The sequence below is a fragment of the Chiloscyllium plagiosum genome, unplaced genomic scaffold, assembly GCF_037043375.1.
Source record: "Chiloscyllium plagiosum isolate Xiang-an unplaced genomic scaffold, Cpla_swu_hap1 HiC_scaffold_34, whole genome shotgun sequence".
Classification (NCBI taxonomy): Eukaryota; Metazoa; Chordata; class Chondrichthyes; order Orectolobiformes; family Hemiscylliidae; genus Chiloscyllium; species Chiloscyllium plagiosum.
Genome location: NW_028270172.1, coordinates 3,955,396 through 4,027,484, shown reverse-complemented (window position 1 = coordinate 4,027,484; position 72,089 = coordinate 3,955,396).

The window sequence follows — 72,089 nt, the reverse complement described above, 5'->3', positions numbered from 1 at the left end:
TACCTCATTCTCTGCTTTGTCCCTGCCTGCCCTGACTATTTAACTTGTTTCTTTTCTCAACTATACCAGTCTCAGATTGATCTCTTTCCTCACTATCTCCCTGGGTCCCACTGCCCCCACCTTACAAGTTTAAATCCTCCTGGGTCGCTCTAGAAAATCTCCCTTTGTCCCCTTCCAATTCAGGTGCAATCTGTCCTTCTTGTACAGGTCACTTCTACCCCAGAAGAGATTCCAGAGATCCAAAAATGTGAATCCTTCTCCATTACACCAGCTCTTCAGCCATGCATTCATCTGCTCTCTCCTCGTCTTCCTACCCTCACTAGCTCGCAGTACCACTGTAATCCAGATATTACTAGGCTTGAGGATCTACTTTTTAAATTCCTGCCTAACTCTTTACATTCTCCCTTCTGAATCTCATCCTTTTCCCTTCCTATGTGTACAATGACCTTCTGCTGAGGCCTCTCCCCCTGAGAACATTCTGCACCCTCTCTGAGACATCCTTGATCCTGGCACCAGGGTAACAACACACCATTCTGATCTTTCACTACTGGCCACAGAAGCATCTGTCTGTGCCTTGGACTAGAGAATCCCCTAACACAATTGATCTCTTGGAACCCAACATACCCTTCATTGCACTAGAGCCAGTCTTGATACCAGAAACGTGGCTATTCTTGTTATGTTCCCCTGAGAATCCATCACGCCCTACATTTTCCAAAACAGCATACTTGTTTGCAATGGGGATAGCCACAGAAGACTACTGCACTACCTGCCTACCTCTCTTATCTTTCCTGGAGTTAACCCATCTATGTGACTGTATCTGTAACTTTTCTCCCTTCCTATAACTGCCATCTATCACATTCCCTTGCACTTGTAAATTCTTCATTGCCTCTAACTGTCTCTCCAATTGATCCATTTTTTCTGATGGGATCCACAACCAATGACATTTATTGCAGATATAAATTCCCACATCCGACAAGAGTGCGAGCAGCAGCGAAGGTAAGACCGTTTGGTTTTAAAAGTGCTTACCGGTAGCGGGCAGCGGTGTTTTTTTTTCTCTTTCACTCTCTCTTCACAGAAAGAGCGGGAGCACCAGGGGGAAGTGACGACGACCAGAAGGGCAGCCGGGAAGGAAAGCGGTGAGTATTTATAGGAAAGCGGGGCAGCCGAGACCCGGAAGCAGTTAGTGTAAGCTTACCTGGGTAGGTTTTCTCCCCCTTTAAAAGCGCGAAGGGGACTCGATAGTTAGGGGCACAGATAGGCGGTTTTGTGGGAACGAGAGAGACTCACGTTTGGTATGTTGCCTCCCAGGTGCAAGGGTACGTGATGTCTCTGATCGTGTTTTCCGGGTCCTGGAGGGGGAGGGGGAGCAGCCCGAAGTCGTGGTCCATATTGGCACCAACGACATAGGTAGGAGGAGTGCCGAGGATGTTAGACAGGCTTTCAGGGAGCTAGGTTGGAAGCTCAGAGTTAGAACGAACAGAGTTGTTGTCTCTGGTTTGTTACCCGTGCCACGTGATAGAGATTCGAGGAATAGGGAAAGAGAACACTTAAATGCGTGGCTACAGGGATGGTGCAGGAGGGAGCGATTCCGGTTTTTGGATAACTGGGGTTCTTTCTGGGGACGGTGGGACCTCTATAAACAGGATGGTCTACACCTGAACCTGAGGGGCACCAGTATCCTTGGGGGGAGGTTTGCTAGTGCTCTTGGGGGGGGTTTAAACTAACTCTGCAGGGGCATGGGAACCCAGATTGTAGCTTCAGGGTGCAGGGCCTGGAGTGTAGGGAGGTTAGGAACATGGCATCAATTTCCAAGGAGGGTGTCTGTAAACAGGAAAGTGGCTTGAAGTGTGTATACTTCAATGCAAGAAGTATACGAAATAAGGTAGGTGAACTTGCAGCGTGGGTTGGTACCTGGGACTTCGATGTTGTGGCTATTACGGAGACATGGCTAGAACAGGGACAGGATTGGCTGTTGCAGGTTCCAGGATTTAAATGTTTTAGTAGGGTCAGAGGTGGGGGTAAAAGAGGGGGAGGTGTGGCATTGCTTGTCAAAGATAGTATTACAGTGGTGGAAAGGACGATGGATGAGGACTTGCCATCTGAGGTAGTTTGGGCTGAGGTTAGGAATAGGAAAGGTGAGGTCACCCTGTTAGGAGTCTTTTACAGGCCTCCTAATAGTCCTAGAATCATTGAAGAAAGGATAGGGAAGGTGATTCAGGAGATGAGTGACAGTAATAGGGTGGTTGTTATGGGGGACTTTAACTTTCCTGATATTGATTGGGAAAGCTATAGCTCAAGTTCGTTAGATGGGTCAGTGTTTGTTCAATGTGTGCAGGAGGGTTTCCTGACACAATATGTAGACAGGCCAACAAGAGGTGAGGCCATACTGGATTTGGTTCTGGGTAATGAACCAGGCCAGGTGTTAGAATTAGAGGTAGGTGAGCACTTTGGGGATAGTGACCATAATTCGGTGATTTTTACACTCGTGATGGAGAGGGATAAGTGTGTACTACAGGGCAAGAGTTATAGCTGGGGTCAGGGAAATTATGATGCGGTGAGGCATGACTTAGGATTTGTGGCTTGGAAAAGTAGACTCCAAGGCAAGAGTGTAAATGATATGTGGAGCTTGTTCAAGGAGCAACTATTGAGTGTCCTTGATAATTATGTACCTGTCAGGCAGGGAGGAAAGGGTCGTGCGAGGGAGCCGTGGTTTAATAAGGAATTGGAATCCCTTGTTAAATGGAAGAGGGCGGCCTATCTTAAGATGAGACGTGAAGGTTGAATTGGGGCGATTGAGAGTTATAGGGTAGCCAGGAAGGACCTGAAGAGAGAGCTAAGAGCAGTAAGGAGGGGACATGAAAGGTCCTTAGTCGGTAGGATTAGGGAAAACCCTAAGGCTTTCTATAGGTATGTTAGGAATAAAAGATGACTAGGGTAGGAATAGGTCCAGTCAAGGATAGTAGTGGGAAGTTGCGTGTGGAGGCGGAAGAGATTGGGGAGACACTGAATGAATACTTTTCTTCAGTATTTACTCAGGAACAGGGCATTGTCGTTGATGCGAATACTGAGTCACAAATAAGTAGAATGGATGGCTTTGAGGTATGTAGAGAAGAGGTGTTGGAAATCCTGGAAAAGGTGAAAATAGATAAGTCCCCTGGGCCTGATGGCATTTATCCTAGGATTCTCTGGGAAGCAAGGGAGGAGATTGCAGAGCCATTGGCCTTGATTTTTATGTCCTCTTTATCTACTGGAGTAGTGCCAGAAGACTGGAGGATAGCAAATGTGGTTCCCTTGTTCAAAAAGGGGAGTAGGGATAACCCTAGTAACTATAGGCCGGTGAGTCTCACTTCTGTTGTGGGCAAAGTCTTAGAGAGAATTGTAAGGGATAGGATTTATGCACATCTGGATAGGAATAATGTGATCAAGGATAATCAGCATGGTTTTGTGAAGGGCAGGTCGTGCCTCACAAACCTTATTGAATTCTTTGAAAAGGTGACGAAGGAGGTTGATGAGGGGAAAGCGGTAGATGTGGTATATATGGATTTTAGTAAGGCGTTTGATAAGGTTCCCCATGGTAGGCTACTGCAGAAAATACGGAGATATGGCATTGAGGGTGAGTTGGAGGTTTGGATTAGGAATTGGCTGGATGGAAGAAGACAGAGGGTAGTAGTTGATGGCAAAGTTTCTTCATGGAGTGCCGTCACTAGCGGTGTTCCGCAAGGATCTGTTTTGGGACCATTGCTGTTTGTCATTTTTATAAATGACCTGGAAGAGGGGTTAGAAGGTTGGGTGAGCAAGTTTGCGGATGATACGAAAGTCGGAGGAGTTGTTGACAGTGAGGAAGGATGTGGCAGGTTACAGCAGGATATAGAGAAGCTGCAGAGCTGGGCAGAAAGGTGGCAAATGGAATTCAATGTAGCTAAGTGTGAGGTGATTCACTTTGGGAAGAATAACAAAAAGATGGGGTACTGGGCTAATGGTCGGATACTTGGTAGTGTGGATGAGCAGAGGGATCTTGGTGTCCATGTACACAGATCTCTGAAAGTTGCCACCCAGGTAAATAGTGCAGTGAGGAAGGCATATGGCGTACTGGCTTTTATTGGTAGAGGAATTGAGTTCCGGAGTCCTGAGGTCATGATGCAGTTATATAAGACTCTGGTGCGGCCGCATCTGGAATATTGTGTGCAGTTTTGGTCGCCATACTATAGGAAGGATGTGGAGGCACTGGAACGGGTGCAGAGGAGGTTTACCAGGATGTTGCCTGGTATGGAAGGAAGATCGTATGAGGAAAGATTGAGACACTTGGGGCTGTTTTCATTAGAGAAAAGAAGGTTTAGGGGTGACTTGATTGAGGTGTACAAGATGATTAGGGGGTTAGATAGGGTTGACAGTGTGAACCTTTTCCCGCGTATGGAGTCGGGTATTACAAGGGGGCATAGCTTTAAATTAAGGGGGGGTAGATATAGGACTGAAGTTAGGGGTAGGTTCTTCACTCAGCGAGTCGTAAGTTCATGGAATGCCCTGCCAGTAGCAGTGGTGGACTCTCCCTCTTTATGGACATTTAAGCGGGCATTGGATAGGTATATGGAGGATAGTGGGTTAGTATAGGTTAGGTGGGCTTGGATCGGCGCAACATCGAGGGCCAAAGGGCCTGTACTGCGCTGTATTCTTCTATGTTCTATGTTCTATGTTCTAAGAGCATATCACTCTACTAAAGACCATTTTTGCTTCTTCCAATCTACAGGCCCAAAAAATAGCACTGTCTTCTTCGTCTATAAAACACTGCTCCAGACTAACTTAATACTTATGGCTCATATTTTTAGGTTTAATCAAGAGACATATCTCAATAAAACATATAATCAAGACAGAACCCACTCTACTCATTACTGCAGACTTACTGTAAGGCCACACTTAAAAATATTCACTTATATGTTTCTGTGCGGTGACCTCTCCAAAACATGTTCCTCCAAGATTGATTGTGAATTTCACTGTTTGTTAATTTTCCCAGACACACACTGATGTCCAGTGATACATGAATTCAAACAGTAAAGGCAGTAACTGCGCAGATTCACTGTTGTGTCAGTTAGCAGTGTGGGTTTCTCTCTCTCTCTCTCTCTCTCTTCTGCAATGACCTCACCATGTGCTGCCTTTGTCTATTCCTCTCCTTTTAAAAGTGTTTTGACTTTTATTTCTCCAAAGTTCCAAAACAATACACAACATTTAAAACAGTAATTGCTGCTCTTGGAATTACCCAGTAAACCCAGGTCTCCTACATCAGAGGGAGGGACGCCAAAACAGTGCCATAAGAGCCTTAAAGGTCAAATTGTATGTTTTTTCAAAAATTATACTTTTTTGATCCAAGATGTTATGACACCTCTGTAGCAAGTGCGACTTGAACCCAGGCCTCCCAGTCCCAATTGGGACACTACCACTGACATTCTTATGAAGCTGTCAACTGGAGAAAGTGAGGACTGAAGATGCTGGAGATTAGAGTCGAGAGTGTGGTGTTGGAGATCAATGTTGAAAGTGTGGTGCTGGAAAAGCACAGCAGGTCAGGCAGTATCCAAGGAGCAGGAGAATCAAAGTTTCAAGCATAAGCCTTTGATCTTAATGAGTCCCACTGCACTCTCACTGCACACCCTCAGGTCATTGCCTCTGTCTTGAAAACTCTACAAGGATCTGAGTGAGTCCATCTCTCGCTGCACCCCGAGGTCATCTCCTCTACCCTGAATTCCTGATGTCAGGCTTATGCCCAAAACGTGGATTCTCCTGCTCCTCGGATACTGCCTGGTCTGCTGAGCATTTTCACCACTACACTCTTGACTTACGAGAATGCCAGCAGTAAATATTCAAATCTAAACTTTGCAGTAAGTGTGAGTGCACTTTATTGTTCCTATCAATAAAATACAGCATTGCATCTTTTAAAAACATTGTACAAACTTTGTTCGTAAATGCCTTGCTAACCTCTGATAACAAAACTTTATTGGTGTCAACTTGGCCACTGCAGCTCAGTGGATAGCATTGTTTTCTCTGAGTCAGAAGGTTATGTGTTCAAGCTGTGCTTTTGAGATTTGAGAACATAATCCAGGCTGTTACTCCCAGTACACTACTGAAGAATGATTAATTAGTTCAGCAATAGACATTTACCAGTTCAGTGGCGTATCAAAAGGCACATGTAGGGAAGATGCACAGAAAATTGTAGCATTGCGACAGACTTCAGCTGATTTAATTCTAAAAGTGCAATTTTCAGCTCCAACTTTAAAATTGAAGCAAATGAAAAATGTTCTGGGATATGCACTGTAGCCCTAGCCCTCACACTCCAATGCTTGATATATACTCCCCTTGCACCAAGCACAGCACTAACAGTACTGCAGCATAAAATTCAATATTTGACATTTGAAAACACTCTTGAAGATCCTCGTATTTTGCCATTCATCAAAAGACCATGAGGTGGAGGAATTTCTCACAATCTCTCGCTGAAGTTTCCAGAGATTGGAGCAAGTCCCATGGAAATGCTCAGTCCATAATCTTCTCCAACCTCGATGTGGAGGAACCTCGGTGTTGGACTAGGGTGAACAAGGTTAAAAATTATACAACCACCAGGTTATAGTCCAACAGGTGTATTTGGAAGCACTAACTTTCGGAGAGCTGCTCAACCACCTGATGAAGGAGCAGGGCTCTGAAAGCTGGTGCTTCCAAGTAAACCTGTTGGACTATAGCCTGGTGTGTGATTTTTAACTTTCTCCAAAAATAAGTGTATGTCTCACAGGCTAAAGCTTTGCCTTAAACCATTGCTCCCTACACAGTGGCAGCACTGCCCTCCAGATTCCTTCAAAAGAAATGATATATTTGGGCACCGTGCCTTTTCCAAGTAAAACAAACTTTGGGAGATAACATTCACTAGTGCAATCTCTGTAGCAAAGCTTCACCCAATTGGAGCCAACTTGCCTTTTTAAAAATATGAACAAAAGCTTGGCAGTTAACTGGTCCCTGACATATTCTCCGTGGTTAGGTCCTAACCAATCAGCATGCTTTTTCTCATACTTTGTGAATTGTTGTTCCCTTTGAAATGTGTGAACACCTACGCTCTGCCCGCAGAAAAGAGCCTGAGCTTCCAGTTTCCTGCTACTTCAAAACACCACCCTGTTCCTTGGCCAATATCTCTGTCTCAGGTTTGCTATGATTCTCCAGCTCAGTGTAAGCTTGAAGAACAGCACCTTATTTTTTTGCTTGAGAACTTCCTGGACTCAACATCGACTTCCACAATTTTAGAGCTTGAATCTCCTTGTCCTTATCCCAACCCCCAGACACCAGGCCTTCTTATCACATGGTGTGCTTTACACACAGCCCACAGTTAGCCACTAATAGTCCCCATTAGCAGCTATTCATTCTCCAGCGCTGATCGTTATCCACTCCTTTATCTGTCCAATTGCTCTTCTCTCTCTTTGCACTCTATATCCACCCATTGTTTACTCCTTACCCCGCCCCCTCCCCTGCCCTATCTTCTGCATAAAAAACAACTTTTTCCTCACTGCCATCAAATCTGAAGAAGCATCACTGGACCCAGAAAGTTATTTCTGATTTCCCTCCAACGTGCTTCCAGGCTTGCTGAGTTTTTCCAACAATTTCTGTTTTTGTTTCTGATTTCCATCATGCACAGTTATTTCGTTTTGTATTTCGGTTTGAAATAGTATTTCTTGTTCTTGGCTATACTGAGATATAATTATCATGTTTGTGTTTTCTTTAACCTCAAACAAACTACCAAGTATTTGTCATGCTTTCCAATGCATTTGCATCCATGTATTAACAGGAAAAAAAAATGAAATGTCTGGTAATAATGATCATTAAGTCAAGTCAATGAGAAACCAAAACACAAATACGTGCAATCTTCATAGGGTAAGTACCGAAATTCATATGCCAAGGAAGTTGGAAATGTAAAATTTCGATTGGTTACACCAGTCTAGCAAGACTAATTGGAAGTTCCCAAAACCTACAATGCATTATTTTTGTTTCATATATTTAATTTTAGCTTGTTTTGTAATAAGTTCACTGCTATGCCTGTCTTTAAGTTGTTTTGAATCTCTGACTATTCCACATGTGCTTGTTAGGTCATTTTGTAGAGCATTCGAAGTCTGAGCTCTTGCTAATACATCATAAGTTGAAACTTTATTGCTGGAACAGCACAGCAGGTCAGGCAGCATCCAGGGAACAGGAGATTCGACGTTTCGGGCACAGCCCCTTCCTCAGGAATTCCTCAGGCCCTTCCTAATACATCATAAGACAAGAGCAGTAATTGACATTTGTTGAGCATTTTTGATTGTTAGAGGATGCTTATCAAACACTGTGCTAGCTAAGGAGGTATTAGTGCAAATTATGATAATGGTGGTGGGAGTGGTGGGTTTTAAGGAGAGCGGTCTTTCTAAAATTAGGAAATGTAATGCCATCTAGTTTAAAGCCACACCTGTTGTTGCAAACGACCACCTCCTTGTAGCAAGTTCTGCAGAAATCCCACCTATTTTTCAAATAAGGACAATCACACTTGTTAAAAACAAGTAGCTGTGATTTATAATTCCTTCCATTTTCTTGACCGCTACAATTTCAGATTGTGACTTGTGCAGCAGTACTCCAGTCCGTACCTCTGGACTTGAGGTTCTGGGCTCATGTCTCACTTTCTCCAAAGAATGTGTCTGAACATGCTTGAACAGTTTGATTACAAATAACTATTCATACTCTTGAAGTACAGTGGTAGTGTCCCTATCTCTGGACCCGGTTTCAAGTCCAACCTGCTGCAGAGCTGTGTTAAAACATCCCTGAATTGCCTAATTAGAAAATATCAAGATATTAAGAAGGAATTTACAAGTTAGGAGAGCAGGAGAGATTTCAAGAGCTTCATCTCATCAGCAGTAGGGACATTTACCAACTCTGGGAAAACAGGACATGCTCAAGTCAAAATTACAAATTGCTGGCAATGTTCTAAACCCCATGAATGCCAAATTGTTACATACTCTCCTTGACTGCTTGTTATTTTCAGCTTATAATTCTTATCCATTGTCATAGTCAGTGAGGTAACATACCCCATATTCCACGCCTGATCTTGTACAGGCATCAACGTCACTGCAGAATCAATCTTTCATATGTGTACTTCAAATGAACACACGCTGCTTTTGGTCATTCTACATGGCGCGTTCCTGTCTCTCAGTCTCAGTACGTACATTTATATCTGCCAGACGGTTAAGAAATAGATTTAGCGGCAGCTGTGATTCAGTCCTTGTTTGTAACCTGTGAGAGTCTGAACACTGTAAAAGTCGGAGATGAATTGCTCAGCGGCAGCTTGACACTGTCTCCCAGTTAAAGAAATGTAACCTTTCAAAGCAGGAGAATAGAACTTTGACAGCCTAATTTTTGGGGAAGTGAATCTTAAAACAAAAACATGCTTCACACGTCCCAGGCAACCGAATTCTCAGATTTTAGTTGAATTTTCTTTCTTTTCTTTGACATTTGGGTACGTGGGAGACAACTCTCTCGGTAGTGTTCACATTTTAATATCTTCCGCAGCAAAGGAGGTGTTGTGAATAATTGATTTTCAAAGTCTTTTTATAACCGTGTCAAATGTTTAGATTTTTATCTCCACGCGAGGGTGACAACTTCATATATTATTCATGAGGTACAGACCCATAACGCAGGCGGAAGGAACAGGCTTGTCTTACTAGCGAATGTAATTAGCATTTTTCGCACTAATGTATTTGAAATTAGCTAACCCTGCCTTTGTTTGTCCAGTGACCATTATGGTATTATTGCTTGTTAATGCAGTTTGTTCAGAGTTGAGTAGTTCCCACAGTATAATATGATGATAACATCGCCTGCATTATGTTGAAGATTCGGGATTTTGTTCTTTCTTCAGAATAGTCCTGGGATATTTTATTTGTTTCAATAATAAATTGGAATCAAATTCACATGTAGATTTATTCGGGTTTTTCTCTGATGTAAAATTAGAAACTGCAATAACTTCTGATTTAAAGCCACACTGCTTATTACACACAGCCACCTCCTTATAGTGTCTTCTGCAGATATATGAACACTTAAAACATTTTTTTCAAAGAAGAATAATCATGCTTGCTAAAACCAAGTATCTGATGCTTGTAGCTTGGAATTCATTCCATTTTCTTGACAGCTATAATCTCTGAGTTTTATCTTTGGCTTTATAAAAAAAAACGCTCTCAGCCTTAGGTTGGATGTGAACCACTTAGAAAATTATTGCGTTTGAAATTCAGTGGGACAAAACTGACATTCCTAATTACATCTCAGCTGTTGTGTTCTGATGGACCTCAATGATTAAATCGGGTAGGTGTGACTAACATGGTCCCATGGGTGGATTAGGTAAACTTTTGGGGTTAAATTCATTTGTAAAGAATAAAACATAGCTAGCATGAATCGATAGTGCAAATTACAACCCATCAACTACATACATCTAAATTTTATTCGCCTCAAAATGCGGAGACAGTTTAATTTCTTTGATCTGGCCTCAAATAGTGCTTAGTAAAATGGAAAGAAATGTTAACTGTGCTAAATGGAAGGTAAGGCATTTAATTCAAACTGGTTTTATGATGGAACAGAGACTGAGTGATGCCTGGCATTCATATCGGTCAGAAATGGATTTTGAAAGCTTTCTCAGTGATTTACTGCATTTTGCCCCGCTGACAAAAAACAATGCTTTGGTGAATGTAAAAGAACAGAAACCAAGAGAATGTGAGGGCACAACAAATCAGCGCGCTGATTCCAGGTGAGATTCTTCAGTGTATTTCTTTTTCATTCTTGTATATGAACACTTATCCACCTATATTGCAGTAGTTGGTGATGAGCTGCCTTCTTGTACTACTGCAGTTGTGAGAATTGGAGGCACACCCACAATGCTGTTCGGGAGGAAACTTCAGGACCTGGACCCAGTGTCATTGATGGAATGGTGCCATATTTCTGAGCGAGGATGGTGTGTGGCTTGGAGAGGAACTTGCAGAGGGTGTGGATGTTCTGAAGAAGAGTCACTAGATTTGAAATAGTAACTCTGCTTTTTCTCTATAGACGCTGCCAAACCTGCTGAGTTTCTCCAGAATTTTTTTTTGTTTCAGATCATCAACATCCACAGTCCTTTATTTTAGTGCACAGGGTGATATTACGATGTACCTGCTGCCCTTCTCCTTCTCGGTGGAAGATATCACAAGTATATCACTTCAAAAATTGTTGTGCTTGAAACTGAGAAATCTTGTCTATGGAACCTTGGTAAGTTATTGGATTGCATTTTGTGTATGTTCCATATCACTGCTACTGCGCATTGGTGGTTAAGGGAGTGAATGTTGAACATGGTGGATGAGGTTCTGGATTAGTGGTGCAGGAAGAGCACAGCAATTCAGGCAGCATCCGAGGACAGGCAAAATCGGCGTTTCAGGCAAAAGCCCTTCATGACTCCCCAAAGCCCATTCAGAATCTGCAAGGCACAAGTCAGGTGTGTGATGAAACCATCCATTTGCCTAAATGGGTGGAGCTCCAGCAATACTCAAAAAGCTTTTTACATAACATTCACTGTCCATTCCTAATGGGATTAGAGAAAGCCAGCGGGGGTTTATGAAAGGCAAATCATGTTTAACTAATCTATTGATGTTTATGAGGATGTAATTAGTTGAATAGATAAGGGAGAACCAGTGAATATAGTGCATCTGAATTTTAAAAAGGCTTTTGATAAGGTCCTATATCAGAGGTTAGTAGGTAAAGTTAAAACACAATGGTTTGGAGGCAATATACTGGTATGGATGGTGAATTAATTGACAGAGCAGAAACAGAGAGTGGTAACAAATGAGAGGCAGGCAGTGACGTGTAGAACAGTGCTTGGACCCCAGCTTTTAATGATGGAATCAAATGCAATATTTCCAGGTTTATCGATGATACAAAATTAAATGGGATTTGTGAGTTGTGAAGAGGATGCAGAGAGACTTCAGAGTGATCTAGACAAGTCCAGTGAAGAGGAGAAAGTGAGAACTGCAGATGCTGGGGAGTCAGAGTTGAAAATTGTGGTGCTGGAAAAGCACAGCAGGTCAGGCAGCATCCGAGGAGCAGGAGAGTCAATGTTTCGGGCATGACCCCTTCATCAGGAATGTGGGGGGCGGGGGCAGGAAGCTGGGGGAAGGGAGCTGAGAAATAAATAGGAGGGTGGGGATACAGGGAAGGAAACCGGGAAGGTGATAGGTAGATGCAGGTGGGGGGAGTAATTGTGATTGGTCAGAGGGGAGGATGAAGTGGATAGGTGGAAGGAAGATGGACAGGTGGGATAGGTCAAGGGGATGGTGCTGAGTTGGAGGGTTAGGTCTGTGTTGAGGTGGGGGAGATGAGGAAATTAGTGAAATTGGTGTTGATGCCATGTTATTGGAGGGTCCCAAGGTGGAAGATGAGGCTTTATTCCTCCAGTAGACGGATGGCTAGAATTGGTAGTAGTAGAGGCCCAGGACTTGCATGTCCTTGGCAGAGTGGGAGGGGAATTTGAAGTGATCGACCACAGGGTGGTGCGATTGTTGGGTGTGTGTGTCCTAGTGTTGTTCTCTGAAACATTCCACAAGTTGGCATCCTGTCTCCCCACTATAGACGAGACCACATTGAGAGCAACGGACACAGTAGGTGAAGTGGGTGGATGTGCAGGAAAATCTCTGCTGGATGTGAAAAGATCCTTTGTGGCCTTAGATGGAGGTGAGGGGGGAGGGAGGGGTGGGCACACTTTGGGAAGATGTTGGATGCGGAAGGTGGGTTGGTGGGTGGCGTGGACCTAACAAGGGAGTCATCGAGGGAATGGTCTCTGCAGAACACAGATTGGGGTGAGCACTGCCCTCTTGACCTGTCCTTCCTGTCCATCCTCCTTCCCACCTATCTGCTCCACCCTCTCCACTAAGCTGTCACAATTACCCCCCACCTGCATCCACCTATCACCTTCCCAGTTATCTTGCCGCAGCCCCAGCCCCAGCACCAGCCCCATCCCCACCCCTCAATTTATCTCTCAGGCCCCAAGTTCCGTGAATAGGCAAACATAATGGGCGGCACGGTGGCACAGTGGTTAGCACTGCTGCCTCACAGCGCCTGAGACCCGGGTTCAATTCCCGCCTCAGGCGACTGACTGTGTGGAGTTTGTACGTTCTCCCCGTGTCTGCGTGGGTTTCCTCCGGGTGCTCCGGTTTCCTCCCACAGTCCAAAGATGTGCAGGTCAGGTGAATTGGCCATGCTAAATTGCCCGTAGTGTTAGTAAGGGGTAAATGTAGGGGTATGGGTGAGTTGCGCTTCGGCGGGGCGGTGTGGACTTGTTGGGCCGAAGGGCCTGTTTCCACACTGTAATGTAATCTAATCTAATCTAATAATGCAGATGCAGGATAATGCAGATAAATGTGAAGTAATACATTTTGAGGTGATAAACAATGAAGCAGGACAATTTTTAAGTGGTGATATATTGGGAAGTGTGGGTGCACAAAGGCACCTGGTTTTCCTTGTAATCAATGAAAGTAAACAGGTAGCTGCAGCAAGCAATTAGGAAGGCAAATGAATGGTACATTGGTCTTTATTGCAAGAGAATATAAATTCAGGAGTAAGGATGTTCTAATGAATTTATACAGGGCCATTGTGAGACCACACCTGGAATATTGATGCAGATTCAAACTCCCTCCCAAATAAACAGCTATATTTGCCATTGAGGTTTCTGATGAAGGGTTTTTGCCTGAAACATCGATTTTCCTACTTCTCAGATGCTGCAGGACCTGCTGTGCTTTTCCAGCACCATTCTGATCTTGACTCTAATCTCCAGCATCTGCAGTACCCACTTCTGCCTTGCCATTGAGAGAGTGCAGAGAAGGTTCATTTGGATGATACCAGGGATGAAGGTTTAGAGGAAATGTGAAGAAATATATTTTCACTCAGAGGGTGGTGTGGATTTCAAACTCAATGCCTGTACAGGTGGTACAATAGGAGAAAGTGAGGACTGCAGATGCTGGAGATCAGAGCTGAAAATGTGTTGCTGGAAAAGCGCAGCAGGTCCTGAAGAAGGGCTCATGCCCGAAATGTTGATTCTCCTGCTCCTTGGATGCTGCCTGACCTGCTGCGCTTTTCCAGCAACACATTTTCAGCAGGTGGTACAATAGACAGGCAGGAGGCTGGAAGAACACCGCAATCCAGGCAGCATCAGGAGGTGAAGAGGTCGACATTTCGGGGCAAACTCTACTTCAGGACTAGGTGTGGGTGTGGGGGGAGCTGCAGATAAAGAGGATGGCAGGGGGTGGGTGGTGAAGTGGGGATAGGTAAAGTCAGGTAGAGGATACGACCTGGTTGGTCAATTGAAGGAATGAATCTGGTTGGTGGCAGGGAGCAGTGGAAGGGAGGGGGAGGGGCTGGGAAGGGAGTTGAAGAATGGGGAAGAAGGTTATTTGAAATTGGAGAACACAATGTTGAGTCCTCTGGGCTATAGGGCACCCAGGCAGAAGATAAGGTGCTGTTACTCCTTTGGCAATGGCAGAGGCCAAGGATGGTTATGTCAGAAAGGGAATGGTTGGGGAATTGAAATGGGACAGACCTCCCAGTCACCACCCATTTCAATTCCCCCAACCACTCCCTTTCCGACATGACCATCCTTAGCCTCCGCCAGTGCCAAAATGGACCACAGCGCAAATTGGAGGAACAGCACCTTTATCTTCTGCCTGGGTGCCCTACAGCCCAGAGGACTGAACATTGTGTTCTCCAATTTCAAATAACCTTCTTCCCATCACCCAACTCTCTTCCCAGCCTCTCCCCATCCCTATCACTACTCCCTGCCGCCAACTGGATCCATCCCACCCATTGACCAACCAGGGCATACACTCTACCTGTCTTCATTTATCCCCACTTCAGCACCCTGCCCCCACCAACCCCTTTATCTGCAGCTCCCCCCACACCCACACCCAGTCCTGAAGAAGGGTTACTCCTGAAATGCCGACTTCTCCACCTCTTGATGTGGCCTGGATTGCTGTGTTCTTCCAGCCTCCTATCTGTCTATTTTGGCTTCCAGAATCTGCAGTTTATTTTGTTTCTGTACAGGTGGCAGAGGCAGAAATCCTAATAACATTTCAGAAACATAGGAATACAGAAGTTGGGAGCAAAAGTAGGCTTCCAATCCCTTGGGTCTGGCCCACTATTCAACAAGATTATGGCTGATCATCAAGCTCAATACCATCCTCCCTTGATCTATTTAGCCACAAGAGCGACATCTTCCTCCTTCTTGAAAACAAAATGTTTTGACCTCTCTATCACTTTCTGTCATCGTGAATCCCACAGGCTCAGCACTGTTCCGCACTGAAGCTTTCTATGACTCCATAACTACATGACAGGGCTTTCATAGAGAAAGAGATTGGTTTGACTGGGCCTTTATTCATTAAAGTTTAGATTAATGAGAGTGAATTTGATTGAAATGTATAAAATTCTAACAGGATTGCAGCCAGAATATTTCCCTTCGTTGAAGAATTATGAATCTGGGTGAGTCTCAGGATTCTGGTTAGACTATTGAGGAATGAGATGAAATATTTCTTACTCAGAGGGTGGTCAGCCTGTTGAATTCACTAGTTCAGAAGGCAGCAGAGGCCAGGTCACTGAGTGTATTTTGATATAATATTAATATCAAAGGTATCAATGGGTATCGAGCTAAAGTGGGAGTAGGGCAAAGAGACAGTGAATCAGACATGATCATATCAATTGTGCAGCAGAGTCAAAGGGCCAAGTGGCCTACTCCTGCTCCTAGTTACTACATCTATGTCCAATTTGCCTTGAGAAGGTGGTCTAAGGTTTTCTACAGCTGTTGCAATCTAATTAGTGTAAGTAGACCCCCCAGTGCGGTTAGTGGGAGTTTCAGGATTTTCACCAGCGACACTGAAGGAAAAGGGATATATTTCCAGGTCAGGAAGGTGTGTCACTTGGAAACGGACTTGCAGGTGGTGATGTTCCAATAAATGGTGGATTGACTTTGGGGATTCAGCCAGTGAGTTACATGCTGCAGGATACCTAGTCTCTGACAAGCCTTTGTTGCCATTTCTATTTATATATCTAATCCAGTTCCAGTTTCTGATAAATAGTAAGCCCCGGGATATTGATAATGTGGGAAATTCAATGATGATAATGCCATTGAATTTCAAGGGGCAATAATTAGATTTTCTCTTCTTAAGAGAATGTCATTGTCTGACATTTGTGTGGCACAAATATTACCTGTCAGTTGTCAGCCCAAGTCTTTTTGTCTTTGGACTTGGACTACTTCAGTATCTGAGGAGTTATTATTACAAAAGGTTAAAGTTTCTTTTAGAAATGACAAAGGTGTTAACTGTGTACCCTGCCTTCAGTGAATTTACTTTTAAGGGCTCCATGTGCAGCACACATATAATGTTGTGACACTGCCTACCAGATTGACTGTTATGGGCTTGCAAGCTGTGCTCAGACAAATTAGTTCCTTAACTGTAATAGGTGGTTTATAACTTGTAACATGTTCTATTGTTTTGAATACCTAACCATTAAGTTAATTAATCACTGACAAGAGATTGATTTCTGGACCCTTGTAATTAATATAACATTAAGGTTCTTATTTTGGATATTGTTGGGAATCATGAACAAGCTGAGAGGGCAGTTGGTTAACTAGCTTCTCTGAAAGATAGAGAAAGCAAAATGATGCAGATGTTGGGGATCTGAAACAACACAAAAGTACTGGAGAAACTCAGCTGGTTTGGTAGAGTCTGTGCAGAGAGAAACAAAGTCAATGTTTTGAGTCCAGTATGGCGTATCTTCATAACTCTTCTTCTTCCAAAAGGTAACATCTTTAACAGTGCAGCACTCCCTTTTTTCACTCAAAATATCATTGAATCCACACAGTATAGAAACTGGCCATTCAGCTCATCAAGTCCACACTAACCTTCTGAAGAACAACCCAATCAGACCAAACCTGTAACCCTGCATTTCCCATGGCCAATCCGCCTACTGGCATATCTTCAGACTGTGGGAGGCAACCAGGGGGAAACCCACACAGACACGGGGAGAATCTGCAAACTCCACACAGATAGTGGCCCAAGAGTGAAATTGAACCTGGGTCCCTGGCACTGTGAGGCAGCAGTGCTAACCACTGTCCCACCCACAATATTTTGCAGGCATTTGACAAACATATTAGCTGTGATTTGATTTACTCATCAGTATTTACCAATAGACTGGTGTGCCTTCCACTGATTTGTGATATAAACAGTGAAGGTCATTACAACATTCACAACAGAAACAGCCTACATGCTCTCTGCTGAAACCAATGTGCTGGAGACACAATTTGGATATTTCTGTAAAAGACTGACATTAACTGGGATACTCATAAAACACATAGTTAAGTACTGAATGTGCTTGAAGATGGCGCTCACTCACAAATCTGTTCTGTGCAATCAAGCTATTTGAAATGCAGCCACATTATTCTTCTCCCCATTTGTTGTACAGTCAAGCAACAACAGTAATAATTGAGTCCTGCAGAAATTCACACTTCAAATGCACCAGAATAGAGCCTGAACACATTGTTTAACTTATTCACCTGGTCAAAGGGAAAAGCCAAGTTACCTGAAAATCCTTCTGCACTCACAGGAGAGAGAAAACCAGTAGCAATGATAACTGATAAAAATCCATCTCCATTTCACGCCAAAGCACCCATTGGATGAAGGTGAGATGCTGCTGTAGGTACATTGGAGCCCCTTATCACGGCTTATGTGTGCCTAAGGTTGGTCTTAGGCAGACGTTTGCTTTCATCATCAATAAATCATATGTTTACAAAGATTGATTCCAAACTCTCATCGTTATAAAAGACTACAAAGAGGTAGTCTTGACAGGTAAGCTGCAAGTCGAGTTCAGTTCTGAACAAAAGCAAGACAATAAGACCTGAAGATATTAAATTAAAATATTAAACAGTATAAAGTATCTTCAGTACAGGAGTACTGAAGGTCACTGGACTGGAAATGTTAACTGTAATTTCTCTTCACAGACACTGCTAGACCTGCTAAGTTCTTTTCAGCAATTTCTGTTTTTGTTTCTGATTTTCAGTATCCACAGTCCGTTCATTTAAAAAAAAAGAGTATAAAGACCTCCATGTACAGATCTATAAATCAGCACAGACATCAAGGTGACCAGAAAGGACATAAAACATACTTGTTTACTGCAGAGTCAAAGGTAAATTTTAAACAGTACTTTGCCACTGGCCTGCAAAACTGAGCATACGACTTATCTGGAACATATCGTATTGACCCTCAAACAATTGGTGACAGCAGTAGAGTGGGTGGAGCCAATGGAATATGATCATTAGCCCCTTCAGAACTATTATCTGATTCAATATCAACCACATTCTCAAAGCTTTCTCCCCTGTAGTTAATCCATTATCTACTAACTGCATACAACTAGATGACATTTACCACTAACTCATGTCTCCCTTCGCCTCTTACTTCACGAATGATTGCAATCTGGACATTATATTATTTCCCAGAATGTACTCTCTGCATACTCAGAAGAATGGCTCTGATCTTCCTGTGCACTAGGGACACGTAATACAAATTCCTAAATTGGCAGTTTAAGAAGACTAATAGACATTTCTCTGACAACCTTTTGAAAATATTTTTTGATAAGACCTCACATAAACTAAAAACCATTCTGAAGAAGAGACACTGGACTCAAAATGTTAATTCCAATTTCCGCCTACAGATGCTGCCAAACCTGCTGAGCTTTTCCAGCAATTTTTGTTTTGCCTCATGTAAATTACATCTCTAACGATTGAAGCATCTGGTATTGGTGGTGATATACTGAATTATATTGAGAGTATATGTCCTAATCGCTATTGTGCAGGACTGGCTGGATGGATTTTTTTTTCATACTTGTCATTATTCATATGTATCCTGAAAATGTCAAAGCTGATAAATTACAGCAAAGCACTCCAATGACCCTCACAAATATTGCAACGCTGCTCAGCCTCCCTAACTTCTATGCTTGAAGCTGAAATTTGTCTCATTTTCCCTTAGTTGATGCAAACTTGTTTTCTTCAGACTCACTGACAAAAACAAAATAGTCTTTGTAGAAATTCCAGAGGAAAGCAGAATCCTCAGTGACTTGCTTATGAAATGTTGTTCTCAGATTTCATACTTGACTTCATTTGAAATAACATGACTCGAAGGCCTTGCGAATTTCTCAGAAATATTGGCATATTTTGGGTAAACAAAAACTCAAAAACTGCCAGGGGTTTCACCAAGTGGACACTAACCTTTAGTTGAACCAACAGCTTATTCAATATTTATTGATCCAATGATGTGCCTGACCTGTTCACAATGTTTCTCAATTCCAGTCATTCATGTGAATTGTAAATTATATTTAAAAGATACAGTTTAATGATTGTCAGGAAGATTTTTGAACAAGCTGTAGACTGTGAGTATTCTGTCATCATATAAATTATCATAAAGGTTACAACCACCCTGTTCCTCACCTCTGACAGTATTAAGATCACTTTCATGTGCTTTCATTTCAACTCAATAAGTGTATGAGAGACTCAATGAACAAAGCAGTTTCTGATGAACTTAGGCTTGCTAACCCTTCACTCTTGGCCTTGAGAGAATTGAAAATCAATCTCCAGGAGACTGTTATGTGCAGGCCTGAGAAAGGTATAACCTGTCATCTTCAGTAATGCTGGTCAGTTGATTGTATGAGCAGCCCACGTCCATGACCTGCCAGAAACTTTCCTCAGAACTGAACAGATTCCGAGGCACGGAATAAGCAATATTGCTGTACTTGTGACTGAAAATAGCTTAAGACCAGCAAAACAGGAGCAGGAGGAGGCTGTTTAGCCCTCGAGTCTTCTCCACCATTCTATAGCATCATGAGGACACTCCTCATGTCCTATTTCCTGCATTTTCCCTTGCCCCCTTGATTTCAGAACTGAACAAGAATCTATCTAGCTCAGCCTTAAATATACGCAAGCAGTCTGCCCCCAGAGCTCTCTGTGACAAGGTCATCCAAAGACTTACATCCTTCTGGGAGAAGCAATTCCTCCCCATCTTCATCTTAAATTGACATCCCTTTATTCTGAGACTATGCCCCCTGGCCACAGACTCTCCCATGAGGGGAAACATCCTCTCAGCACTCACCCTGCCAAGCTCCTTAAGAACCCAAGTGCTTCAATGAGATCATCTCTCTAAACTCCAGTGAGTCCCAACTTGTTTAGCCTTTGCTCAGAAGGCAATCCGCCAGCGTAGTGAACCTTCTCTGACTGCCTCCAATGATATTGAAAGAGTTGAAAGTATTAAAACTAAGGAGTTCCATAAGTACCATCTCCTGTGATGATATCACATAGACTTGTGAGCAGAATGGCTTAAGATCTTGAAGGAATGAGACCTACCATCTGGCCGACTTCCAGATCTCAGTAGCAATGCTCATCACATCAATATCATTATCATGGATGATCATTTGGGTTGATGGTCCTCCATAAAGGCATCAATCTGTTGGTCTTCAGATGGCTGAAGAGGCCAGTCCAGGATCCACAGATTCTATTGCAGTGTGGGCATTGTGGTGTGGGAATGATGGTTAGAGGTGGTGGTGCATAGGCCTTCCTGATGTTCTGTCTTTCCTTACGCAAGACTTGCTTCTGATCAGCAGCGCGGAGGAGATTGATCCCGTGATATATTGTGCCTTGCTGGACAATGTCACTCCAGTGATTCCAGTTTGTAGCCATGTCCTTCCAGTTGTTGAAGTTTCTCGAGTTTGGTCCGGATGTTATCTTTGAATAATTTCTTTTGGTCATTATAGGAGTAAACCTTCCTTTAGCTGGGAGTACAGGATCTGTTTTGGGAGAGATGAGTTGGGCATTCAGATGTAATGGCCAATCCATTCGAGTTGCTGTTGAATGACGGTGTTGGTATGCCGGTTGTGTTGGCCTCTTCCAAGACATTATTGTATTCGTGCACTCATCTTCCCAGGTGATCGGCAGGATTTTATGTGGTGTTGTTCCAATGCTTTAAGATGCCTACTATCGGCAGTCCACATTTCAGCTCCATTTAGCAGTTTGGGAAGGACAATAGCATTGTGGACCAAAAGTTTACTCTGGGCCTGTAGGTCATGGTTTTCGAACACCCTTCTCCTGAAATGGTGTGTGTGGATTCCACTGGTGCAGCTCAGGTGATATGGTATTTCTGTATCAACGTTAGCATTGGAGGAGGGTAGGTGCGGAGGTATGAGAAGTGATCCACATTTTCAAGGAGATGGTGGTTGACCCTTACTGGGAAGGTGGGGGGACTGTTGGGTGATGGTTGATGGAATACTAGAGTCTTTTTTATGTTAAGGCTGAGGCCTTGGAGTTTATATGCTTTGGCAAAGCCATCCAAGATGCACTGCTGGTCTTCCACAGAGTGTGCTATCATGGCATTATCATCAGCATATTGAAGCTCCAAAATAGAAGTGGTGGAGACCTTGCCCTTAGCCTTGAACCTATGATGGTTGAACGTGGTTGAATTTCCATGGGCAGGTCTTGGCCAGTGAGATGGAGGATGGTGAAAATGAAGTCTAATGAACAAGGTGGGTGTGATGAGGCAGCCCTGCTTGACCTCCATCTCCACAATGAAAAGCTCAGACTCCAATCGGCCATTGTGAAGCACTGTCACAGACATGTCATCATGCAGCAGCCTCAACATCCTGACGACCATAACAGGACAACCCCATTGTGATAGCATCCACCAGGGAGCTTGACGGTTAACAGTGTCAAAGTCCTTCATTAAGTCAATGAAGGCCATGTGAAGCAGTTGTTTCTGTTCCTGACATTTGTCTTGTAATTGATGTGCTGTGAAGATCATGTCAGTTGTTCCTCTGGGCAGTTGGAAGCATACTGCGATTCAGGGAGTATTTCCTCAGATAACGGTAGAAATCTATTAGCAAGGACACATATAAGTACTTTGCCTGTGGTTGACTGAAGGGAGATACCTCTGTAATTCTCGCAGTCAGCCTTGTCACCCTTTATGAATATGGCCACAGTTAAAGCATCCCCGAGCTCCGACGGGAGGCTCTTCTTTGAGCTAAGTATTCAAGAGTAAAGCATGCGTGTGTTGACCACGCTTCTTTAAGATCTCTGCAGGATCTCCATCAGGACCAGCAACCTTGTTGTTTCTTAGACTCCTTATGGTATCTTGTACTTTGGTCGTACTGGGAGGTTCACCCATGTCACCTTGCATGGATCTCTAAGGGATTTGATGAATGATTTCTGAGTCAGCATTAGGATTACGGTTTAAGAATTCTTGGAAATGCTCTCTCCAGCATGTATTTATTGCCTCATTGTCCTTGAGCAGTTGTGTCCGTCTTTAGAGTTGAGGGGGTTTAGACCACGGTAGCTTGGGCTGAACACTGCCTTGGTGTCACAGGTATCTGGCAGCTGCTGGATTTCTAAGGTCTTATGGGTCCACAATTTGCTTTTGAGCTGCCTTATCCACTTCTGAACAACAGCCTTTGCTTTAGCACAGGCCCTTCCTTTGGCCTTGCAATTGATGTCATTTTCCCAGTCACAGAAGGCTGCCCTTTCTTTGGAAAGGAGCTGTTCAAATTCTATGTCATTCTGATTGAACCAGTTCTGATGGTTTCTGGACTTGTACTCAGGGATGTTATTGCAGGTACTGAGAATAGTTGAGTTGAAAAATGTGGTGCTGGAAAAACACGGCAGGCCAGGCAGCATCCGAGGAGCAGGAGAATCGACGTTTCGGACATAAGCCCTTCTTCAGGAATGAGGCTGGTGTGCTAAGCGGGCTGAGATAAAAGGTAGGGGGGAGGGAATTTGGGGAGGGGTGCTGGGAATACAATAGGTGGAAGGAGGTGAGGGTGAGGGTGAGGGTGATAGGCCGGAGAGGGGGTGGGGACACAGAGGTCGGGAAGAAGATTGCAGGTCAAGAGGGCGGTGCTGAATAGTTGATTTAAGCAGACTCCAGTGTTCTCCTAGGTCCTCCTATATTCCTGAGGAAGGTATCAATGTAACCTGCAACTAGCTGCTAATGTGTAATAAACCACACCTTGTTAGTGACAGGAGATTCTTCCACATTCATCCCCCACCTTATCCCAGATCCAACCCTCCAACTCGGCACCATCCTCTTGAACTGTCCTACTTGTCCATCTTCCTTCCCACCTATCCACTCCACCCTCAAATCTGACGTATCACTATCACCTCCCACTTGAATCTACCTATCACCTTCCCAGCTACCTCACCCCTACCCTCCTAATTATCTCTCAGCTCTCTTCGCTTCACCCGACCAACATTCCTAATGAAGGGCTTATGCCCAAAACGTCGATTCTCCTGCTCGGTTGCTGCCTGACCTGCTGTGCTTTTCCAGCGTCACACTTTTTGATTCTTCTACCTGCACCAGAGTGTGGTTTCTCTTTCCTGCATTAGACCAAGTTGGTCCTTCATTTAAAAAGGATGGTGACAGCAACTTGCATCATGAGCAGCAGCAACTTATACAGATGGTGAACTAGCAAGGCCATGTAACATTTATAAGACTAGACTCTTCAACAGCACCTTCCAAACCTCGAAGGACACACTGTATCCTAACCTGAAACCATTTCGCTGTTCTTTCACTGTCACTGGACCAAAGTCCCACAGCTCCCATGTTAACAGTAGTCTGGGTGCATGCACACACTCTGGACTGCAGTGGTTCAATAACATAGCTCACTACCACTTTCTCAGACCAGTTAAGTACTGTCCTTGTCAACTACTCTCATATAAATAATGGTTTTAAAACAAATTTTTGTACTTAAGGGAAAGTCGATTTGGATAGCTGGAAAACAATCTGCAACATCCATGTTTGCAGCACCAGCCAAATGGCACTGAATTTCCACGCCTTCATGGCCCCAACAAACATATCCTATTTTAATCCTGGCTGCTTTCCAACTACTTTAATTACAGACAGAGACAAAAACAGATTATTGCTGTGAATTTGCTGTCAGGCTCTCCTTCCTGTCTGCCTGCTGCAACATTGCTGGGGGAGCAGTTAGAGACTGTGGAAGCATGAAGTTCACAGCTTCTCTTTAGTTGTTGACAATACTTTGTAGAGGATTTTGCGGTTGTCCTATTGCTACATAAAATCACTGTCTCTCTTCCCTGTGACACTTTTTATCGCTCAGTTTAATTGCTTAATCCTTGCTGTCTGTGGAACTCATTGCCACAGAGAGCTGTGGAGGTCAAGTTATTGAGTGTATTTAAGACAGAGATAAGATTGGGTTGTAATTAGTGAGGGGATTAAGGGTTAAGGGGAGAAGGCAGGAAAATGGGGCCGAGAAACATATCATCCACAATCGAATGGTAGAGCAGACTTGATGGACCGAACGGATTAATTTTGTTCCTGTATCTTTTATGGTTTTTGCCATCTCTTATCTTTCAAGTCTTTAATCCCCCTGCTTGCCCTTTCCTTCTGAAAATCTCTTGCATTGAAACATACAATTTCTTAAAGGGATTGGCAATGTAGATGGCTAATGGATGTTCCCCTTGGCTGGGGAGGCAAGGACTCAGTGTCAGTCTCAGAATAGGGTGGAGCTGTTTACTACTAAGATGAAGAGAAATTTCTTCCCTCTAAGGATTTTAACTCCTCATGATTCTCTACCCCAGGTTGTTGTGGATGCACAACCATTAGAGTTTTTTGAAGACAGAAATTGAGAGGGAATAATGCAGGAAGTGATCAGCAATGGCCAAATTGAATAGGAGAATGTGACTGAAAAGGCAAATGTCTGAGCCTGCTCCCATTTCTTATGTTCCTTTGTTTATTGGGATTGAATAAGGTCAGCAGTGTCAGAGAGAGGATAAACAGTTTGAACAGATCTATTACAAAACACTCCAGTGCCTAGATCTGATGTAATATTTCTGGATGTTAACAAGAGAGCTACATTGTGTACTCAGGAATCAGTACTCAAGCAACCACTCCCCCCAACCCCTCATTGTTCCAGATAAATACCAGCCTAGTTTTTCAGCCTTCATATTATGAACTAATGCTGCTTCCAGAAAGGTTAGCATCTTTGAAGCACTTTGGCTGTCAGCTTTCTCGTGTGTGTTCTGGGAAACAGACACCTGCTACTGTTATTTCAGTGAAGTGATATCTTTCTTTCTCTCCACTTGAGGTTATTAGAAGAGGTCCTAGTCCTTAGAGACCTTGTCTCTGTCATTGTGAACAACCACTCACAAAATGTGTTCACATTTAAAATTACTCAGTATTACATTCACAATTCTTCCTGACTTTGTTGATGCCCTTAGAAGAAAAACAACCTCATAATTATTGCTGTGGTCTCCTCAGCCCTCTGACTTGGAAGAATAAACAGATCAACTGCAGAAATACATGCATGTTGGGCTTTCACTGTCAATGAACCTAGACTTTTTCACCTTTGCTGGTGCTAGAAAATGTCAGTGTGGGACTCGCTAGCTGACATTATTGGCTCTACAAAGCCACTGAGCTTTTCAGGGCTTCGAGGAATGATAACTTTGATTGTTTTTTTAAGTTGCAAGTTACAGTTCTGGTAATAACTCACACTGCTGAACATTAAACAAGGTGGCAGCTAATGAGCATGAAGAATTATTTTCTGAAAGTGGGGAGGAACTCTCCTTGCAGTTTATTTTGTATTTCTGGTAAAGTGACATGGACAGACCCATCAGTAGTTCCAAGGAATTTCGTGGAGATTGTAATTGTCAAAACCTGCTGATTTGTAGATTAATTCAGAGGCTAAGAATCCTGCAGTGAGTACTCACCTCCTGACTCCCCAAAGCCTGTCCACCATCCACAGGGCACAAGTCAGGAGGGTGATGGAATACTCCCCACTTGCCTGGATGACTGCAGTTCATACATCCCCCAGACACCTGACACCATCCAGGGCAAAACAGTCTCTTGATTGGCAGCACATCCACAGACATTCACTTCTTCCATGACTGATGCTCAGTACACATTGCTATTATTATCAGCAAGTTGTTTTCCAGAAATTCACCAAGGATCCTTAGATAACACTTTACAAACCCATGACCACTTCCATCCAGAAGGAAAAGGGCAGCAGATACATGGGAAAACCACCTGCAAGTTCCCCTCCAAGCCACTCACTATCTTGACTTGGGAATATATCACCGTTCTTCACTGTTACTGGGTTAAAATCCTGGAATTTCCACCCTAAGGACATTTTTGCATCAGCCAACAGCACAGTACTGTAGCAGTTCAAAAAGGTAGCTTGTCATGACCTTCTCATGGGCAACTACAGACAGGTAAAACAGTTAGCCAGTGATGTTCACACCCCATCAGTGAATTGAAATAAAAGCTTTATTTCCCTTCAACTTAAGAAGTGGTTGTTTGTATTTATAACACTGAGATCTTTCGAAATAAAAACCATAAGAACTGCTGACTAGATATCCTAACCTAATCTAGTCTCATTTTCCAGCACTTGGTCCATATCCCTCTAAACCCTTCCTAATCATATACCCATCCAGATGCCTTTTAAATGCTGTCATTGCACCAGCCTCCACCACTTCCTCTGGCAGTTCATTCCATACATGCACCACCCTCTGGGTGAAAAAGTTGCCTCTTTGGTTTCTCTTATATCTTTCCCCTCTCACCCTTAACCTTTGCCCTCTAGTTCTGGATTCCCCCACCCCAGGGAAAAGACTTAGCCTATTTATCTTATCCATGTCTCTCATGATTTTATAAACCGCTATAAGGTCACCCCTCAGTCTCCAACGGTCCAGGGAAAACAGTTCCAGCCTATTCAGCCTCTCCCTATAGCTCAAATCCACCAACACTGGCAACACGTTTGTAAATCTTTTCTGAACCCTTTCAAGTTTTACAATATCCTTCCAATAGGAAGGAGACCAGAATCGCACACAAAATTCCAAAAGTGGCCTAACCAATGTCCTGTACAGCCGCAACATGACCTCCCAACTCCTGTACTCAATACTCTGATCAATAAAGGAAAGCATACCAAATGCCTTCTTCACTGTCCTATCTACTTGTGACTCTGCTTTCAAGGAGCTATGAACCTACATTCCAAGGTCTTTTTGTTCAACAACACTCTCCAGGAACTTACTATTAAGTGTATGAGTCCTGCTAAAATTACTATATGAGTGCAACCTTTTGTTAAGGCTATCAGTATCATGACTAGCTTTTAGAACTTCTGATGGCTTGAATGCAATTTTTAAACTCATTTTCAGGCCTTTTCTAACAGTATCTGAGGTCTCTCTCTGCAAAATAAATAAAAAGGCCATATCTTTGGAACCTTCCAAAGAAGAGATATTGTAACATAACTCAACAGAAACAAATCAATGTAGTTACAGCAAGGTCTCATTTAGTAGCTTAAATCTTAAATCATGAAAGTGTTTATCATAACATTTACTAGAATATTTTAAAAAAGCATGACTATATGACATGTACCTCCAAAGAATAAATGAATCTTTTTGTTCCTCCATCTGCCCTTTTCCCCGTGGTTAATGATCAAAGCTGTGATACTGATCTTCAAGCAGCCATATGAAATGGATGGTCACTACACGCTTTTACATTCCACCAGATTTTATTTTCCATGCGGGTTAATGAGAAAGTAAATTGTCTGTGATGTAAACTAACTGGAGTTCAAAATCACCAATTTCACAATAACACTGAAGACCAATTTCACTGTCTTAATGTCTCACTTAAGGCATACAAATTGCAGGTATTATCAGCTAACTGAATGCCAAGGTCAACTGTTGTATCATTTAATCTTTAGATACAAGCCCCTGAGTTGGATATCTGACTTTGTCCCATTCACTAATCTAATCTAGTAATGAATGCAAGTACTGACATTGAACGATAACATGTGAAGTGTGAATGATAATCATTAGACTTCGTAATTTTATGTATTTGCAGTGTGCATTTTCCATCCAATTGGTCTACCTGATTCCTGCTCAAACTTTAATTCTGAAAATAATTGGCCATTATTAAAATCCCCCACTTACACCATTTCTGGCCAAGCAGAAAATTACTTTGCTTGAGGAAACTACACCATGTAATCCAATCAATCCTCTCTCATAGATAAGAGATGAAGACTTTTAATCATAGAGGACAGAGTTCCTCTTGAAACACTGTTCATTGCCTGGCTGAAATGTATTTTACATTTAGTGGAACAATGCTGTTTGACTCCTCTATAAGCTGGAAATAAAACTCAGAATTATATGCAATTTTTATGTCCCTCCATCATGAAACCAGTAAAATACGTCCTAAATGCATTAAGCTGTAAAATTATAACAGTAATCTTGTGATTACATAGACAGACATGGTACAAGAGAAAAATGCAGTAAATGCAACAGACCCTTTAGAATACACTTACACTAATAATAACCATTTGGAGATGATTTTGCTCTCAATAGTGGCAAAATGCTATAAACTATGGAATGGAGTACTTGGCCATGGTAGAACTTATGTTAAAAAGTCAAGTGATAAAAAGGTGCCAACTTTATATTGAAGCTGTCATGTCATACAAACAGTATAAAAGGCACAAGAACAGAAATTGTTGGAAAAGCTCAGCAGGTCTGGCAGCATCTGTGGAGAGAAATCAGAGTTAACATTTCACGTCCAGTGACTCTTCCTCAGTATAAAAGAAACCATTAAAATGCCATTCTGAATGAAATGAAAATCTGTTAAAGGCAGGAAGAAATTCTAGTTATGTGAGTGATGTAGTTATGTAAAATAAGTTGTTGATGAATTGAAGCAGCAGGCAATTGGGTTACTACTGATTATCCACTTTTGGCATGTTGCTGCTGTGTTGCCCAATTCCATTCTCAATTTTAACCCTGTTCACTTAATGGGGTTAATGGAAACAGAGGCAAGTGGGTAGTTAAAATCGCTCAATTCAGCTAAATGCCCAGAACCTATCTGGAACGACTCATCCAAACTTTAATCTGCTTCACAGAGAAAACATTCATTACATCTACCCAAAGCCAACTTTTTTAACATATACAGAAAGGTGCCCAATTTCAAGTTACATCTCACATCAGATATGTGATATACCTTTCAGGGATATGCTCATGTTGCTATTCCCAAATCATAGTATATCACCCGATGGTATAAAGCTCTTAATCTTCATCATACCGAGCTCTGTTCCCTCGTAACATGGCCTGATTTGGTGACATGTACTACAGTGAAACAAATTGCTTAGCTAAAGCCAAGGCAAAGCAAAACTGTACATTTTTGAATGCCATGTGCTATGATAAAAGTTCATTAATCTCTTCAATACAGGTCATTCTCCGGTAACGCACATTTCGTGAACACTGTTTGGCTGTAATGTGATTGGTGAATTGGGAAATGATATTTTGAAAATATGAACTCCCATTAGCTGTTACATGATTCCATTCCCTGCAACACACACACACTTCCCTTAAGTCCACTTGAGTGTTCACTTCAGGTCAAGCAAAAGAGGTTAAATAACAGGGCAACTTTTTTCTGACTGTATTGTTGATGTTTTCAAGCATGCTTTTACAAATTATTGCAGGAGAAAAGATTGGATTTCAAGATTCTCCTCATTCTGAACAGTGCACCAAATTATCCACCCACTATTGGGAAACTTACTGAAAGTGCTATTTCTACCCCCGAACACAACCTATCTCATTCAACCCATCGGCCAGCGTGCAATAGCAGCTTTTGAAGTTTATTGCTTAAGACGCACATTCAGGAAGCTGGTTACAGCTATTGAGGGGAATAATGAGGACAGTGTTCTTTAATTTTGTTCTTCATTGTGTAGCTCTTGAAAAGCAAGTTGGATTTGAAGAAGTGGAGACTGATTTACAACAAATTGTTGCTGTGAGGGAAATCTTCATCGAGATGAAGATAATGAAGTCCAGGATGCAGCACCGCGTGAACTTTCCACTTCTCCCTTTTGTCTTCTGTTCTGAGAGAAGTTGAGAAGCAGCTGCAGCTCTTAGAAGACAATGATTACAATGCAGAACGCAGCAGGATAGCTGTTCGTGGCATAAAGTCTTTTCTGGCACCCTGTGAACAGCTTCTTCATGAAGGAAGAAAGATGGCAAAGCAACAAAAATAAGATGCCTTTTTTAAGCCAATCCCCAAGAGACAGTCTGAGGATAATGAATAATAACCATTCACTGCTGGACTAAGTATTGTAACCCCGCACCTAGAACTGCACCTGAAAGTAATGATGATGCTGATGATGACCCTCCGCCACTGTCTTAATGCAATACTTAATGTAACTCAACAAACTCAGAAACTTAATGCTTTTGATGGTTCACCCCAATCCTGTTTTTCCCATAGGACCTGTTATTTCTATTGTGTGATTTTCTATGACACGAGCAAGCAGCTGCTGCATTCCAGCCGAACAGACTGTAGCGTGTGGCAGCTTAATGATTGATCAGCAGTATATCGTACCACATCACATCACAGTGTCACCTCACATCACAGACATCAAAAGATATGAATGTAATTTTTCATCTGATCAGGTTTGGAAATAGAAATTAGGATACCTGGATATACGAGTCTAGTCAGACATTAACTAGTTTCGACCATTGTTGCAATTACTTGGAGCGCTGCAGAACATATTCTACCAAAATTGCATTCAGCAGGTAATGCAAGATTTAATTCATGTGAGAACAAAACTCAGAGCTAGTTATCAATACCACAATTTGTCAGTTGTGTGTGCATTCCTAATGGTGAATGTCTGTCTTTAAGGTGACCAGTTCCATGCAGTGTGGTGTGTTTCTGAATACTCTGATACTGTCATGATTAGCCAATTGTTAGAAGGTATATGTTGACAGTGTTGAGATTATTCTGTATACCAACTGAGGGCCCTTCCGAAAGGACCTTTTCTGTTTCTGTTTAATTTCCTAAATGTAAATGTATATCAGCCAAAGCAAATTGAAGTTAAGATAAACTAATGTATACAATCTGGTTGAGTTCATTGTAGCAAATGAAATGCTTTTTGTCAACTAAAACATGAAGTTGAACAAATAAATTGAAAGGGCAGCCATCCATAGTAACAGCAATTGAAACTGATGACAATCTGTTCCCAGACACCTGACAGAAGAGCTTGACAGTTAGCTAAAGCATTTTTGTAAAGAGAAACTTGATCAGGTGTTGAACTTCCTTCAGCCAAGGGATCTCAATTCTACTTTTGCCATGCTTTAAATCATAACAGAAACAAAGGATGAATTCCTTGTGATGTTACTGTTGTTGACACTCTTTCCAGCAGTGTAACCTTATCTTCCAATTACAGATTAAGTTGTAGACATGGTTCTTTGTTGTCACCTTAGCGGTCTGTCTGATACGCCAAAATCAATATATTTCATTTGCTATCCTTAGTCACGCTAACAACAATGCTGATGCTTTAGACTCTCTCAAGGTGAAAAATTAAAATGACTGGAAAAAGAACATTTTATTTGGGCACCTATCACAAACGCACAGTTAGATTATATACAGATTGAAGTTTAGCAGCAATACATGTTTACTTTCAACTCCAGAATAAAGTATCGACTGTAACAAAGTATCATAGAAAGGTCAAACACAAGGAGCCATCTTATTAACCTCTGCTCTGAGAGACATTGTGCTACAGGCTCGTATTGAATTGAAACTGCTTTCTCACTTTTTGAGATTCATTTCACTGAGGGCTGCAGGTAAGGGGAGAGATGAATTTCTCATCAATTTAGGCAAGAAGTGAACTAGATTCTGAAGGATAAAGGGTATTCCTTAAGCTTAATGTACCATCCAGTTCTCAGTCACTCTTGTTCTTAAGTAGAGTGAATCACAACCTTAGAATTTTTAATGGACAATCATTTAAGTGCTGCTAAAGTGAATCTTGGATCAATCGCTATTAGTCATGCTCAGCTTGTGCCTTTTCTAATACATTTGTTTTTTTTTGTGGATCAAATAACCACTTCTCCAATTTTTTTTGTGTTTCTCAGAAAGAATTGAAAATCATCAAAAGTAATTAAATGAAAAATACTCACCATTCACATTGACTAACTTTCTGACAACGTAAGTGCAGGAGGAGGCCACATTATATGTCTCAAGAGAGTGGTACTGGAAAAGCACAGCAGGTCAGGCAGCATCCAAGGAGCAAGAAAATCAACGTTTCGGCAAAAGCCCTTCATCAAGCTTTTGCCCGTCGATTTTCCTGCTTCTCGGATGCTGCCTGACCTGCTGTGCTTTTCCAGCACCATTCTAATCTAGACTCTGATTTCCAGCATCTGCAGTACTCACTTTCGCCACATTATATGTCTGTCCAGCATCACTGAGTGCAATCTGCAGACTAAGTGTGCATACTCAAGCCATTTGTGAAACCCAACATGAGAAACACTGTGAAGACCTAAAGATATTGAGTCATGTTTCATTGAATTCTCCTCTATTGATCTATGTAAATGTCAGGGAGTCATTAACTTAGTCTTTAGCTGTCTGTTTTCAAATCACCATCAAAGTTTGTGTTTGCATCGGATCAGTTTTCAAATGGTTTCAAACAATTTCTTGCTGCTGTTGGTCTTTGTTGGAGAAAATGTAGCTGTAATTTGTATCTCAAAGGCAGCTTATGACAACAAGCTGTCTGAAGCAATCCAATTGAATAGCTGTTCCTTGGACATGCCTGGAGGACCAATCATATCCAAAGCTGTTGCTTTCATATTTGTAAAAATAAGATTGTGTCCCACCAGAAATGTTCAAATGTGCTATGGTATCAAGTATGCAATTGTCCTATGAGATTCTGTACTCACCAGAAACCCTAGCACATTTCTTGTCTTTCCAGACCATTTTAAAACATTGGTTGTCAGATCAATGAATGTAATAAGTTCCTTTAATTAGAGGATTCAACCTCTACTAATATTGAAAATTTATATACAAATTCCAATTAGTTGACTCAACTACTTTTCAACCAGAAGTGACTCAGTTTAATCCCACTCTCCTGCTGGTACTTTGAACCTTTTAAGACTTTTCTCTTTTGTACAGACAAGCAACTGTGTAATTGTAAATCTTGGGTTAAAGGTTTAGGAAGCAGGAAAAGAGAATTCCATCCAAAGCTCAAATTTAGAATGGAGATTGCAATTCTCTATTAGATCTTTCAAAACTTATTTGAGTCTGATTATATCCCCATGGATTGCAAAATGCCAGATGCAATTTTAAAAAGGAGCCAAGAGTGTTCATTTTTTTTTGATCCAGTTAAAGAAGCTTGAGCATGAAAAGAAACAAAAACTGACAGAGCAGAAAAAGACAAAACAAGGGAGAATGCAATTAAAATACAGGAAATGGAAATGAGGAAACAAGAATTAGAATTGCAAAGTGAAAGGGGAGAAAGGAACAGACCAGATTTATCATTGAATCACAGAAGTGTCACAATGTAAGAGGAAGCCATTTAGCCCATCAACCGTGCACCAGCAATGCCCTCTTGAATGTCTCAATTGAACTTACCTCCACCACAGTTCCAGGCAGTGTATTACAGACCCTAACAACTTGCTGAATGAAAAATCTTTTCCTTACTTCACCCTTGTTTCTTTTGCAGATCATTTTAACTCGATGACCTCTTGTTCTTGTTACTTTTATGGGTTGGAACAGTTTCCCTTTACCCACTCTGTCCAGCCCCCGCTCATGATTTTGAAAACCATGATCATATGTCCTCTTGGTCTTCTTCACTCCAAGGAGGACAGTTCCAACTTTTTCAATCTAACCTCAGCACTGAAGTTTCTTATGCCTGGAACTGATCTAATAAACTGCTTCTGCACTCTCTCCAATGTGTACACGTCCTTCCTCATAACGTGGCGACCAGAACTGTACATAATACTCCAGTTGAGTGCTAACAAATGTTTTGTATAAAATTCAGCATCATCTCTTTGCTCTTATACTGTACACCCTGACAAAAAAGCTGAAGAAACTGTACATTTTATTGCTGTCTCCATCTATTCTACCATCTTCAATGACCTGTTCACATAGACACCCAGGTCCCTCTGCTCATGTACATGTCTTAGAATTATACTCCCTATTTTGTATTGTCTTTCTAATCCAAATACATCATCTCACATTTGCCTGCATTGTATCTTTTCTGTCACTTACCTGCCCACTCTACTAATTCGTTTCTGTCCTTTTGGAGCTCTGCACCATCCTCCTCACAGATTACAATTCTTCCATGTTTTGTGTTCTATGAAGAGTTTAAAATTGACCAACATACAAGATCCAGATCATTAATGGGTTTCAGACAAAATGCAGCAGTTTATGAAGAGATGTCAGATGCTGTTAAAGGCTGTGGTAGGGAGAATCTGAGTCATTATGTAAAGTGTAGTAAGGAAATGCTTAAGTTTAATTGGACCTGATGAAAATTTAAGGCAAAGGATGTGAAGGAATTCCTTATGTTTTTTAAGAAAATTACTGGCCAAACTAACTCTAGCTATTAACCATGCAGAATAAGTTAACAGGTAAAGCGCAGCACATTCATACTTCACTGTCAGATGGATTTTCTGATTATTACTCAGTATTTAAAAATTGGTTATGTGTGAGTTAGTGCCTTAGTGCAGGAAAACAAAATCAGAATTTAAGGAAATAGGCTGGACAACCTTACATTGAATTTGAAAGAGCTAAGCAAAGTTTGACTAATGAATATGACAATTAGAAGCTGAAACTATGAATGAAGTCCTGAGAGATATTACTCTCTTAGAGACATTTTGCAAACTCACTACTTTCCAAGATAAGAACACATGTTGAGGACCAATGGGTTGCAAGCATTCATCAGACAGCATCAATAGCTGGCCATTGTGAGCCTATCCATAAAAATAAATCTTTTCTCATTTACCCTTGCAAATTCCAACTTTAAGAAAAGCAAATAGCCAGAGTAAAAAATGGGCAGCTGGGAAGATCCCCATCTCAAATCAGAAAAGTAAGCATTGAAAGTGGATGTGAAAATCAAAGACCAGAGATTTTTCATTGTAACTGAAGTGAAACATTATCATTCAGAATATGAGAAATACCTATGGGAATACCAGAATACCTATGGGACTTACTGGAGTTCATTGGAATGAATTTAAAAAGGAATTCAAAAGGAAAATAGCATAGATCAGATTACAACTTGAGCTGCAACTATGAGACTAGGGTTAAATGAGTGCAGAAGAAATAGATAGGGTAGATGAGAGATTTAATCTTGGAAAAGATTTGGGAGGATCGAAAGTTGTAGCTTTGGCTGTAATCACTGAGTGAGGCTAAAGAAATGGAAGAGTGGCATGAATAGGTTTGTGTATTATTGCATGTGTAATGATCAGGGCATTAGCTAAACAAAGTCCCACCAGAAATCACAGTAATATCACAAGCAGATGTCTGGGGATCTAAAGTTCTATTTAAAAATGAAGATAATTCTAAAGCAGTGTTTGGAATATATTTATTAACTGAGGTTGAAGAAGTTGATCCAGAGTTAACAATTAGATAATGGACCCAGCTCACACCAAAGCTGAGATTGAAGATAGTTGAAAATTTATTGCTGGAACAGCACAGCAGGTCAGGCAGCATCCAGGGAACAGGAGATTCGACGTTTCAGGCACAGGCCCTTCTTCATTCCTGAAGAAGGGCCTGTGCCCGAAACGTCGAATCTCCTGTTCCCTGGATGCTGCCTGACCTGCTGTGCTGTTCCAGCAATAAAGTTTCAACTTGGATCTCCAGCATCTGCAGACCTCACTTTCTCCTCTGAGATTGAAGATATTCCAGAGTCATGATGTGGAGAAGCCGATGTTGGACAAAGTTAAAAATCACACACCAGGTTAGAGTCCAACAGGTTTAGTTGGAAGCACTAGCTTTCGGAGTGCTGCTCCTTCATCAGGTGTTGTGTGAGCTCCAGAGTGTTCTTTGAGTAAACATAGGATACTGATGAGGGAGTGGAGACTTGTAGGTGAGGAATATGCTGCTATTAAATAGGGATGTTTTCCAAATATTGTAAGGAAATATTGCAAATAGCACATGAAGTTTAAATAGAGTGGACAGTGAGAGCCTTTTTCCTCAGATGGTGATGGCTAGCACGAGAGGACATATCTTTAAATTGAGGGGTGTTAGATATAGGACAGATGTCAGAGATAGGTTATTTACTCAGAGAGTAGTAGGGGGGTGGAACGCACTGCCTGCAGCGGTAGTAGCCTCGCCAACTTTAAGGGCATTTAAATAGTCATTGGATAGATATATGGATGAAAATGGAATAGTATAGGATAGACAGGCTTCAGATTGGTTCCACAGGTCAGCACAACATTGAGGGTCAAAGGGCCTGCAGTGCGCTGTAATGCTCTATGTTGTAAGTTCTCATGGCAAGACATCTGGAATATAAAAGATGATGGCATTGATAAACATGGCTTTTACTGGGTCAGACTTCATAAAGATGTAGTGCAGTTCTGTGAAGTGTGTTGTCCATGTCAGGAGCAGGAAAACCTCAATATGACATTAAAGTAGCACCTTTGATATCTTTCCGAGTTTCTGATGAATAATTTGGTCGAGTGCTAGTAGATTGTGTTGGATCGTCACCAAAACGAAAAAGCAAGACATCAGTATATTCTTATGATTATGAAAATGAATATTCGATTTCCCAAAGATATTCCTTTTCTGGGTGGTTACAACTAAGGTAATAGTCAGTAAGTTAATGCAGTTTTTAATACATATGAAGTCAACTCTCTATCACTTGCAAAAAAAGTCAGATTCAGAGAAATATGATCAGATTTTCAAATTCATTGTTAAGGCCGATTGTCAGGAATACCCGAAGATTGGGAAAAAGGATTAGATTTTATACTATTTGCCACCACAGATTCCCAAATGACTCTATTGAATTTAATCCATTTGATTTAATTTAGTGCCGTAAAACATAATTTTGGAAAGCTCTTAAGTCACAAAGATGAACCTTCAGTGTTAGATTATATGTCCATGTTTCTACAAAAGCTCACAGAAGTATGTACTGTCGTAAAGAAACTTCTAAAGGATTCATGAGCAAAAACAAAGGAATGGAAAGATAAAATTCAACAGCTAGAACACTTCAGGCAGAAGATGAAGAATTGCATCACCGTCTTTGCAAGGTGAATCTCTGAAAGCAAAATATAGTGGTCCATACAAAGTTGTTTAGATGGCTAGTACAGTGACGTATCTGATAAATATTCCTGGTTGTAGGTAGAGCAATTAATTATAAATGTGTTTAAATGATGTCATTCCAAGGATGAGCAAGTGTGTCAGGTGGTAAAGATAGTGGAGGGTGTTAGAGACAATGAGGATGAAGTGGAAGCAGAGGTAAACAGTTCACAAAGTGAAGCCCAACACAGAAATACCAGGGCAATTAGACATTATGTTCTGATACTGACAGCAAGGATCATGCGGGGAGCTTATAAGGTAATCTTTACTGATGTATCTGCATACATTATGTTAGCTCCATACAATGTGGACATCGGATATTCTTTTATCAATACTGATTCTCCTATCAGTTGACCCCAGAAAAACAGGTTAAAGTTGAAAAATACATACCGGAAAATAAATCGATTGAATGTAGTAAAAGCAGAAGTTCTTCAGTAATACTGGTTCCTAAACTGGATGGGGTCAACTAGATTGAGTACAGTCTACAGAATGAGAAATTCAATCACAAAAACAGATTCATAGCCAATTCTACAGTTAGGATTGTCTTGATAAGATTGACAGTGCCTCATTCCTTTCTACGTTTGATAAATTGACAGGTTACTGACAAGTACCATTAATATCAAGGGATAAACAGATATCCACTTTTGTCATACCAAGCAGGTTCTGTCAACATCAAATGATAGTCACAGGTGAGGTGCTGGAAGACTAGAGGTTGGCTAACGTGGTGCCATTGTTTAAGAAGGGTGGTAAGGACAAGCCAGGGAACTATAGACCAGTGAGCATGACGTCGGTGGTGAGCAAGTTGTTGGAGGGAATCCTGAGGGACAGGATGTACATGTATTTGGAAAGGCAAGGACTGAGTAGGGATAGTCAACATGGCTTTGTGTGGGAAATCATGTCTCACAAACTTGATTGAGTTTTTTGAAGAAGTAACAAAGAGGATTTATAAGGGCAGAGTGGTAGATGTGATCTATATGGACTTCAGTTAGGTGTTCAACAAGATTCCCCATGGGAGACTGGTGAGCAAGGTTAGGTCCCACGGAATACAGGGAGAACTAGCCACTTGGATACAGAACTAGCTCAGGGGTAGAAAACAGAGAGTGGTGATGGAGGGTTGTTTTTCAGACTGGAGGCCTGTAATCAGTGGAGTGCCACAAGGATCGGTGCTGCGTCCCCTACTTTTTGTCATTTACATAAATGATTTGGATGCGAGCATAAGAGTTACAGTTAGTAAGTTTGCAGATGACACCAAAATTGAAGGTGTAGTGGATAGCAAAGAAGGTTACCTCGGATTACAACAGGATCTGGACCAGATGGGCCAATGGGCTGAGAAGTGGCAGATGGAGTTTAATTCAGATAAATGCAGCATTTTGGGAAAGCAAATCTTAGCAGGACTTATGCACTTAATGGTAAGGTCCCAGGGAGTGTTGCTGAACAAAGAGACCTTGGAGTGCAGGTTCATAGCTCCTTGAAAGCGGAGTCGCAGGTAGATAGGATAGTGAAGAAGACATTTGGTATGCTTTCTTTTATTGGTCAGAGTATTAATTACAGGAGTTGAGAGGTCATGTTGCAGCTGTATAGGACATTGGTTAGGCCACTGTTGGAATATTGCATGCAATTCTGGTCTCCTTCCTATCGGAAAGATGTCATGAAACTTGAAAGGGTTTAGAAAAGATTTACGAGGATGTTGCCAGGGTCAGAGGATTTGAGCTACAGGGAGAGGCTGAACAGGCTGGGGCTGTTTTCCCTGGAGGGTCAGAGGCTGAGGGGTGACCTTATAGAGGTTTACAAAATAATGAGGGGCATGGATAGGATAAATAGACAAAGTCTTTTCCCTGGGGTCGCGGAGTCCAGAACTAGAGGGCGTAGGTTTAGGGTGAGAGGTGGAAGATATAAAAGAGACATAAGGGACAACTTTTTCACAGAGTGTGGTACGTGTATGGAATAAGCTGCCAGAGGAAGTGGTGGAGGCTGGTACAATTGCAACATTTAAGAGGCATTTGGATGGGTATATGAATAGGAAAGGTTTGGAGGGATATGGGCTGGGTGCAGGCAGGTGGGACTAGATTGGGTTGGGATATCTGGTCGGCATGGACCAGTTGGACCGAAAGGTCTGTTTCCGTGCTGTACATCTCTATGACTCTAAGTGATACCACTTAGGTTAACAAACACGCAGTTACTTTTCAAATGCTTGTGATTCAAGCTATAGCTGAAGTACATAACTGTTTAAATCGACTAGATCATAACATAGAGATAATATTGGATGACCATGTGTGGCAAGTAGAAGATCTGTTTAAGCAACCACAATTGGCTGGTTTAGTAATAAATTCAGCCAAAAATGAATTCACAAAAGGAAGAGTAATTACCAAGGATATATAGGATATGGTCAGGCATTGCCAAAAACAGGGAAAGTGAAAACTTGAATAGAATTATCTGTTTCTGAAGGCAAACCAGAAATCGTGCAGATTTTTAGGCTTGTGTGTGTTTGACTGGAGATTTGTACACAATTTCAGCACAATGGCAGTACATGTAACAAATTTGTTATGTTCATAAATTGCTATGCTCAGCAGAATGCAGGGTAGCCTTTGAGAAGCTGAAAACAATATTAATTAATGAAGTAATGTTTGTTACCCTGATTTTTCCAAAAATTTTAAAATAGCAATTAATGCTGGTGACTTGGGGTAGTTATAGTTTTGGTACAGGTTAATAAGTCAGGAATAGGAAAGATAGTGTGTCACGTTTCTAAGAAACTAAACCAGTATCAGATGAAATGTTCTACTATTGAGAAGGAAACCTAGAGATGATTGTTAGCTCTTCAACAATTGGATACTGCCTGAATTGCTGTGCTCTTCCAGCACCACTGATCCAGAATCTGGTTTCCAGCATCTGCAGTCATTGTTTTTACCTCGTTGATTTTAACCCTACTGCGAATCCTCTTGCAAGGATGCCTGCCTTGAAGACGTTTTCCTCCTCTCTCTACAAGAATCTCAGGGAGTCTCTCTCCCACTGCAACTCCCAGGTATGCTACTTTCTCCCCACCCCCACCCTCCTCTATCTTATCTCTCCACGCTTCAGGCTCTCTGCCTTTATTCCTGATGAAGGGTTTTTGCCCAAAACATCGATTTTGCTGCTCGTCGGATGCTGCCTGAATTGCTGTGCTCTTCCAGCACCACTGATCCAGAATCTGGTTTCCAGCATCTGCACTCATTGTTTTTACCAATTTGACATCCATGTCCAACATGGTTAATGATAGAGAATTGGCTGATGGGTGGGAAATAGTGAGTGGGGGTAAGGGTTCTCTTTCAGGTTGGTTATCTGTGACGAGTTGTGTTCCACAGGGATCAGGACTGGGACCGCTACAATTTATATATAGATTAATGAGTTGGAGGAAGTAAGTAAATGTACTATAGCCAAATTTGCAGATGACTGAAATAGATGGAAAGGCAAGTTGTGAGAAGGATGCAAACAGTTATCAGAGAGATATTAAAAGGTTAGTTAAGGGGACAAAAGATCTGCAAATACAGGATTATGGAGGAAATGCAAAGTAATGGAAGGTAGAACAAAAGAACAGAATATTATTTAAATGGAGAGAAAATGCAAAAGTCCTGCATCACAAAGGTACCTGGGCATACTTGTGCATGAAACACAGAAAGCTAGCACACAGGTACAGCAGGGAATCAGGAAGGCCAATGGAATGTTGGCCCTTATTTCAAAGGAATTTGAAGTATAAGAGGAGGGAAGTCTTACTGTATCTGTACAAGGTGCTGGTGAGACCACATCTGGAGCACTGTGAGCATTGTGTGTCCCCTTATTAAAGGCAAGTTACCATTTCATTGGAGGCAGTTCAGAGAATATTCACTAGGATGATCGCTGGGATGGAGGAATTGTCTTATGAGCAAAGGCTAAACAGGTTGGGACTCTACTCAGGAGAGTTTAGAAGAATGAGAGGTAATCTCATTGAAACACAAAAGATTCTCAAAGGGCTCGACATGATAAATGCTGTGAGGATGTTTCTTCTCATGGGAAGGTTTAGGACCTGAGGGCATAGTCTCAGAATAAAGGGGAGCCAATTTATGACTGAAATGAGAATTGTGAGTCTTTAGAAGTTTTTGCCACAGAGAACGGTGGGGGCAGACTCCTCCTGTATATAACAGGCTGAGATAGATAGATCATTGATCATTAGAGGAATCAAAGGTTATGGGGAAAAGGCAGTGAAGTGGACATGAGGAATATCAGATCAACCATATTCCTATTGAATGGTGGAACAGGCTCGAGGGAATGAACAACCTGCTCCTGTTTATAGTTCTTATGGCCTTATGGACCTTAATTCACTGACATACATTGAGAAGTTTCAAACTTGAAATATCAGTCTATTCTAATCAAGTCTATTGCTTCAACCTGTCTAATATAAAGACCATTACATTGCTGGAAAAGATAATGTGATTACTCTTGCATTGTCCCAAGTGTAAAATGATTGAATAACATTAAGGTTTAAGAAATGTTGAAAGATTGTATATTCTTGTGTAAGGGTGAGGAAGAATGAATGAATGTAAGTCTCATGCTTTGTTACTTGTGATGAACAAGATCAAATATCACACAGCAGCAGGTTATAATACAACAGGTTTATTTGAAAGTACGAGCTTTCGGAGCACTGCTCATTGGACGATAACCCATTGGACGATAACCTGGTGTTGTGTGATTTTTGACCTTGTCTAATCCACTCAAACACCAACACCAGCCTCACAGCGCCAGAGACCCGGGTTCAATTCCCACCTCAGGCGACTGACTGTGTGGAGTTTGCACATTCTCCCCGTGTCTGCATGGGTTTCCTCCGGGTGCTCCGATTTCCTCCCACAGTCCAAAAATGTGCAGGTTAGGTGAATTGACCATGCTAAATTGCCCGTGAAGGGGTAAACGTAGGGGAATGGGTTTGGGTGGGTTGCGCTTCGGCGGGTCGGTGTGGACATTTTGGGCTAAAGGGCCTGTTTCGACACTGTAGGTAATCTAATCTAATCTAACCTGTACATCATAATTTTGTGATGAAATAGTAATGCATCTCTTGTAAAGGTGAAGGCATGTAAAGACAGCATCTTTTATTTTTCTTAATTTTGCAATAGCAGGTTGGATTTGGAAAAGGTAAGATTATTTTATATCCAAGAACTGTAGACGAAATTGCTGTGCTCTTACAACAAAGTTGCAGCAACTCATTGCGAGTTGTGTTTATACTATTGCTTTATTTAAAGTAGGGGATAAATGGCACAGCACTGGAGTGGGTACACAGTGAGATTTGACTGACAACAGGTTGCTGCTTGCTTTGTCTAAATGTGACTAACGATGGATGCTGGACATCATCAGCCTATGAGAGCTGTCTGATTATCTCCTGGGCAGGGGAACAGCTTGGATGTTTATAACAGAGGGAAATCAGCATCTAGACTGTTGGAAGACCACGTTCAATATCTCTGTCTGTTGTAACCTAACAGACAGGCTCATCAGGAACACATGCAGGGTGACAGTCAATAAAATCTAATACTATGTAGAAACGCAAGAGAATAAAAAGTGTTGTCAGTGGAATGCTGCAGAAAGTTTGTTCAAATTTTGTTCACAGACGGCACTGTCCAATGTACTAACCAATATGAGATATTACCAATGTGAGGTATTGGAAGGAGCTGAGGACGGTTGAGGTAGTAGACCAGGAGATGGTGATACAGTTTGTAATGGTTGAAACAAGGTCTTCAAGGTAGACCCCATAGAATATGAGTTCCCTGGTTGGGGCTGTTAATCTGGTCTAATAAGGGATCCCTGGCTGACAGATAAGAACAGGAGTGTCACAGGTTCTGTTCGCTCTGAGAACTGGCTCTGATGGAATTGGATCATTCCTGATGAAGGGCCTTTGCCCGAAACATCGATTTTCCTGCTCCTCGAATGCTGCCTGACCTGCTGTGCTTTTCCATCACCACACTCTTGACTCTGGACTCCAGCATCTGCAGTACTCACTTTCGCCTAGAATTGGATCAATGTCAGGGACTCTCCATACGAAAATAAAGGGTGACTTGGTGATGGGATACTAGTCACTGTTGAGTTATTTTACAGTTCAACACGAATGATGAGCACAGAGATCTTGTTGTCCAGGTACATAGATCCCTGAAAGTTGCCACCAAGGTTGAAAGGGTTGTTAAGAAGGCAGATGGTCTGTTAGCTTTTATTGGTAGAGGGATCAGAACCACGAGATCATGCTGCAGCCGTACAAAACTTGCTGCGGCTACATTTGGAATATTGCGTAAAGTTCTGGTCACCGCATTATAGGAAGGATATGGAAGATTTGAAAAGGATTCAGAGGAGAAATACTAGGATGTTGCCTGGTATAGAGAGATGGTCTTATGAAGAAAGGCTGAGGGACTTGAGACTGTTTCATTAGAGAGAAGAAGGTTGAGAGGTGACTTAATTGAGACATACAAGATAATCAGAGGGTTAGATAGGTTGGACTGTGAGAGCCTTTTTCCTCAGATGGTGATGGCTAGCACGAGGGGACATAGCTTTAAACTGAAGGGTGATAGGTATAGGACAGATGTCAGAGGTTGTTTCTTTACTCAGAGAGTAGTACTGGTGTGGAACACTGCCTGGAACAGTAGTAGACTCGTCAACTTTAAGGGCATTTAAATGGTCATTGGATAGACATATGGATGAGAATAGAATAGTGTAAGTTAGGTGGGATTCAGATTGGTTCCACAGGTCGGTGCAACATAGAGGGCCAAAGGGCCTGTAGTGCACTGTAATGTTCTATGTTCTGCATTCTATGTTCTAAATAAGTAGAAAGTCAATAATGTTTGTTATTATGTTGCTCTCCAAGTAGCTTGTAAATATTTTTTTGAGTCTGCTTGAACAATGGCAATCTCACTGGTTAGCAGAGCAGACCCAATGGGCTGAATGGTCTACTTCTGTCTTGTGTCTTATGGTAACAATTGCCATAATATTCTCCATCTCACACTCTAAGCAGAACCTATTCAATGTTTCTTTCAGTAAGTTCATTCAAATGCTTTTGTGATGATATTGAACCTTAAATCCCTTGCCAGAAGTTTGCAAATTGATTAGAAATAAAACCTCACAAGTTATCTTAATACCTTATGATAATATTTCATGGTCTTCTCGGGTCATCCTTAACCACTGTGGCCTTAATTACTTCATGTTCTTGATTATAAAATGTTTAAACTAGATGTGTTACTTGGGGCTGCATTATTGTGAATTGAAGTGACCTCCCCCAGTGCCTGGGAACATGTTCTGCTTCAGAAGAGCTGACTGAACTATTCTAGGAATTTCTCAGCATATTCACAGTCTGAAAGCTGAGTATAACATTGCGAGGTATTCTGGATAGTTGCACGTCATGTTCCACCCAGACAATACAAGTCACAGAAAAACTTCATTTGTACCTCAAAAGTTTTCAATAAATTGTTGGATTGTTTATTGTTGTTGAATAAAAATAGATAATAAGTCTATTTCAGTTAATTATTCATCAATTGGTAAATTAATTTATATTCAGTAATCTGTCAATTCATCTACGTATTCAATTAGTTTATTTTGTAAATTAGTCATTATCCATCAATTATTCTTTATGATTCTAGTATTTGTCAATCAATCAGTCAGTATTCATCCATGAGTGTATATTTGTCTTTTTCTCATTAATCTATTTTTCTAATCAACCTATTCAGAAATATTACACTCCTGTGGAACAGGTGGGACATGAACTCAGGCCTCCTAGTCCAGGGCTAGGGATATCACCGAGAAGGGCTTAGTCTATATTTGTTAGTTCATGTATATGCATCAGTTAGCTCATGTTGTTAATTCATCTCAAGTGGACTGAAAAGTTCTCGTAGACTATATTGAAGAGAACAGGGGAGTTGCTCCCATTTGGCCCCACACCGACCCTCCGAACAGCAACCCACCCAGAGCCTGTCCCCTACCCTTTATTTATCCCTGATTAATGCGTTAACACTACGGGCAATTAGCATGACCAATTCACCTGACCTGGACATCTTTGCATTGTGGGAGGAAACCGGAGCGCCCGAAGGAAACCCACGCAGACACAGGGAATAAAGGTGCAAACTCCACACAGACAGTTGGCCGAGGCAGGAATCAAACCCGGGTCCCTGCCGCTGTGAGGTAGCAGTGCTAACCACTATGCTGTCCAGTGATTTTTATTCCTCAATTATTAACATTTCAAAATCTGATCATCTGGTTCATATCCCATTGATCTTTGTGCGAATTTGTATTGTAAGTTAGCTGCTGCACTTCCTACTTAACAACCACAGCTTAAAGATACTGTCTGTAAAAAAAATTAGAACATTCTGGGGTTGTGAAAGTTGCTGTATAAATGCAAACTTATTTGTTTAACAATTCAAATTAAACATATTTGTGAATCTCAATCCTGAAATGAAGTGTTATTTTCTTCGTATGGCTCACTATTTAATGGCAAAGTCAAGAATAAATCAAGGTTAAGAAGTTGAGAGAGACATTAGGGTGGATACATTGGAACTTATCCTTAACTTTCTGATCAAAAAACAAAGAAAACAAGAATCACAGCCAGATAGTGCACTTAACCAAAGAGTGAATGTCCTTAACGTATCTCTTAATGATGCTGTAACTTTACAGATAGACAATAGAAATTCAGTGTCTATTATAAGGCCCTGACAAAGTGATCTTTTATAGTAGTCTGAAAAATCTAACATCGAAAGGAAAGATAGTTGAATTTTACGCAATTTTTCTCTACAGTACGCTGAAAAACATTAACTTTGGAAATGCATGTATTTAAGTGGGATGTTTATCTGCATAGTGAGTTGCTTGACTGAGTTTTCCATTCCTTAGTTACCATAGATCAATCAGCAGATTCCTCCAGTGAGGACTCTATTGGCTGGGAATTTCAAACAAATTAGAGCTGGCCCACGATGGAATGTTGCCGACCGAATAGGCCCTTCTCTTTCTTTCATCCATTTTTAAAAAAGGAACTCTCATTTCAGTATATTTCTGTGTTATATTTGGACTTCATTCTGGGATGTGAATAAGTGGATAGTGAGGATTATCTAATTCAAAAAGTGTGGTGCTGCAAAAGCATAGCAGGTCAGGCAGTATCTGAGGAGCAGGAGAGTCTACGTTTCGAGCATAAGCTCTTCATCAGGAATGAGGCCTCTTCATTACTGATGAGATTATGCTCGAAAAGTTGACTCTCCTGCTCCTCGGATGCTGCCTGACCAGCTGTGCTTTTGCAGCAGCACATTCTTCGACTCTATCTCCAGCATCTGCTCTCCTCACTTTCTCCTAAGTGAGGGTTATCGAGCAATTTAAGAAAGGTTGCATGCACTGACACATGGGGTATATGCAGGAGTGGAAAAATATCTGAATTAAGTTCAAAGAAATAGTTAAAAATGTATAAAAAAAACACACACAAAATTAAAAGTTAATGAAAAAATATTTTGTTGAAGAGAAAAAAATTTAACTAATTTAGATTTTTAAAACAATTAAAACACAGCTTTGTAACATACGTGCAGTATCCAGTGAGCTGCACTGTGAGAATATGTCATTGTCATATTAGTGGACACTTTATTTAAGCCATTGGCTTTTGCACATTTCTGAATGCTGATGATTGAATGTTGCAGCTGAGTTTGTTCTTGTGTTCATCTAATGTCTTATACATGTGTACTTTCCAGCAGGGGTCACTAGATAGCAATTCTCATCAGGAATCCTTGCTGAGTTTCTTCTTTTCTTGCTCAAGGACAGTGAAATCAATGGATTCGCTGCCGAAAATACTTTGACAGATGACCGAGCTTGTCATTCACCTGGAACACAGGACAAGATCCTTTGAGGGAATGCAAAGGTTTTACCATATGGTTCACTCATCCACTCAAGGGGAGCACTATGCAAGTTCTCCATCTGTTTACCCACAGCAACCTTTGATTAATCAATTGTTTTTGCTTAAATAGACATAATTTTTCTTTTCTTCTGCGACACCTTCTTGACATTGGTCTCTATTAGTCTTTATTCCTAATCCCATATAACTTGAGTTTCGCTAGTTTCTCCAGTTCTGCATTTTCTATCAGTATTCTACCTAATTATCAGTACTCTACCTAATCAGCAGAAATACATGCTCCTAGGGCACGCTCTGTGAGACGCTTTCACTTTTCAATGTGACTTTAAACAAATGATCTGTGATAGAGAAGAGATGGTTGAGGATCCTCTGGACAATACGATTTTGTTCTCAGATATTGAAGGAAAACAGAATGAATCTGGAGCAAAAGCAAAATACAATGGATGTTGGAACTCTGAAAGGAAAACAGAAATTTTGGAAATATTAGCAGGCCAGGCTGCATCTATGGCATGGAATGCAGTGTTAATGATCGAGGTTTTAACAGTGATAATTACCATTGTTATTATTCCTATTGAGATGAATCACAGTGATGTCAGGTACTCACATTTATGCACAAAATTTGCAAGTTGCAGTTCAAAAAATTCCCTATTAATCTATAGGGTTGGCTGTAGCAGTCCCTGCCAGTAAGTGCAGCATCAAATTAGCACAATATGAAAAACTTATTTCATTTTCCCCACCTCCCAGTTCCACATCAAAAGCAATGGAAAAATACAGCATTTTATGAGGGAGTAAGTGTTTAAAGCATATTTAGTGAAAATTGCTAAAGAACATTCTCTCCAGCTGTTGTTTTACAACAGTGCTGACTCATTCTCCCACAGAAGAAAATCTTGTTGAAGATCTAAAAAGAACAGTGAAAATATTAGAGTTTTCTAAAATTTTACATCAGCTGCTTTTACCCCTCTTCCTCAACACCAACTTTATTTCTCCACAATGCTCAAGCATTCTTTGATGGTTCAAGCCCCTCACTGGTGCTTACTTGAATCATTGATGACCTGTCCAGGATGTTGTATTTTAACAGGTACTGTATTCAGGGAAATCTGCACTCTCAAATTCACACAAAAAAAACCAATCTGAGGTTAATGGCCTTTTGTTAATCAAAAGGATTAAGATGCAAAGAATAAAAGTTGGGTTGCAGGTTAGTCACAATCCCCCTGAATAGCAAAATGTACACAAGGGGTTAAATCCAACACACTGCATCCACCTGGACACCCCGCGCTGGCCTATTACCTGCCCTCGACCTCTTCATTTCCAACTGCCGCCGGGACATTAACTGCCTCAAAGTGTCTACCTCTCTCCCCCACTCCAACCTCTCACCCTCACAACGCGCAGCCCTCCAATCCCTCTGCTCCAATCCCAACCTCACCATCAAGCCAGCGGATAAAGGGGGCGCAGTGATAGTCTGGCCCACTGACCTCTACGCCGCTGAAGCCAGACGCCAACTCAAAGACACCTCTTCCTATTGCCCCCTCGATCATGACCCCACCCCCCATCACCAAACCATCATCTCCCAGACCATCATTACCTCATCACCTCAGAGGATCTCCCACCCACAGCTTCTAATCTCATAGTCCGGGAACCCTGCACTGCCCGGTTCTACCTCCTTCCCAAGATCCACAAGCCTGACCATCCTGGCCGACCCATTGTCTCAGCATGCTCTTGCCCCACTGAACTCATCTCTACCTACCTCGACACTGTCCTATCCCCCCCTAGTCCAGGAATTCCCCACATACGCTCGAGAGACCACCCACGCCATCCACCTCCTCCAAGACTTCCGTTTTCCCGGCCCCCAATGCCTCATCTTCACCATGGATATCCAATCCCTCTACACCTCCATCTGCATGACCAGGTCCTCCAAGCCCTCCGTTTTTTTCTTCTCCAGATGTCCCCAACAGTACCCTTCCACTGACACTCTCATTCGTTTGGCCGAACTGGTCCTCACCCTTAACAATTTCTCCTTTGAATCCTCCCACTTCCTCCAGACCAAAGGGGTAGCCATGGGCACACGTATGGGCCCCAGCTATGCTGTCTCTTTGTTGGCTACGTAGAGTAGTTGATCTTCCGTAATTACACCGGCACCACTCCCCACCTCTTCCTCCGCTACATTGATGACTGCATTGGTGCCACCTCGTGCTCCCGTGAGGAGGCTGAGCAATTCATCAACTTTACCAACACATTCCACCCTGACCTTAAATTTACCTGGACCATCTCTGACACCTCCCTCCCCTTCCTGGACCTCTCCATCTCCATTAATGACGACCGACTTGACGCCAACATTTTTTACAAACCCACCGACTCCCACAGCTACCTGGATTATACCTCTTCCCACCCTATCTCTTGCAAAAATGCCATCCCCGTATTCCCAATTCCTCTGCCTCTGCCAGATCTGCTCCCAGGAGGACCAGTTCCACCACAGAACACATCAGATGGCCTCCTTCTTTAGAGACCGCAATTTCCCTTCCCACGTGGTTAAAGATGCCCTCCAACGCATCTCGTTTACATCTCACACCTCTGCCCTCACACCCCACCCCTCCAACCGTAACAAGGACAGAACGCCCCTGGTGCTCACCTTCCACCCTACCAACCTTCATATAAACCAAATCATCCGCCGACATTTCCGCCACCTCCAAACAGACCCCAGCACCAGGATATATTTCCCTCCCAACCCCTTTCCGCCTTCCGCAAAGACTGTTCCCTCCGTGACTATCTGGTCAGGTCCACGCCCCCCTACAACTCACCCTCCCATCCTGGCACTTTCCCCTGCCACTGCAGGAACTGTAAAACCTGCACTCACACCTCCTCCCTCACCTCTATCCAAGGCCCTAAATGAGCCTTGCACATCCATCAAAGTTTTACTTGCACATCCACTAATATCATCTATTGTATCCTTTGCTCCCGATGCTGTCTCCTCTACACTGGGGAGACTGGGCGCCTCCTAGCAGAGTGCTTTAGGGAACCTCTCCGGGACACACGCACCAATCAACCAAATCGCCCCGTGCCCCAACATTTCAACTCCCCCTCCCACTCTGCCGAGGACATGGAGGTCCTGGGCCTCCTTCACCGCCGCTCCCTCACCACCAGACGCCTGGAGGAAGAACACCTCATCTTCCGCCTCGGAACACTTCAACCCCAGGGCATCAATGTGGACTTCAACAGTTTCCTCATTTCCCCTTCCCCCACCTCACCCTAGTTCCAAACTTCCAGCTAAGCACTGTCCCCATGACTTGTGCGGACTTGTTCTACCTGCCTTTCTCCTTTTCCACCTATCCACTCCACCCTCTCCTCCCTGACCTATCACCATTATCCCCTCCCCCACTCACCCATTGTACTCTATGCTACTTTCTCCCCACCCCCACCCTCCTCTCACTTATCTCTCCACGCTTCAGGCTCACTACCTTTATTCCTGATGAAGGGCTTTTGCCTGAAACGTCGATTTTGAAGCTCCTTGGATGCTGCCTGAACTGCTGTGCTCTTCCAGCACCATTGATCCAGAATCTGGTTTCCAGCATCTGCAGTCATTGTTTTTACCTAAGGGGTTAAATAGCCTTCTCCTTTTCCTAAGCTTGCTGTTAACATGTCAGTAGGATGATTAAGATCTAAATTGTACTTTTTAAAATGTATTCCTCCATGGTATGTGGGTACTGCTGGTAAGGTCAGTAATATATTGATTCCTGATGAAGGGCTTTTGCCCGCAACATCAATTTCCTGCTCCTCGGATGCTGCCTGACCTACTGTGCTTTTCTAGCACCACTCTAATCTGGACTCTGATCTCCAGCATCTGGAGCCCTCACTTTTGCCCAGTAATATATTGTCCATCTCCAATTACCCTTGAATGGATTGACTTGCTAATGCACTGCAGAGGGCAGCGAGGAGTCAACCACATTGCAGAGGGGTCTGGAGTCACGTGTAGGCCAGACAGGGTAAAGATGACAGTTTTCCATCACTCAAGGACATGAATCAATCTAACAAGTTTTGAGAGTGATTCATAATAGCCCAATGGATCACTACCATTAAGACTAGCTATAAATTCCAGATTTGCTGGCTGTTGAATTTAAATTTCACCGGTTTCACCAGGCAGAATTTGAACCCATGTTCTCAGACCACTCGCTTGGATCGCTAGATTACTCGTCCAGTATTACTATACTACACCATCACAACCTCTCACAACCTCTGACAACTGCACAATTTTTGACTATAAATATCATTTCTGAAACTGTATTGTAATATTACACAGTTTGACATTCAACCTCTCAGGGTAAAGTTCTGATTGCTTATTCATGGAAGTATTTTTCATTTGCCCCATAAGGATATTAATCAGCCAGGAGGACAGGTCTCCAGAGACACGGCTGAATTATTTCATTGTTGTTGCTACATCTCGAAGGCATGACAGTAATTAACAGAAATATTTTGTTCGATTCTATTCAGCACAGCCTTTTCCACTATCACTTGTGGCCATATTGAAAATTAATACAAGTATTGCTAACATTTCTATCTGTGCTTAATAATTTGAATGCTGAAGATCATTTTCTCAAAGTATTCACATACCTATGAATTATGCAGTTTGCATGCCAAGAGCTGCTAATGAAATGAAGCGAAAGAGGATTACACATTTCAATAAATTATGCAATGTTGTCTATTACAGACATGTTTGCATATGTGTATAATATGCAAAGATTGCAATAGTAAGTTTTTAGTAACCACAACAACAAGGCTACCAGCATTGGCCACTATTAGTGGGTAATGTGTGACACCAATTCCAGGTCTCTAAACATACACTGCTAAACAAAGGAAATCACAAATTAATGACATGATGTTTAGCTCATCCACAATATGCTGTGTGTAATCTTCACAGTCTCAATCAAAACAGAGTCATTGCTTTCTCATAAGCATCAATAACTTGTACACAATTGACATTCTGAAAACAATGAAAATTGTAAGTCTTGCTCAATCAGTTATAGTTAAAGTTTCAACAGCTTATCAAGCTGTGATTACTGCTGTACAACCACTTCCAGCCATAAGAAAACTAATATTACAATCATGGAGTCTCATAGAACATAGACCATAGAAGAATACAGCGCAGTACAGGCCCTTTGGCCCTCGATGTTGCGCCGATCCAAGCCCACCTAACCTACACTAGCCCACTATCCTCCATATGCCTATCCAATGCCCGCTTAAATGCCCATAAAGAGGGAGTGTCCACCACGGCTACTGGCAGGACATTCCATGAACTCACGACTCGCTGAGTAAAGAACCTACCTCTAACATCTGTCCTATACCTACCCCCCCTTAATTTAAAGCTCATTCCCTGAGACGAGAATTTAAATATTGCGAAGCTTTGATGGAAATAAAGACTTAGCCTTTCTATTGATATTTGTGTTTTCTTTTCTTCACTACATGTAACTTTTACTTGCATACTGAAACATGATTTCCATGGGGCTTATATGCAGGAATTCTTACTGCCTATTTTTCTGTCTTTGAGAATTCTTCAGAACAATTGGCTGGTCAGCCTGGCCATATCAACCTTGCTAGATGTCACAGATCTACTGTCTTCTCGTGTTATTTTCAGGAAAGCAGATTCTAGCAAATTCTAATCATCAAACAACAGCAGAGTGCTGTGATTTCTTTTAACAATGGGTAGGGAAAGGAAGCATAAAGTGTTAATGAAATGTTTCTTGTGAGGTGCATTATGCACTTTAGATGCAGGCCCTTAATATGGCCTAATTGACTAGGTAGAAGATTTTGTGTCTAATTTCAAGAACTGGGACCATTACCAGATTAAATAAAAGCAAAATCCTGCAGATGCTGGAAATCACGTTTCAGGTTCTATAACCCTTCTACAGAACGGCGTAAGAACTGTTCTGAAGGGGGGGGGGGGGAGGAGGTAAGGGGGAGTCACTGGACCTGAAACTCTATTTCTCTCACCAGCACTTCAGTAGGAACAATAGAGACTAGATTATTTTGTAAATTGGGAGGACTTCAGAAATCTGAAGTACAATTGAATCAGAGTTGAAGAGGAATTTAGGAATCCTAGTTCAGGATTCTCTTAAAGTTAACAACTAGCTTCAGTTGACAGGTAGGAAGGCAAATGCAATGTTAGAACTCAATTTGAGAAGGCTAGAATACCACAGCAGATATATACAGCTGAGGCTGTTTAAACCCACATTTGAAATATTGTGAGCAGTTGTGGACCCTACATCTAAGGAAGGACGGCCTTGGACGGTGTCCAGAGGAGGTTTACAAGAATGATCCCAGGGATGAAGGGCTTGTCATATTAGGAGTGATTGATAAAATGGGTCTGTACTCAATTGGAGTTTTGAAGAATGAGGGAGGATTTGATTGAAACTGACAGAATACGATAGGCCTGGATAGAGTGGACATGGAGAAAATGTTTCCTCAAGTAGGATAGACTATGGTCTGAGGGAACAGCTTCAGAGTGGAGAGACAACCCTTTAGAACCAAGATAAGAAAGACTTTCTTCAGCCAAAGGCAGGTGGACTGGTGGAACTCAGAGGGCTGTGGAGACATTGAGTGTATTTAAGACAAAATAGATTGGTTCTTGATTGGTATGGAGATCAGGGGTTATGCGTAGAAAGCAGGGGAATGGGGTTGAGAAACATATCAGCCATGATTGAATGGTAAAGCAGACTTGATGGGCTAAATGGCCTAATTCTGCTGCTAAGTCTTAATGTCTCATAGTCTACACTCCAAGATATCTGTATTAACTCATGTTCCCTTGAGTGCCGCAGACTTGAATCATCCCAGCATTGGAGGCCATGCCTTCAGCTGACAAAGTCTGAGAATAAAAGAGCAACTGGAGAGACAGTAGGGCCCCTTAAAGATCAGCAAGGTCATCTTTGTAATGAACCTGCAGGAGGTGGGAGGGATATTAAATGAATATTTCAAGTCAGTTTTTACTGTGGAGAAAGAAATGGAGGCTAGAGAACTCAGGGAAATAAATATTGATGGTTTGAAAACAGTCCACATTACAGAAGGGTTAGTGCTTGAGGTCTTAGAAAACATCAAGGTGGATAAATCTCTAGGATGTGATCAAGTGTATCCCAGGATGTTGTGGGAGGTTAGGGAGGAAATTACAGGGCCCCTAACAGAAACATTTGTATCATTTATAACTACAGATGAGGCACTGGAGGACTGGAGTGTGGCTAATGTTGTGCCTTTATTTAAGAAAAGTTGTAAGGAGAAGCTTGGGAACTATAGAAGGTAGGATTTACGTACAGTTGGAGGCAAGGAATGATTAGGAATAATCAGCATGGATTTGTGTGAGGGAAATCATGTCTCACAAACTTGATTGAATTTATTGAGGAAGTAACCAAAAAGGTTGATGAGAGCAGAGCAGGAGACGTTTACTTGGACTTTAGTCAAGCCTCTGATAAGGTTCCGTATGGTGGACTAATTAATAAAGTCAGATCACAAGGAATTCAGAGTGAGTTTGGCAATTTGTTATGGACTAGGCCAGGCCGCTCAAAACATTCTTAAGCAGGCATCCCAGACCATAACTTTGCAATTTGTTTCAGTAAGAGTACAGTTAAAATTACCAGGAGTATGTTAGCTAGGTTGACTACCAGGTTTTAAAACGTACAAGAAATTATTCACAAAATTACAGAATGAAAAACAAAGAACGGAATATAGAATACCCACAGAACTCAGTCTATCCAAACTAGACTTAATTGTGCTGTTCTGAAAATAGGTGCAACAGTCCCAATAAACAAACCCCTTAAAGACAGGGCAAAAATGAAACAAAGACTTACAGATCAAACTTAAAAGGGCAGAAGGAGATCAAGTCGAGCAGTCTGTTTCCACACAGCCCACTGTTACACTGACTCAAACAAGGCTTTAGCTTTTCGGACTGACCAACTCCCTTTCATTACACAGGTCACTTCGAAAACATGAAATCTGTGGCTGAAAGTCTCATCTGTTTACGTATAAACAAAAAGGCCTCTCAGTAAACCCTTTCACCTCTGTACCAAACCAGTCATTTCAGAGCCCGGAGTATTTTATGACCCCTCTGAAAAAAGTCAAAGACACAGTATCCTTGAGAAATGGAACAGCATTCTAAAAAAGGGACCAGCTTTGTGACACCTCCCTCCTTAAAAAAAATGAACCATCAATATCCAAAGATGGCTTCATTTTTAAAACCCCTCAAAAAAAAACTGGTCAGTAGTCTAAACACACATACACACTATACTGACTATACACGTGCAAACAAGCATAAAGACATACAAATTCAGGCTGTGGCACTCCCACCACCGAACGCCCCAATATCTCATTCAAGTCTCGATAACACGTCGGTAATCACATTTCCGTGACCTGCCACCTGCACAATTATCAAGTTGAATGGCTGCAACAACAACCTCCATCTAAACAGGCTGGCGTTTTTGTCCTTAAATTTCTCCACAAATGTCAATGGGTTGTGATCAGTGTATACGATTGTTTCAGATGCGTTGCTGGTAATATGAACACTGAAATGTTGTAATCCTAACACCAAGCTCAAAGTCGCTTTTTGAACTGCTGAATATTTCTGTTTATGAACATTCAATTTCCTGGAAAATAGCCTCTGGGCCTTTCTATCCTCTTGTCATTCCTCCTGCCGGAGTACCGCACTGACACCCACATCACTGGCATCGATAGTCACCTTGAAAGGTTTCGTGTAATCCGATGTGGCTAATACTGGGGCAGTGGTTAACAGTTTTGAGGCTTCAAATGCCTTTTGACAGTGCACTGTCCACTGAACCTTCTTGCACCTTTTTTAACAATTCGGTGAGTGAAGCAGCCATGCAGCTAAAGTTCGGCACAAACTTTCGGTAAAATCCATTCAATCCCAAGAACCATAGTACTGCTCTTTTCGTTGATGGTGTGGAAAATTCCCCAATTACTACCACTTTCACGTCCCATGGAGACATTTGTCTGTATCCAAAATATGGCCCAGGAAGGTAACTTAGGCTTTGGCAAATTCACTTTTAGCTAGGTTTACCACCAACCCTGCTTTCCGAAGTCACTTGAACAATTCCGATAAATGCTGTAAATGTTCCTTCCATGAGTGACTTAAATTCACCAGGTCATCCATATACACCAAACAATTGGGTAATCCGACAATGACCTTATTAGTCAGTCTATGAAATGTAGCCGGAGCTTTTCATTCCAAATGGAATGACTTTGAAATGATACAGCCCGTTTGGCATTACGAAAGCTGAAATGGCCTTTGCTCTTTCTGACTAAGGTACTTGCCAGTAGCCTCTGAGCAAGTCCAACTTAGAAATACAAATTGATTGTCCCACCTTTTCGACACAGTCCTCCAACCGCAGAATTGGATGTGCATCAGCCTTCCTAACAGCTTTGAGGTTTTGATGGTCTACACATAACCATTGGGTACCATCTAGCTTTGGCACCATGACTATGGGTGAGATCCAGTCACTGTCACTCACTTCAATTATACCATCTTGGAACATGCATTCTATCTTCTGAACCCGTGCCAACTTTAGAGGGTTATGCCTATAGGGATGTGGCTTAATTGGAACAGCATTTCCTATATGTACATCATGCACAATTAGGTTAGTACTTCGCAATTTATTTCCACATATTTCCCCATGTGATAGTAATAACTCTTGCAGGTCATTTTGATTTTCTTGTGGAAGGTAACTCAATAATTTATCCCAATGTTTTGACAATTTCCTCATTGTCCAATTTGATTTGAGGAATGTCCAATCAGAATACTCTAACTTGGTTCTTCCTACTGGGTTGTAATCATACTGGTTAATCCAAGATGGAGGATGGGAGAAAATTCTCGCTGTAACAGGCTGCTTCCTTTTTATGGTATTTTAGGTGTTGGAGGTGATTGCCTCAAATCCCTGGAACAGCAATTACTGTTTTAAATGCTGTTGCATTGTTTTGGAACTTTGGAGAAAAACAAAGTCAAAACAGTGGCACTTTTAAAAGGGAGAGGAATAGACAAAGGCAGTGCATGGTCAGTCAGTGCAGGAGAGAGAGAGAGGCAGAGAGAGAAGGAAACCCACACTGCTAATTGACACTGCAGTGAACCTGCACAGTTACTGCCTTTGCTGTTTGAATTCATGTATCGCTGGACATCAGAGTGCGTCTATGAAAATTAACAAATAGTGAAATTCACAACTAATCTTGGAGGAACGTGTTTTGGAGAGGTCACAGCACAGAAACAGGTAAGTGAATAGTTTGAAGTGTGGCCTTACTGCAAGTCTGCATTATTGAGTAGATTGGGTTCTTTCTGGATTATATGTTTTATTAAGATACGTCTCTTGATTAAATATAAGCCACAAGTAGTATGTTGGCCAGGAGCAGTACTTCGTAGAAGAATAAGACAGTTCTATTTTCTGGGTCTAGGATTGCAAGAAACAAAAATGGCCCTTAGTAGAGTGGTATGCTGTTCTTGTCAGATGTGGGAGTTTAGGGAGAGTTTACATGTTACTAAGGATTATATCTGCAATAATTGGTTGCGAATCCTATCACATTGAATGGATTGGTTGGAGAGACAGTTGGAGGCATGAGGAGTTTACAAGACCAAGGATGTGTGATAGATAGCAAGGGAAAAAAGTTGCAGATACAGTCACATAGATGTGTTAACTTCAGGAAAGTTAAGAGAGGTAGGCAGGTGGTGCAGGAGTCTTCTGTAGCTATCCCCATTTCAAACAAATAAGCTGATTTGGAAAATGTAGGGGGTGCTGGATTCTCAAGGGAACACGAACAGCCAAGTTTCTGGTATCGAGACTGGCTCTAATGAAATGAGATCAATTGTGTTAGGGGTCTCTTTCTAGTCTGAGGCAGTGAAAAATCAAAATGGTGCATTGCCTCCCTGGTGCGGGGTCAAGGATGTCTCAGGGAGGGTGGAGAATGTTCTCAAGGGGGAGAGGGACCAGCAGGGTGTCATTGTAGACATTGGAACCAATGACATAAGAAGGGAAAAGGATATGATTCAGAAGGGAGAATAACTAGAGTTAGGCAGGGATATAAAAAGGAGGTCCTCGAGAGTAGTAATATCTGAATTACTCCCAGTGCGACGAGCTAGTGAGGGTAGGAAGAGGAGGATAAAGCAGATGAATGCATGGCTGAGGAGCTGGTTTATGGGAGAAGGATTCACATTTTTGGATTATTGTTATCTCTTATGGGGTAGAAGTGACCTGTACAAGAAGGACGGATTGCACCTGAATTGGAAGGGGACTAATATACTGGCAGGGAGATTTGCTAGAGCTGCTTGGGAGGATTTAAACTAGTAAAGTGGGGGGGGAAGGGGGGTTGGTGGTGAGCGATGGGACCCAGGGAGATATTGAGGAAAAAGATCAATCTGAGACTCGTACAGTTGAGAAAAGAAGTGAGTCAGGGCAGACAGGAACAAAACAGAGAACAAGGTAGGACTGATCAATTAAACTGCATTTATTTCAATGTAAGGGGACTAGCAGGGAAGGCAGATGAACTCAGGGCATGGGGTTAGAAACATGGGACTGGGCTTTCATAGCAATTACAGAAACATGGCTCAGGGATGGGCAGGACTGGCAGCTTAATGTTCCAGGGTACAAATGCTACAGGAAGGATAGAAAGAGAGGCAAGAGAGGAGGGGGAGTGGCATTTTTGATAAGAGATAGCATTACAGCTGTGCTGAGGGAGGATATTCCTGAAAATGCATCCAGGGAATTTATTTGGATGGAACTGAGTAATACGAAAGGCATGATCACCTTATTGGGATTGTATTATAGACTCCTTAATGGTCAGAGGGAAATTGAGAAACAGAATTGTAAGGAGGTTTCAGTTATCTGTCAGAATAATATGGTGGTTATGGGAGGGGATTTTACCTTTCCAAACATAGACTGGGTTTGCCATAGCATTAGGGGTTTAGATGGAGAGGAATTTGTTAAATGTGTACAAGAAAAATTTCTGATTCAATATGTGGATGTACGTAATAGAGAAGTAGCAAACTTCACCTCGTCTTGGAAAATAAGGCAGGGCAGGTGACTGGGGTGTCAGTGGGGGAGCACGTTGGGGCCAATGACTGTAATTCTATTAGTTTTAAAATAGTGATGGAAAAGGATAGACCAGATCTAAAAGTTGAAGCTCTAAATTGGAAGAAGGGTAACTTCGCCAGTATTAGGCAAGAACTTTCAAAAGCTGATTGGGGGCAGATGTTTACAGGTAAAGAGACGGTTGGAAAATGGCAAGCCTTCAGAAATGAGATAACGAGAGTCCAGTAACATTACATTCCTGTTAGGTTGAAAGTAAAGGCTGATAGGTGTAGGGAATGCTGGATGACAAAGAAATTGAGGGTTTGGTTCAGAAAAAAAGGGAAGCAGAAGTCAGGTATAGACAGGATAGACTGAGTGATTCCTTAGAAGAGTATAAAGGTAGTAGGAGTATACTTAAGAGGGAAATCAGGAGGGGGCATGAGATAGCTTTGGCAAGTAGAGTTAAGGAGAATCCAAAGGGTTTTTACAAATACATTAAGAACAAATGGGTAACTAGGGAGAGAATAGGGCCCCTCAAAGATCAGCAAGGCAGCCTCTGTGTGGAGCCACAGGAGAGGGGGAGATAATAACTGAATATTTTGCATCAGTATTTATTGTGGAAAAGGATATGGAAGATATAGAATGTTGGCAAATAGATGGTGACATCTTGAAAAATATCCAGATTACAGTGGAGGAATTGCTGCATGTCTTGCAACACTTAAAAGTGGATAAATCCCCAGCACCTGATCAGGTGTACACTAGAACTCTGTAGGATGCTAGGGAAGTGATTGCTGGTACCCTTGCTGAAATATTTGTATCATCGATAGCCATAGGTGAGGTGCTGTCAGATCAGCCAGTGGGCTGAGGAGTGGCAGATTCAATAAATGTGAGGTGCTGAATACTGGGAAACAAATCTTAGCAGGACTTATACGTTTAACGGTAAGGTCCTAGAGAATGTTGCTGAACAAAGAGACCTTGGAGTGCAGGTTCATAGCTCCTTGAAAGTAGAGCTGCAGGTAGATAGGGTAGTGAAGGCGGCATTTGGTATGCTTTCCTTTATTGGTCAGAGTATTGAGTACAGGAGTTGGGACGTCATGTTGTGGCTGTACAGGACATTGGTTAGGCCACTGTTGGAATATTGCAATTCTGGTCTCCTTTCTATTGGAAGGATCTTGAAAGGGTTCAGAAAAGATTTACAAGGATGTTGCCAGGGTTGGAGGATTTGAGCCACAGGGAGAGGTTGAATCGGCTAGGGTTGTTTTCGGCTAGGGAGTATGGAATAAGCTGCCAGAGGAAGTGGTGGAGGCTGATACAATTGCAATATTTAAAAGGCATCTCGATGGGAATATGAATAGCAAGGGTTTAGAGGGAAATGGGCTGGGTGCTGGCAAATGGGACTAGATTGGGTTGGGATATCTGGTCGGCATGGACAAGTTGGACTGAAAGGTCTGTTTCTGTGCTGTGCATCTCCATAACTCTATGACCTCTCCTCTTGTTTTCCTTCTCTGTCAAAATATCTTTTGAGCATACTCATATGACACACTCTGTGAGATTTCTTCCTATCTGGAGTCCCTATCAAGCAATTCACCAATTTCCTCTTGATTTGATACGGTCAACTAAACTTTGTTTTTAAAGGTTCACCTATTCTAGAAGTAACATTAATACCTTATCCCCAGTGGCAAAAGTGCAAATTTTTGATTTCCTGTCCACTTCCTGTTTCACTGTCTGCTATGATACTTTTAAATGCTGTCCAGCCAACTCCCCAGCTCGATTTAGTCATTCTCTAAAATTTGACACATAGTCCAAAAGGATGGTTTCTGAATTGTAACTTATTAATTTCTCCTTAATCCATTTTAACGGTCCTCTTACTTGATGCCCAAAAGTTAATTCAAATCGACTGAATTTGGTCGATTCATTTGGTGAATCTCTGATTTCATGAAGTACAAATGGAACTCTCTTATTCTAATCATCTAGATAATCCAGACCATAAGCCCTCAACATGGTCTTTAGTGTTTGATGCCACTTTGCTAGCAATCCCTGTGATTCTTAATGGTATGGAGTAGATTTGAATTGCTTTATTCCTAAGGCATCCATAACCTCCTTCAATAGTTTGGATGTGAAGTTTCATCCTTGATCTGACTGGATCTCTATTGGCAGTCTGTATCTAGTAAAAAATTTAACTAATTCCTCTACAACCTTTTTAACCGTGATATTCTGTAATAGGATTGCCTCGGGAAATCTCGTCGACACATCCATTATTGTGAATAAATACTTATTCCCAATTTTTGTTAGAGGTAGGTGACCTACGCAATCAAGACTCTTGTGAAAGGTACCTCAAATGCTGGAATAGCTATTAAAGGTAGAGGTTTTATTCTTACTTGTGGTTTTCTGATTAGCTGACGTGTATGACGACATCTGACAAAATTTAACAACATCCTTATGCAGTCCAATCAGTAACAGTGCCTTTGTATTTTAGCCTGTGTTTTCCTCACCCCTAAATGACCTCCAAATGGTAGCTCTTGCGCCACTCGCAGCACCTTCTTTCTATACCTTACTGGCAAAACAATTTGATGAATCACTGCCCTTTTCTCAACTGCTTGAATGTATGATGGTCTCCATTTCCTCATTAAGACACTATTTGTTTAGTAGTATCACAAAGAGATACATTCACTCTCCTTCTCTGTATATACCTTTTGATACAACTACTTTAAGTCCTCATCTTCCTGCTGTAACTCAATAAGCTTAGCAGAGCTTACTTCCATGTTTACATCTTTGCGACAGGCCAATTTCAGCTCCTTATTCAACTTATACCCTACATCCATACTACTGTTTGGGGGCCTGTAGATAACTCCCAAGAGGTCTTTCTACCCTTACAATTTCTCAGCTCTATCCATACTGACTCTATATCCCATGATTCTAGGTCCCCCCTTGCAAGGGACTGAATACCATCCCTTACCAACAGGGCCACCCGACCCCGTCTGCCTGTCAGTCTGTCAGTCTGTCCTTACAATCGCACGTATAGCCTTGAATATTCATTTCCCAGGCCATGTCCACTTGAAGCCACGTCTCAGTTATCCCCACAATATCGTAGCTGCCAATTTCCAAAAGAACCTCAAACTCATCCATCTTATTTCTAATGCTTCGTACATTCATGTATAGTATTTTTAATTTGTTACTGCCCTCACCCTTCCTATCAACCCCTATTTCACTCAACCTTACGGCATGATCCCGCAAAGATGTTACTACAGTTGTTATGGGGGATTTTAACTTGCAGGTAGACTGGGAGAATCAGGATGGTATTGGACCTCAAGAAAGAGACTTTGTGGAGTGTCTCCGAGATGGATTCTTAGAACAGCTGGTGCTGGGAGAAGGCAATTCTGGATCTGGTATTGGGCAACAAACCAGAATTGATCAGGGACCTCGAAGTGAAGGAGCCATTAGGAGGTAGTGACCATAATACAATAAGCTTCAATCTGCAATTTGAAAGGGAGAGGGTACAGTCGGTAGTGACAATATTTCAGTTGAATAAAGGGAACTATGGAGCTATGAGGGAGGAGCTGGCCAAAGTTCAATGGTGCAATACCTTAGCAGGGATGACAGTGGAGGAACAATGGCAGATGTTTCTGGGTATAATGCAGAAGATACAGGATCAGTTCATTCCAAAAAGGAAGAAAGATCCTAGGAGGCATGGGTGGCCGTGGCTGACGAGGGAAGTTAATAAACATATAAAGTTAAAAGAGAAAAAGTACAACATAGCAAAGATAAGTGGGAAAATAGGGGACTGGGAAGTTTTTAAAGAACAACTGAGGATTACTAAGAAGGAAATACGCAGAGAAAAAATGAGGTACGAAGGTAAACTGGCCAAAAATATAAAGGAGGATAGTCAAAGCTTTTTTAGGTATGTGAAAGGGAAAAAAATGGTTAAGACTAAAATTGGGCCCTTGAAGACAGAAACAGGGGAATATGTTACGGGGAACAAAGAAATGGCAGAAGAGTTGAATTGGTACTTCAGATCTGTGTTCACTGGGGAAGACACAAGCAATCTTCCTGAGGTAACAGTGGCTGAAGGACCTGAACTTAAGGGAATTTATATTTGCCAGGAACTGGTGTTGGAGAGACTGTTAGGTCTGAAGGTTGATAAGTCCCTGGGCCTGATGGTCTACATCCCAGGGTACTGAAGGAGGTGGCTCTAGAAATCGTGGATGCGTTGGTGATTATTTTCCAGAGTTCAATAGATTCAGGATCAGTTCCTACGGATTGGAGGGTGGCTAATGTTGTACCATTTTTTAAGAAAGGTGGGAGAGAGAAAGCAGGAAATTATAGACCAGTTAGTCTGACCTCAGTGGTGAGAAAGATGCTGGAGTCTATTATAAAGGAAGAAATTACGACACATCTGGATATTAGTCGCAGGATATGTCAGAGTCAGCATGGATTTATGAAGGGGAAATCATGCTTGACTAATCTTCTGGAATTTTTTGAGGAAGTAACTCTGAAGATGGACGAGGGAGATCCAGTAGATGTAGTGTACCTGGACTTTCAGAAAGCTTTTGATAAAGTCCCACATAGGAGGTTAGTGAGCAAAATTAGGACGCATGGTATTGGGGACAAAGTACTAACTTGGATTGAAAATTGGTTGGCTGACAGGAAACAAAGAGTAGTGATAAACGGCTCCATTTCGGAATGGCAGGCGGTGACCAGTGGGGTACTGCAGGGATCAGTGCTGGGACCGCAGCTTTTTACAATATATATATTAATGATATAGAAGATGGTATTAATAGTAACATTAGCAAATTTGCTGATGATACAAAGCTGGGTGGCAGGGTGAAACGTGAGGAGGATGTTAGGAGATTACAGGGTGACCTGGATAGGTTAGGTGAGTGGACGGATGCATGGCAGATGCAGTTTAATGAGGATAAATGTATGGTTATCCACTTTGGTGACAAGAACAGGAAGGCAGCTTACTACCTAAATGGAATCAATTTAGGTAAAGGGGCAGTACAAAGAGATCTGGGAGTTCTTGTACACCAGTCAATGAAGGCAAGCATGCAGGTACAGCAGGTAGTTAAGAAAGCTAATAGCATGCTGGCCTTCATAACAAGAGGGATTGAGTATAGAAGCAAAGAGATTCTTCTGCAGCTGTACAGGGCCCTGGTGAGACTGCACTTGGAATATTGTGTGCAGTTCTCGTCTCCAAATTTGAGAAAAGACATTCTGGCTATTGAAGGAGTGCAGCGTAGGTTCACGAGGTCAATTTCTGGAATGGCAGGACTATCTTATGTTGAAAGATTGGAGCGACTGGGCTTGTATACCCTTGAGTTTAGAAGACTGAGAGGAGATCTGATTGAGACGTATAAGATTATTAAAGGATTGGACACTCTGGAGGCAGGAAACATGTTTCCGCTGATGGGTGAGTGCCGAACCAGAGGACACAGCTTAAAAATAAGGGGTAGGCCATTTAGGACAGAGATGAGGAGAAACTTCTTCACCCAGAGAGTGGTGGCTGGGTGGAATGCTCTGCCCCAGAAGGCAGTGGAGGCCCAGTCTCTTTAAGAAAGAGTTGGATAGAGCTCTCAAGGATAGTGGAATCAAGGGTTATGGAAATAAGGCAGGAACAAGATACTGATTGAGGATGATCAGCCATGATCATAATGAATGGTGGTGCAGGCTTGAAGGGCAGAATGGACTACTCCTGCACCTATTGTCTATTTACCTGTTTATTCCTGCTCTGTCCCACTTATCTGATCAAAAAATGCCTTTGATACTGCTACTTTAGCTTCCTTATCTGTGCCTTGTGATCTCTCCTGCTTCAGCTTGTGACTCTGCAATCTTGAGACACAATCTGGGAAGATTCCTGGATAAACATCCTGCATGTCTTCAGTTGCCTGCGTCTCCACTGGCTTTTCAATTAGAGTAGGCAGCACACCTACCTGTGAATCATCTCTATCATTTGCAAGGACAAATTATATTCCTGGAACTGAGAGTTTGTCTCGTACTCCGACCACAAATTCTTCACTCTTTTCTGGACTCTCTAGCCTCACTTTACACAATTGAGTGCTTTTTGTCTCACTATGAACTCCTGTTAGCAGTACCTTTTCTGGCAATAGTCCTGAAGGAGTACATATCTCCTCATCCTTCAGCCTCACAGACTGAGAGGATCCTCTGTCCCTTAATGTTATAACCTCTTTACCTGCTACTCCTGGCCTATATGAATAAACTTTACCTTTGCATGTATATTTTTTAAGCAAATCTATCACGTCCTCCTTAACCAACCCCTGAACATCTTGTACACTCTGAGGCAGTTGTCGAACTTTCCTTGTGCTTTTTGTCACTAGTCCAACTAAACTCCCAGGCTTGTCTGGTTTTCCGACATCTGCCTTTCTCCTAGCCCACTAACACTGTGATTTTGTGTGGCCACTTTATTACAATGAAAACACCAGAGCTTTTTACCTTCTTTGTCCCCCTCAAGGGTTTCTTTTTTACCTATGGGAAGTTATCCTTATGGTCTTCACTGAGATCTACCTTTCCCTTTCCACGTGAGGATTTCTCTTTGCCCAAGTTTCTATCCCTCATGGACTGAAGTTGATTCTGGAAGCCAAACTGAATTTTATCGACCAGCTCATAATCATCAGCCACATCAGCTGCTAACCTTGCTGTTTTAACTTTCTGCTCTTCCATATTGAGCCTACCTTCAGCCTTCATCTCCATCTTTTTATGCTGACTTCCCTTTTTAAGTGTCAGTTTCTGAAGTTCAAATACTCTCTCTTTTTCTTTCTCTTCTGCGAAAGCCATGCGTTCATTTTCTTTATCTACCGGTTTTCACTGTAACTCAAACTGTTTCATTTCTGCTGCCCTTTCCTTATTTCTCACTTCTAACTCAAGCTGCATCATTTGCAATTGCAGTTTTGACAACACTACAGATTCTGATGGTGTCTCCAGCAAGTTTAAATGCTGAGCTACTGCTGTAATTATCTCTCCTTACCTCACAGAAGAAGATAGATCCAGCCCCAGCTTGTCTGCTCATTCCAGCAGCTTGGTCTTATTCATCTTCTGTAACACTTCCAAGTTCACCTCGTCCACCTTCAGAAAATGATTGGCGATTGAAAGAGCCATTGCTGTCCCAAGTTTTGTCTACCCAGCCAAACCAACACCTGAAATAAAGACACTAGCACCTACCACTCGCTGTGTAAATCCTGGACAAGCCCCCAAGCTGTTATGGGGGCCAGACCACTCAAAACATTCTTAAGCAGGCAGCCTAGACCATAACCTTGCAATTTGTTTTGTTAAGTATGGAGTGAAAGTTACCCGGAGTAAGTTAGCTGGGTTGACTACCAGGTTTTAAAACAGACAAAAATGTATTCACAAACTTACAGAATGAAACACAAATAACAGAATATAGAATGCCCACAGAATTCAATCTATCCAAACTAGACTTATTTATGCTGTTCTGAAAAATATGTGCAACAAACCCAATAAACAAACCCCTTAAACAGAGCAAAAATGAAACAAAGGCTTACAGGTCGAAGGAGAGAGAGAATCTAGCAGCCTGTTTCCACACAGCCCACTGCTGAACTGAACTGAATAACAACAAGAATTCAGCTTCCAGGACTGATCACTCGCCTTTCATTATACAGGTCACTTCTAAAACGTAAAAGCTTTGGCCAAAAGTCTCCTCTGTACTTATAAACAAAAAGCCTCTAAGTAAACCCTTTCATCTCTGTACCAAACCAGACATTTCGGAGCCCAGAGTATTTCATGACCCCCATGAAAAAAATCAAAGTCACAGCATCTTTGAGAAAAGGAACAGCTTTTAGGAAAAAGGACCCGTTTTGTGACAAATTGGATACAAAATTGGCTTAATAGCAGGAGACAGAGGGTGCTGGTGGTTGGTTGTTTATCAGACTGGTGGCCTTGGCCCTGTGGTATTACACAAGGACCGGTCTTGAAATTATTCCAGGATTGCTTCAGCAAGTATTTATTTTTTACGTCTTAATTCTAACTTGCAATTTGGTTAGAACCAAGTTCACTCAATCTTCAAATTTGACTGTTTTGCATAAATCTCAGAATACTTTCTCAATCTCACTTCCCACTTGTCTGTTGATAACTTAAACGTTGTGCAATTTCCCTTCATAGTTCTCAGTTCAATCCACATGGATTTTGAACTCCTTTTTTTTCTACTATTGTGTTTGTATTATTCAGAACATCATTCCCTTGTTTTTATTTTTCTCTTTCTGCTAAGATGATATTTTCTTGCTATTCATTACTGCCGCACTTGTTTCTTTAACAGCAGCTTCACCCCCTCTCCCCATGCTGTTAAATCTCAATCCGAATGTTCATTCCCTCCCATTGCGTATTGGTTTATAACCACCCCCACTGCTCCATTCAGCATCCCCACATGAACACTGTCACTTATTCAGTTGAGTATTTAAGAACACGCTGCAGGTGGCTGAACACAATGGAGAATTAGAGGGGACAGAATAATGCAGGAGAGCGTAGGAGTGAATGGATTAAGGAACAATTGTTTAGTTGCCGTTTTTACTCTGGGTTAGTTAGACATACATAATAGGTATTTATTACTTAATTAGATAATTAACTGAGTACCAGCTTGGTAAAGAGAACTATTCTCTGATTAGTGCATTAGGGCAGGTGGGTGATTGAGTACATTAACATAACACTAATTAAAACTGAATGTTGAGAGATTCGTCCCTGTAAGATTTAAACTGTGAGAAACCAGTGTGGAGTAAACGAGGCCGGATGAGAATAGAATTGAACGTTAGACAGAGTTCTGTTGCAGTGATCGCAACAAGGTCAGCCAGGACCCTATGTCAAAGGCTTGGAGGAGCCTGACCCAGTGCTAAAATGCCCCAGGAGAAGCTACAAAATCAAGATGTAGCCAATGTCCTCAGACTCAGACGGGGAGGGGTGCAGTGGCTGTAATGAGGTCAGCCAGGTCGACCGCACAGAATAGGAGTTCCCTAATTGGGGCTGTTAATCTTGACCAATCAGGGAGCCCAAACTGACAGATATAAACAGGAGATTAGAAGGGCAGTGCTTGTCACTGGCCACCCGGGTGTATTCCTATCTTCCTGGTGGTGGAAATTGAATAAAGATTGGTGCACTTTGTGTCTTTCACTGTGTCTCACACCTGCACACACACACCATGGGTGCTGGGGATAAAATAAGCACTACCGCACTTAGGTGGTAGTGTGGGGGTTAAAATAAAATATAAACAAAAAAAAAATACAAAAAAAAAGCGAAAAAGAAAAAAAAGAAAAAGAAAAAAAAAGAATTAAAAAAAGGGAAGTGTCACTAAAAAAAAAAAAAAAAATAAACAGGAGATTAGAAGGGCAGTGCTTGTCACTGGCCACCCGGGTGTATTCCTATCTTCCTGGTGGTGGAAATTGAATAAAGATTGGTGCACTTTGTGTCTTTCACTGAAAAAAAGAGAAAAGAAAGAAAAAAATAAAAACAGGAGATTTTGTCTTTTACTGTGTCTCACACCTGCACACCATGGGTGCTGGGGAAAAAAATAAGCACTACCGCACTTAGGTGATAGTGTGGGGGTTAAAATTTAAAAAAAAAAAAAAAAAATCAAAGAGCTACTCTAAAATAAGCACTACCGCACTTAGGTGGTAGTAAAAAGAAAATAAATAAATAAATAAATAAAATAATTCTCTCACTAAAAAAAAAATAAACAGGAGATTCACATACACACCATGGGTGCTGGGGATAAAATAAGCACTACCGCACTTAGGTGGTAGTGTGGGGAAGAAAAAAAAATAAACAAGAGAAAAAAAAAGAAAAAAATAATAAACAGGAGATTCACATACACACCATGGGTGCTGGGGATAAAATAAGCACTACCGCACTTAGGTGGTAGTGTGGGGGTTAAAATAAAAATAAAAAAGAAAAAAAAAGAAGAAAAAAAAAGAGAAAAAAAAGAAAAGAACAGGAGTGGCACACAGAGTGGAGTGCATCATTTCTCCCTCCAATTCTATTTTGATTTAGTCCCTACCCTCCCCTTCACTGTTTTGATCACACAGCACTGTCCCTTGATGTGAAGGGCAGTGCTTGTCACTGGCCACCCGGGTGTTTTCCTATCTTCCTGGTGGTGGAAATTGAATAAAGATTTGTGCACTTTGTGTCTTTCACTGTGTCTCACACCTGCACACACACACCATGGGTGCTGGGGATAAAATAAGCACTACCGCACTTAGGTGGTAGTGTGGGGAAGAAAAAAAAAAGAAAAAAAAATAAACAAGAGAAAAAAAAATAAACAGGAGATTCACATACACACCATGGGTGCTGGGGATAAAATAAGCACTACCGCACTTAGGTGGTAGTGTGGGGGTTAAAATAAAAATAAAAAAGAAAATAAAAGAAGAAAAAAAGAGAGAAAAAAAGAAAAGAACAGGAGTGGCACACGGAGTGGAGTGCATCATTTCTCCCTCCAATTCTATTTTGATTTAGTCCCTACCCTCCCCTTCACTGTTTTGATCACACAGCACTGTCCCTTGATGTGAAGGGCAGTGCTTGTCACTGGCCACCCGGGTGTTTTCCAATCTTCCTGGTGGTGGAAATGAATAAAGATTCGTGCACTTTGTGTCTTTCACTGTGTCTCACAAAGAAAAAGAAATAAACAGGAGTCCAAAAAAATGTGAAATGATGAAGAAAGCTACTGCGGTATGTGGATATTTAATTCAGGAATTTCTGCTGAAAAATGTTTGTAAAACCTGAAAAAGGAACATAGTTGTTTTTCAAACCATGGATAACATAGCAATAATTTAGTGCTAAATTCTGTTTAGGCAAACCAAGATAAATAGGATAAAAACAAAAAGAAATAAACAGGAGTCCATGGGGAAAAAATAAGCACTACCACGGTTATGCAGTAGTGTGAAAAAAAAGTAAAAAAAAAATTAAACAGGAGATTCACATACACACCATGGGTGCTGGGGATAAAATAAGCACTACCGCACTTAGGTGGTAGTGTGGGGAAGAAGAAAAAAAAAGAAAAAAATATAAACAAGAGAAAAAAAAGAAAAAAATAAACAATAGAAAAAAAAAGAAAAAAAATAATAAACAGGAGATTCACATACACACCATGGGTGCTGGGGATAAAATAAGCACTACCGCACTTAGGTGGTAGTGTGGGGGTTAAAATAAAAATAAAAAAGAAAAAAAAGAAGAAACAAAAAGAGAAAAAAAATGAAAAGAACAGGAGTGGCACACGGAGTGGAGTGCATCATTTCTCCCTCCAATTCTATTTTGATTTCGTCCCTACCCTCCCCCTCACTGTTTTGATCACACAGCATTGCCCTTTGATGTGAAGGGCAGTGTTTATCACTGGCCACCCGGGTGTTTTCCTATCTTCCTGGTGGTGGAAATTGAATAAAGATTGGTGCACTTTGTGTCTCACTGTGTCTCACACCTGCACACACACACCATGGGTGCTGGGGATAAAATAAGCACTACCGCACTTAGGTGGTAGTGTGGGGGCTAAAAAAGGAAAATAAATAAATAAATAAATGGGACATTAGGAAAAAAAAATAAACAGGAGATTCACATACACACCATGGGTGCTGGGGATAAAATAAGCACTACCGCACTTAGGTGGTAGTGTGGGGAAGAAAAAAAAAAGAAAAAAATAAACAATAGAAAAAAAAGAAAAAATAATAATAAACAGGAGATTCACATACACACCATGGGTGCTGGGGATAAAATAAGCACTACCGCACTTAGGTGGTAGTGTGGGGGTTAAAATAAAAATAAAAAAGAAAAAAAAAGAAGAAAAAAAAAGAGAAAAAAAAAGAAAAGAACAGGAGTGGCACACGGAGTGGAGTGCATCATTTCTCCCTCCAATTCTATTTTGATTTAGTCCCTACCCTCCACCTCACTGTTTTGATCACACAGCATTGCCCTTTGATGTGAAGGGCAGTGTTTATCATTGGCAACCTGGGTGTTTTCCTATCTTCCTGGTGGTGGAAATTGAATAAAGATTGGTGCACTTTGTGTCTTCCACTGTGTGTCACACCTGCACACACACACCATGGGTGCTGGGGAAAAAAAAAATAAGCACTACCGCAGTTAGGTGGTAGTGTGGGGGTTAAAAAAGAAAGGGGAAAAAAAAACAAAAAAACAGGAGATTCACATACACACCATGGGTGCTGGGGATAAAATAAGCACTACCGCACTTAGGTGGTAGTGTGGGGGTTAAAATATAAATAAAAAAGAAAAAAAAAGAAGAAAAAAAAGAGAGAAAAAAAGAAAAGAACAGGAGTGGCACACGGAGTGGAGTGCATCATTTCTCCCTCCAATTCTATTTTGATTTAGTCCCTACCCTCCCCTTCATTGTTTTGATCACACAGCACTGTCCCTTGATGTGAAGGGCAGTGCTTGTCACTGGCCACCCGGGTGTTTTCCTATCTTCCTAGTGGTGGAAATTGAATAAAGATTGGTGCACTTTGTGTCTCTCACTGTGTCTCACACCTGCACACACACACCATGGGTGCTGGGGATAAAATAAGCACTACCGCACTTAGGTGGTAGTGTGGGGGCTAAAAAAGGAAAAAAAAATAATAAATAAATGGGACATTAGGAAAAAAAAATAAACAGGAGATTCACATACACACCATGGGTGCTGGGGATAAAATAAGCACTACCGCACTTAGGTGGTAGTGTGGGGAAGAAAAAAAAAGAAAAAAAAATAAACAATAGGAAAAAAGAAGAAAAAAAATAATAAACAGGAGATTCACATACACACCATGGGTGCTGGGGATAAAATAAGCACTACCGCACTTAGGTGGTAGTGTGGGGGTTAAAATAAAAAAAAAAGAAAAAAAGAAGAAACAAAAAGAGAAAAAAAATGAAAAGAACAGGAGTGGCACACGGAGTGGAGTGCATCATTTCTCCCTCCAATTCTATTTTGATTTAGTCCCTACCCTCCCCCTCACTGTTTTGATCACACAGCATTGCCCTTTGATGTGAAGGGCAGTGTTTATCACTGGCCACCCGGGTGTTTTCCTATCTTCCTGGTGGTGGAAATTGAATAAAGATTTGTGCACTTTGTGTCTCTCACTGTGTCTC